This window comes from Aplidium turbinatum, chromosome 8, assembly GCF_918807975.1.
Source record: "Aplidium turbinatum chromosome 8, kaAplTurb1.1, whole genome shotgun sequence".
Classification (NCBI taxonomy): domain Eukaryota; kingdom Metazoa; phylum Chordata; class Ascidiacea; order Aplousobranchia; family Polyclinidae; genus Aplidium; species Aplidium turbinatum.
In genome coordinates, this window is record NC_137479.1 from 14,959,196 (window position 1) to 15,030,936 (window position 71,741).

Genomic DNA, 71,741 nt, shown 5'->3' on the forward strand with positions numbered 1-71,741 from the left:
CATTTAATGCTTTCATAAGGATATAATGTAGATTTAACTCAACGAAATCTACTAAAGTAATAAGTAGCCAACCACTAGAGGACAATGCAAGCGGTTGTACTTCTTTAGCTTAATTTAATTTGTTTGCTGCATAACGCATAAGGGTCACTTGCTTCCACAGTGCTTTTTGTTGCAAAAGTTTAATTACTGTAAGTTACAAAATCTGCAAAAGTTTTTTAGTATCTAAAATATGAGTGAGAATGACATTGTTTTAATAAAGAGAGAATGCAATGAGGATGAGAGTAGGGAGTGGGCCAAAAGGAAGTTTGACTTTATTGACAGTAGAAAGAACATCAAACTGTTTTAAATGTAAAGATCATTTAGAACTAAATTTTAGCTTTGTATTCTACAAAGTAATCAATGTTCTTTAGAACAGTTCTACTCTGGGGTGTACCCGAGAGTCGAACTACCCTGTGCCCAACGATTGCCCTGTGCCCAATGTGCCCTGATTTTTGCGCCCATGGCACGAAAAAAATTTTTGCACGGGCCAGCCGGATCTAAAAGTGCCCCAGGCCCCTCATCAGCTAAACCCGCCCTGTATGGGCTATCTACGAAGGGTCGAAAACGACCCATGTAGATAATATCTAACTACAGTAATTGCATTGTTCCTGTCAAATTTTAGTTTTCGATTTTCGTAAGCTACGTAGAACATGCTGCTTAAGAAGTCCACTTCAAAGCTAAGAATAGTCTTTGTGAATGCTGGAAACTACTTCTTTACCATATTTATAATGTGCTTCTGAAATCAATCTAAGCGCTTATGCTAAGAATTCCATAGATTAGCTATTCACGCGTTTGCAGTCTATTTTACTTTGGTTTCAAGAATCAGAATCATTTTTTGTGACAAGCTACTGTAGCTTACTTAGACTAGAGACATACGTCATTTATACTCGAATTAACCTTCTCTATCTCAGCCAGTAGCCTAGCCTACAGTGGCTTTTACATCGCTTTGACTTTGCCAGATGTTGAAATGATGGAATAATAGCAATCTTTGCTAGCCAGATAATGACCTACTTGTGGTGCACTGATGCATTTTATGAATCGTTGGTATTATCAATTAACATGATCACTGTGGAAAAACTAATTTATCACTTTCACGTTTTCCAATGTATTTTCGTGTGGCTTATGTCGACTGCAACAGATGAAACTTCACACCAACAAAGAACGTTTTATTTGTGGCAACAAATGATCAAGGTTTTAAAAAGGGTGAACAAAAATAGACAAGACACAACAATACAACAGGGTTGAGCATTATAACAATATATTTTACATATTTACAAATAGTTTAACAGTCAAACGTTTTCGGCTTAACTTAAGCCCTCATCAGGAATCTAAAAGTTAAGCCGATGATGCTCAACCCTGTTGTATTGTTGTGTCTTGCCTGTCTTTGGTACAAGAAAGCAAACTTTCTCCCGAAGCTATAAAGACAAAAATGTCAACAACAATAACATACAAACTGAATGCATCCATCAATTAAAAGATCGGGAATCGTTAATATCTATTTTTATTTCTTCTTGGGTTAAACTTATCTTTGTATCTTGCTTTTTCACGATCCAACAAGAGATGTATCGTTGACAAAAAATAACAATAATATAAGTTTCGCCTTGAAAATATGTTATTATTGATATTTTATTAACCTAGGGGAATGCAAAAGGTTACTGTTCTCCATTTGCATTTCTGCCATCTTGATTTAATGTGACGAAAGAAACTGTGGTATTTATTGCTTTTGGTTGAACTTGAGCTTTGTTGGTTTGCCTCCTGCGTCTGTACCAAGGAAATAGCGTCTTTTTCCATCCTAAGTCACCCAGTTGCGTACAAATAAAACTAACCAAAGCGCACAAATAAAACACTTCAATTTGCAATTCGCGGTAATCATTCAAGACCGCTGAGATAGCAATCAAAACATGGCACATAAAACTTACAAATGTAATTCCTAAATATCTTTTGATAGTGTTAATGCGATCTATTTGATTTTTCACAATAGTTTTCGATGCTCCTTTAAAATCACGTGCAATGGAGCGAAATTTGTAAATTGGATAAGCAAGCAAATAAACACAGAAAAAATGATAAATAAATGTTGTCGCACCTACAAAAAATGCCAAAACGGTTAATATTTTCTTCCCGCTTACTTTAACACAGTTTTTGTTTTTGTATACATAATCTATGCTAATCAATGTAAGTGGCATGTAGACAATAGTTGGTACAACAACAAGTATGACCAAGAACCATGCGCTTAAAAATCTTGTTATGGGAGAAGTCAGGTGCCTTGACAGATTGTTTATGTAAAATATTCTTTGCCGAACCCACAACACAAAGTACAAACAAAGAAAAAAGGCTGTTTTTAAACAAGTTTCAGTCATTATTACTGGATTACATATGTCATTAACGGTTAAGGTATCAAAAATGAGCGTTACAGAAAAATCAAACAACACCAAAACAAAGAATGTGATAGTTGATCCGAAACTGAGCAGTGCTGAAAGTTGATTATACTGAACTGCTTTGGATTTCTGTTGCTGGCGTAAATGGACAGTTGAGCAAGAGCAATATGTTCTTCTATTGGACAAGCTCGTTACAATAAGGATGTACAGGCTAGCAAATATCTTCAACACACTCAAGCAAATGAACACAGGCACGCTGTGTTGAGATAAGTCAGAAAACCTTATAAATTCATCCAAAACGATTGTGTCTTCTGTTCTGTTGCTAATTGAAACCACAGTAACGTTATATGACATTGTGCTTTATCAGTAGGCTACTCTCTCACCACAAGAGCAAATTTCAGATAAATGCAAACAATTTTATGCCTCAACTAGGTTATCTTTAATTTGTAAACCTTTTCCTTTGAACACCAAAGATGATTTGCTCATCAGCTTCCCATGTACGTATAATACATATCAGCTTTCGGCTAAGCTTTTTTTTTGTTCAGATTGTTAATTATTCAATTCAATTATATCGTTCAATGAGCATAATAAAATATGCATGAATGGCGTAACATTAGTTCATTATCATCAGCTTAATTTAACAATTAGAAGCGTATATATTTCACGCTTGCGGCATTTGCGTTGTTTTCTTAATTTTCTTCATAGCACACGATTTCTATGACGTGGGCCCTTAATAATGTCATCACTTTGTTTTTTAGGCGCTTCTGATTCTAAGTGTTTATGGCAATTTTATATCCGTGAAGTATTAGCCTGAGACGCAAAAAAAATGTGGTTAAATATACGCTTTTAAACCAGTAAAAAGATTTAAATACTGAATAGTTAAATGGTAGTAGCCTATTGCCTATTGCCAATTTAGAACAAAATTTCAAAACCGGGCTTTGGGTATTTAAAAACGAAAACCCAGGTAAACTCGGGTTTTGAAAAAACGTGAATTGATGTGATACTCAATTTACTGTGACTTTAAAAATTGTTTAATCGTTAGCTGCAATAATTTTTTGGTATTATGAAGTGAAATGCAGGAAGACGACAGAACGACGGAGACAGACTTTCAGGTCATTGGCTGTGAAAGCAATAAGCAGGCTGCTTGTTAAGTATAACAGCAAAAATAACAAAATGTATTAAACAATCTGAAGTTTACAAAATAACAAGAACGTAGACTACATCAAAGCAGACTCGAACAATAAAAGAATAAAACTCGTGTTTTAGATTCGAGTAAACCTGGTTTGGAAACACTACTAAATAGATAGTTGTCCCAAAACTTGTTAAAAGAACACGTAATGAACACTTGAAAGCAGACCTCACCTCAAATACATGGAACGTTGCTACTGTGCAAAATATTTCATCACAACACTACTTCTACTCTATTTATGTTGGCTTTGTGTTGATTACTTTCAGTGTTCAAACTTCAAAGTCCACTGCTGTATATCAAATAGCAAAAGAATGCAGGAAGGCCTATGAATCAACTCAAAACTCGTTTTCTAATTTCAAATTTACAAGTTTGTCTCAAACAACATTGCAGAAAGTTTGTCTTCCTTGAGTTACACTTTAATGCACAGGTGGTAGAAGAATTTCCGGGCTGGGTTGAGGGCGAGACAAGACTATCGTGTAAGGGGGAGGTGGTTCCTGCAAAAAAAAACGTGCAATTGCGTCGTTTTAAAAAAAAAACTAATTGAGTTGTCACTTTTTCGTAATCATCAGTCTTAGCTAAAACCTAAGAAATACCTTACAGGCTAATTGACCCCTTTGCGATTTTATTTTTAAATTTTAAAAAAGTCGGATTTTGCTAACCTGAAAGTTGTTGAGTTTTATCTTATCTCATCATGATACATAACATCAACTCGACAAAAAATTTAATTTGGGAGGAAATCTTTAAGATTTGAAGAACGGTGAATTACAACCCGGGCGAATTGACCCCGAAGCCGAGTGTACTGAGTTTTAAGCATGATTTAAAGATCTCAGTTTTATGTTTCAAATGTAGCATTGTAGCACAATGTTTCCTTTGATACGTTTTCTACTCATTCGTAGAAATGCTTTATGTAATTTTAATAAGTTTATATGGCTCCTGTAGGCTATTCCATGAATCGTTGTATTTATGTTACTTCCACACATGGAAACAGATTTTACAATAGTTAAAAAGAACTGTAAGCAAACAAAGTGCATTAGTTAGTAAAGGCAGAACATTATAACTCCTATAAAATAATAATGAAAACCAACAGCTCATTTCAAGCTTGTTTATCATTCCATGCTTTCCAAAAGCACAATATATGCATAAAAATAATCATGTGAAATAAGCGAGTCAGTTTGTTTAAAAACACCTTGATAAAGTTTTAGTTAGCTTCAAACACTGCAGTTGGATTATCATGTAGGCTACTATTTTAAGCAAGGCAGATTGTTAGTAACTATCCTATTAAAGCTACATTTTGCATGCTCTCAAAAAGTATTGAACGGACATCCTTTCAAACGTTGAGATGACTAAAATAAAGCAACTTTTCATTGTTAACAAAAGATTAATTTTTAAACGGCTGTTTAAGACAATTTTTTTAAGCAAGGACACTTTCCAGTGTACTCCACTGGAAAAATCTGATAAAATTCTTCATTATCTTCGTTGTTCGATTGAGATCTAGTTATTCAATGACGTGAAGAACACCCAAACTTATTGACACAAAGAAATTATAATATTTTTGTTTATTCAGCAGTTAAGACGGAAATTAATCTAACTCTACTCACGATATACGGGATGCTGTGTTGTGTAGTTAAAATGACGTCGTCATTGTCTTCTGTATTTTCGTTTGATAAAGGAAAATATGGCGGAAGAGAAATACTGCGAGTCGCCTGTGGCAAGTTTTAAAAAAAAGGCTAATCAATAAACTCAGTTTTTTTCAATTTTTTTGTACATTATCAAACGTAGACTACAGATAGGCCTACCAATTTATTACGCAGAAAAGTCAACATTTAGTACTTACTGTATTTATTAATGTCTATTTTGTCTGGCACACTAACCGAAATCTGCAGATTAGAATGACCGATTACTGATCTACAAATGAACTTCATTCTAGCTGATTTTAGTTTAACAATTCAGACGGTTAACTTAATCGGCCGTTTAAACTTTAAAAGATCTGCTTCTGAAGCTTGTTTCAATCAGCCTACCAACTATAAATTTCCAAAAGTCAAATCGTTGATAGATAGGATAATTTTTCGTTTCACATCCAATATGTAGGCTGATATTGTTACTGTATATCATAACTATGCAGTATTCCTTTAGTTTAACAATAAATATTTCAACCAATGACCTGATTTCTACGATTGTTTGTGAGAACACTTGACGAAAGTGGAGGTCTTCTTAAATCTTGTCTATTGTTAGGAAATGAACGGGTGGCTAAGACAATGCAGTCACTCCCACCTCCTCTTGGGTTACGTTGAAACAGGGTACGATTATATCGAAAGAAGCAGAGGCAAGAAAGAATTGCACCAATCACAATAAGTGCCATAACCCAAAACCCTAGACAAAACATAAAAGCATAGAATATTAAACGTATGAGAGTAGCCTACAAAGAGACAGACATTGTGCACAGAACTATAAAAAGTGCAGATGAAGGTATACGTATGTCAATACAGAATGATAACATAAATGGCTCGAGCAGTTCATCCTGTTGTAAGCTGGAAGAAACCTCATTCGTTTACAAAACTTTCCAAAATCATTTTAGACTTCTATCGTGATTATGCTTCTTTGCCGGAGCCTATGGAGCCAAAAGTATCTTTTGTTTCCATCCAGTTGACCGACTAGCTACTTTGAGAGCTACTTGAAACCAGCGAACAGCCCCCGGCAATAAATTTCACATTTTAGCTATCATCAACGACTGGGCCATCTTTTATCACCGAATATAGGCTACGCAAACGTTCTGCTCCATTTGGAACTGAGAATATGGTGCAGTTGTCTATGGTGCAATGTGAAGTTAATTCCTTAGCACTACACGGGGAAGAAGAAGATGGTGTCATTACACATGGGTGTGTAGTTATTGTTATTTTTTTTATATCAAATGATAATTTAAACTTATTTATCTCTTTTCTGATTATAGCATATGAGATATATTAGGCCATACCGTAAGATAAAACAAGGCAGCAGATAATCCAACAGATAAGTTTAAACATTAAATAGAATGTAGCTTATTTTTATTTAGCCTAGTTTATTTCGTGAAATGGTGTCGCTTTATTGAGAAATTCCTCTCATAAGTAGCCTATATAATTATTAGTTTCTGTTAATGCCGGCCGATCCATAGCTACGTAAAGCTGTTCGCCATAACACATTTCAAAATAAAATTTTGTTTCCTCATCTAAGCAGGTGTTGTTAGTTTTACGTGACACCCAAACCCAACACTACACTCTGAGACCACGGCAAGCGCATGGAACGTTGAAGTGTCTGACGTTCTGTTTTGTTCTAAGCTGGCTAGTGCCTAGCCCTAGATGGCTACATTAGGTTTAACAGCAGGTTGCTAACCTAAACAAAAAGTGTTTCGAAATTCTTCAAAACCAAGATATTTTTCTGGTGACAAATCTGTTTCGTTTTATTTCGAACAGTTTTGTTTACTATAGCCACTAAAGTTTAAAATTTATTCTGCAGCACTCTTTGCCGACAATTTTCGTAAAACTATCGTACAAGTACAACCAATCATTGTAACACTTACACCAAAAATCCCATACTTCGTGTGCGCAGCACAGGTGCAGATGTTCACCGCAGCAATAGGCTGTCTCACCTAAAGAAATAAAATTAATGAAACGCGCTTCCTGTTTCACAGTAAAAGAGTTCTAAAGTTCAATATAGACCTGAATCATGCAATTTATGAAATCAAGCTAGCCTAGTGGTTTCCAAAGTCGCCTTTCTGCAAGCGTTTACGACCAAGACAAAAGCTTTAGCTCATTGGGCAATTGGGTGGCTCTGCGAGTAAAAGCGGAATTTACAAAAGTAGGACGTCAAAGCAACTTTTTGTCATGTTTCTCATCCGAAAAGCAGACTTGTGATCAATGTAAAAAATACTAATTTTGCTAGCTTTGCAAGTGCTATAGGTCATACTAAAGTCAATAGAAACTTTTCGTTTTCGCTTCTGCCTAGGAAACTGAAGCTAATTCCAAGCAGAAATGAATTTAAGCCACAAAAAATAAAACACTTACGAAAAATGTGCACTCCATACAAAAGTTTATTTGCTTACAAAGCAAAGATAACTTAAATTAAACTTTTTATCAGTTTTTTGAAAGTTTGCTGCAGCGCAAGGCTTTGATCGTTTGTCCTTTCTTTGTTTTCCATCCTTGAGTAATCATTTTTATAATGCTATGAACGGATGTGTTGAGAGAAAATCCTTTGGCTACAAAATGACAAAAGACTGCGCCGTTATGGCATATCAAGAAATATCATCACATCAATAACATTCGCATTTTTCTCTAAATTTTTTCGGGTGTTGACATAAGAACTGCAAGTCAAAAATATTTTACTCACCAAAGCAAACCGCGATTGGATTACCAGGACCGTTGTTGCACATGATGTCGCACTAAAACCGATTACAAAACTACTTAAAAAGGACTATTAGGTTAAAAGCAAGGCAATGCAAACTGTAAGCTACTTTAGGACGTTAAGTTTTTCCACGGTTTAACTTAGCGACTTTATTTAACTATGACAAGACCATCATGCGCATTTTTTTTGTAATACAAAATCTCTTACGCATATTTAGATAAAAGATAAAAGTAAAAATATTTTTGGCTAACGCTTGTTATGCCGCACGCTTATATAATATAATCAAAAAGGGTCCCCAGAAACAAACAGTTCCATGCGAAAAAATGTGCAACATTATTGCACATTTGACAAGAGTAGCTCTTAAACTTGCAAGGGGAGTGAAATTTCCTTTTTGTCAAGTTTTAATATGCTTAAAAAAGAATAGACATTAATTTAATCTACATTGCTGCAAGCTTATGATGATGGAGTGGCAAAATTCCTCACAAAAACACACAAAAATTTAAACAAACAATTATTTGCTGGCGGCGCGTCCATTCTACTAAACATTTACTAAGTTAGATGGATCACGTTCCCTGTGGTGCTAATTCGTTTGTAGTCATGTGTGCCTTTTTCTAATGTAATTTTGTTTTCCGTCCGTCTGTTTGTTTTCCACACTATTGTTTTTAACCGCTGCGTATTTCTTGATGCTTACAATTAGTTAGCTAGTTACCTTCAAGAAGTTGAAATTTATATTGCATTTTATCAATATTTTCAGATTCCTGATGAGGGCTTAGGTTAAGCCGAAAACGTTTGAATGTTAAATTATTTTGTAAATATGTAAAAAATATATACTGTTGTAATGCTCAACCCTGTGGTATTGTTGTGTCTTGCCTGTCTTTAGTATAAAAAAACATTAAAAACAGCCTAAGTATAAACATATGCCAGTAGCTTCCTTTCGCCTGGAAATACAGTATATTCGTTACCGGCTGTAGATAAGCGTAGTGTCAGCTATTCAACGACGTTTTAACATTCTGTCTTGTCAAATAAATGATTGATTTTGAGACTTTGGTTGATTAGTGAAATTTTTTGTGTACATTTGTTCATGAATATTCTTTATACGACATTGGAATGGTGATGGCGGATAAAGCGTTGGCTTGCCAATAATGCAAATTGGGTTCAATCGTTACAACCGAGACATTGTTACTATCTCGGTGGTAAGGTAAGTATTACACACAGCTCACCTCTACTCAGGATGTAATAAGTTAGGTGGGCATAATTACTGAAGAAAAGGCAACCGAGAGAGAGGAACTGGCCATCCTACTCTCGTTAGTTCAGGACAGTTAATTCATACATTATACAGGACCGATATATACAGTAGCCTACATATAGCTTACAAACACTCTTTTGTCCTCATGTAAAAGCTAAACTATCACAAAGAATTGAATATTTTTGCATTTTCAGTTGATATAATAATACTTTTAAAAGCAGTTTTGACATATGCTGTATATCATTAATCAACTAATTGTTATTGTTGGGTACACCACTCAAAATTTCTCTAAGATCAGTTCCAGAGCAAATGCTAACGCAACTCACCCGAACAAACTGTAACCAACTAAGTATCCATAACGCCCACACCAGCCCAAAGTATCTATGGTGTCGGTATAAAGCCATTTCATCCATGCTAAAATATTATTGCAAATCTAACTAAAAGTACAAAGCTCCGCATTTCGAATCAACCTGCTGCATGTGCTGCCTTTGGGGAAGTAGGCTACTGAACAGATGTGTGCCCAAAAATTTCTGCGAAAACAATGCCGATTTTAATATGATCTTCCAAAACTGCGCAGGTAAGCTAGCTAGGCCTATTATATATCAAATTGCATTGTATCATATTTTACAATATACAATAGTTGCAAAATTTGTTTCTGGATAAGTCGTTAAGAGTAGCCTAAATTAAAGACGGAATTGTTGCAGCTTTAAGTAATACAGTTTTCAGTTCGCCTTGTGTTTCTGCAGCAAGTGACACTATAGTATAGGCTTTCATGCCCAGAGCCGTTGAGAAAATAATTTGGGCTCGGTTTGCGTGTTTTCTTCGATATTAAGCTCCTAAACTCCCACCTATTAACGCTACTGTATACATGCCTAACCAGGGCCGGATTTAGCTGATGGGGGGCCAGGGGCACTTTTAGATGGGGGAGGCCCCGCACAAAAAAACCCACCTCTATGTCTACAGTAGCATTAATCCAGCACTGCACTGCACAACATTTTGCAGAAACTTCAAAGGCTGAAAGAAAAAAAAATAACATAAAATCACATTTTTTCTACGTAGGGGGCCTTTTAAAAGTCGGGGGCTCGGGCAACTGCACCCTCTGCCCCCCCCCCCCCCCCCTAAATCCGGGCCTGTGCCTAACATAGACAGAAATAAGAAAAAAGTAAAAGTGACAAATGTGAACGTTAAGTAGGCTCATTTCTGTCTGTCAAATTCGTCTAGCTCTGTTAAAGTGCAAGATCACCAGCAAGTAGTTCTTATAGTTTAATGGGCTAACGACTAAGGCCTAGTAGTAGATTATTTATCTATAAGTTTAATTTGGCTCAAATTTTGCAAAATATATTAAATCTCATCAATTTTCTACTTCATCGCCTAGCTTGCATGCCTTGAGACTGATATAACAGGATGTCGTGATTACTTTAACGCGAGCATGTGCGCTCGTGTGCAAACCGGGGGTGTGAGGAGATTCAAAACCTTAAGCTAGCTTTTAGTTACTTTGTATATCAATACTTTTGTCGCACGATAGTGGATCAAAGAGTAGTTTGACAAGGATGTGAATGAATGTGATGTGTCTACAAATACCTAAAATTACTTTTCTCAGAAATGGGAAAATATTAGATATGTAGGCTACGGTTAGCCTATGACAAGACAGTAACCAACCTACTTTTTGGTATAAGTGTAAGACTGTAAGTAGAACCAATTTTTGAATATTATTTTACCTACTGTAGCCTATGTGACTGTTGACTGTTGACAACGTTTATTACACCGTTCGGACGATTCTGCTTTAATCGTTTGCCATTCGGGATATCAAGTGCCCCAGAGTATTTCCAACGACGAATGTCCCAAATCGTTGGAGGTATTGAGGGAGTGGTTTGTGAAATGGACGATATTTTAGTTTTTGGAACTACCAAGAACGAACATGACGACAGGCTGCGCAAAACAATGAGTAGAATACAAAAGTGTGGATTAACATTAAACGAAAAATGCGAGTTTTGTAAAACGTCGATAAAGTTTCTAGGTCACGTCATCGACAGCGAAGGAATCCGTGCCGATCCAGACAAGATGAAAGCCATACGCGATATGGGTGCTCCAAAGACCGTAAGCGAAGTTCGAAGATTCCTCGGTATGGTCAATCAATTAGGGAAGTTTTCCTCAGAAATTTCAGAAGCAGCTAAGCCGCTGAGAAAATTACTCACCAAGAATTCTGTGTGGGCTTGGAAAAAGGAGCAAGAGAAGTCCTTTGTTACAGTGAAGCAGTTATGTTGTTCCACAAAAGTATTGTGTTTTTACGATCCAACAAGAGAAACAATTGTTTCAGCAGATGCTAGTTCATTTGGATTAGGGGCAGTTTTGCTTCAGAAACAACAGAATGGTGATTGGCGCCCTGTATGCTTTGCTTCGCGTTCTTTGAGTACCACAGAACAGAACTATGCTCAAATCGAAAAGGAGGCCCTAGGTGTCACTTGGGCATGTGAGAGGTTTTCTGATTACGTCATAGGACTGAAGTTTGTTATCCAAACCGATCACAAGCCATTAGTTGCAATCTTAGGAGTAAAGTCGTTAGCAGAATTGACGCCACGACTGCAACGGTTTCGGATTCGCCTAATGCGTTTTTTTTATTCTGTTTTGCACATTCCAGGAAAAGACCTAATCCTTGCAGATGCACTCTCTAGAGCTCCGGTAGAGCCACCTTCCAAAACAGACGAAGATGACTGTCAGCAGGTCCACGCTTTCGTCTGTTCTCTTGTTGAATCGCTGCCAGCCACGGAGAGTCGTCTACAACAAATCAAAGAACGTCTGGCTGATGACTCAGTGTGCTGTGAAATTATGCATTATTGCACAAATGAATGGCCGACCTTAAGTAAGTTAGGCCCAAAACTAAAAGTATTTTATCCCTTTAGAAGCGAATTGTCCGTACACGATGGATTGCTACTTCGAGGAACAAGACTAGTGATTCCCGTTTCATTACGATTGGATATCCTGGAGAAAATCCACGAAGGCCACATGGGAATCGTCAAGTGTCGCCAACGAGCTCGCGATGCAATTTGGTGGCCAGGAATGAGTAAACAAGTCGAGGAAATGGTGAGGAGTTGTGTTTGTTGCGCGGAACATTCCCGCAATCGGTGTGAACCAATGCTGCCCGTGGAAAGACCGTGCAGACCATGGCAAAAAATAGCGAGTGATCTATTTGAGTTCAAAGGTAAGAAGTATCTTTTACTGATAGACTATTTTTCGAGATGGATCGAATTATCCTTGTTAACGAGTACAACATCTCCTTTCATCATTAATCACATGAAGTCTATGTTTTTTCGTTATGGCATTCCCGAGATACTAGTTTCTGACAACGGCCCGCAGTATAAAAGCCAAGACTTTTCAAACTTTGTAGAAGATTTTAGCATAACTCATGTTACGTCTAGTCCTAGATATCCACAATCTAATGGCGAAGCCGAAAGAGCCGTCAGAACCATGAAGACCTTTCTCGATAAATGCAGTACAGAGACCAGAGACCAGCGACGTCCAATCTACAAGAACGAGATCCGGCAGGATCTCAAAACCACCTGAACGCTTGTCATATTAACTACTTACGTCTTGTGTTTTTTTGGGAGGGAGATAATGTAGGACTATAGTTGTGTCTTACTAGTGCATATTGTTTTAATTTACCATATTTCCTTGAAAGTGTCTTACGATAGGAAAGTTGACAACGTTCCGCGAAGTTTCATGATTGTTTGACTTGTATACATGAGACTGGCTCACAGAAGCTTAACTGATCTTCTTTAATACCGTACCCTATTATCTTCCCATGAACCGTGTGAAAACTTATTCTGTTTATTGTACTGTTTTGCAATGTGTGGTTATACACCTGTTTCTGTATGATGTCTTTACAGTACCTCGATGCTTGGGCGGAGATGTAGTGTAAAGACATAATACATGTTATGCCCTGAGACGCCACGCAATGGTAATTACGCAGCACTGTGCGCGTACCTGCCGTTGGGCGACGCAAGGACTGCTACGTGAGCGATGACTGAGGTTTTCGTGGTCATTCGAGACTAACACAACAAAAATGATGGTTAAAACCACCCTAAACGACTAAATTTAAGCATAAAAGTTGTTATCCTTTAGTCCTGGGGGGCTCGTAATGTAGCAAAAGGGCCCGGAAAAGTAATTGAGTGCAGTGTTTTTTTTAAGGTGTTTTGGGGGACCGAAACGGTACCCCAAATTTCTCCAGCGGTTTCCCAAAATTTGAACTTGCAACTACAGTAGAAAAGTAATGGTTGTTTCTCGCTATGTCTTGTCGATAATACGAATATAGCCTACGATCAATAGTTAACGTCCGGAAAAAAGAATAAGTGGAGGTACAGCTAACAGCTGAATCAAAGAGTTATTCACAAAAGAAGTGCACCTTCGATACTCGTCAATGTTTATTTCTAATTTATGGCGCATAATGATCAGTTTTTACGTGTGGAAACATAACAAGCAGAAGCCAACAAGCACACTTTGTTTGATTGTGCAGCAAACTTGTTTGGCGGCTGTGTTGGGCAGGCTGTTTGGTCGCTGTCACAATCATTTAAGCTGTGCCTTGCCGAATAATTCATTTTATGTTGCGTTGATTGTATGTAGTTATGGCTATTTTTTGGTATTTAAATGAAACACTTGCGGTCTCTTAAAACTACTTAGCGGTCACCCAAACCAAACCTTAAAAAAAACCCTGATTGAGTGCATTGCGCGCAAATTAGGGGCCCAAAGTGGTGATTTATTGCTTTACGTGCAAAAATGTTCCGTTTTAAAGCACCCAAAATTAAATCGTAAAAGTTGGTTTTTCTCCTGTTCGGGGGAGGAGGACATAGGGAAGCAAAAGCAGGGTTGAGAAACACCCGGGCTTTTTTTAAAAACCTCGGGTGTTTTTGGGCTTTTTTTTTTTTTTTTTAAATTACTTGAAAAAAGTAGTTTCACGCTTATTTCACTTCAAAATGAATTTCGGAGTTAGAGCAGGAGTAAATACTTTCGGAGCAGGAGCGGAGCCGGAGTAAAAAAAGTGACTTCGTTCACCTCTGCTAGGCATGTGGTGAATGCAAAAGTTAATGAAGAAAGGTTATTGGTCAGATGATTTAATTTGATGATGTTTTGACAAGATGTTAGGCCTATGTTTGAGCCTTGGTAGAGAGCTTGACTTGTAGTACCAGATACATATAACACCCCAGTGGCGTAGCCAAGGGGGGGTTTTGGGGGTTACAACCCCCCCCCCCCTTTGGCACGCGTGTGACGTCACGATATTGAGAATGATGCTTTCAGGCTAAAAAAAAATTGCCTAATTTTAAACAAAATTGCATTAAAAGAGCGAGTTTTGCCAATACCAAACATTCAAACATCTCAGCCAGGAATTACCAACAAGAAAACACAGAGACTTAGCTTTATTTCAGAAAAATGCCGAAGAAAACATAATCTTATCCTTTTGCTATGCTACCGGACAGCACCATTTTACAGGAATATTCATTCCCACATTTTTGTTGAAAATCCTCTCAGAATGCACCAAATTCAAAGTAATTTTTCAAAATTTTCTGGGGGAGGCCCCCCAGACCCCCCGCCGCTGGGTGGTCAAAACCCCCCCTTTCAAAATTCCTGGCTACGCTACTGTAACACCCAGTAACGTTAGTGGATTTAACATTTTTTATTAAACACACAAAAAACAAGAAAAAAACTACTAAATCCAACGTTTTCGACACCAAATCATAGTGTCCTCATCAGGACTGATTATAAGCTACATCTAAGAGAAATAAATAAAAAAATTTGAAAATTTTGCATTAAAGCTGTAAGCTACAAGCGACACCTCTCAACAGCACCGGTATCAACAACTGACACACGAATTCAATGCAGGATAGCCTACGCAAATTGGCGAGGGACAGATCACATGATAGGCTATGCACAACACAAAACACTAAATAATAGTTTTATTGCAGCCTGATGCTATTATTGCGCACAGATGATCAATTCTGCAGTAAAATGTTGTATGGTGTGCAATACGCCTAAGCAAAATCACGGGCTTTGCCAAAAACAAAGGGGGCCCGGAGTGAGAGGGGGCCCGGAATGACTCTTCGTACCCCTACTGAAAATTTTTCTTTTGAGAATGGTCTGAATTTGGTCAAGTTTAGGTGGCCACCAGATGGAGCTAGTAGTATTTTAGGACTTGGTATTAACTTAGTTGGTTAGACCTATGCTTGTGCTTTTCAACGATAGCAAATCTGTTGAAATTGAGCAAGAAATGCATAAATGGGAGACAATTAATTATCGTGATCACGCAGGGCGTGAACTGGAAGACGATCGATTCGCCATTGAAATGCATTGGGCAAAAGCTTCGTTGGGGGGCTGTCTTCGAACAACGATTGCGCGCATATTGAATAAGATATAAAAATGAAAGTTAGCACTTCAATAAACAGTAACATGTTCTTTTAATTGGTTGTCGTTTAATGTTTTTATCATTGCAAATCAACTTTTGATAATGGTTTGAATTTGGTTAAGTTTAGGTGGCCACCAGATGGAGCTAATAATATTTTGGGACTTGGTATTAAATTAGTTGGTTAGATCTATGCTTGTGCTTTTCAACGATAGCAAATCTGTTGAAATTGAGCAAGAAATGAATAAATGGGAGACAATTAATTATCGTGATCACGCAGGGCGTGAACTGGAAGACGATCGATTCGCCATTGATCACGCAGGGCGTGAACTGGAAGACGATCGATTCGCCATTGAAATGCATTGGGCAAAAGCTTCGTTGGGGGGCTGTCTTCGAACAACGATTGCGCGCATATTGAATAAGATATAAAAATGAAAGTTAGCACTTCAATAAACAGTAACATGTTCTTTTAATTGGTTGTTGTTTAATGTTTTTATCATTGCAAATAAGCTTTTGATAATGGTTTGAATTTGGTCAAGTTTAGGTGGCCACCAGATGGAGCTAGTAGTATTTTGGGACTTGGTATTAAATTAATTGGTTAGATCTATGCTTGTGCTTTTCAACGATAGCAAATCTGTTGAAATTAAGCAAGAAATGAATAAATGGGAGACAATTAATTATCGTGATCACGCAGGGCGTGAACTGGAAGACGATCGATTCGCCATTGAAATGCATTGGGCAAAAGCTTCGTTGGGGGGCTGTCTTCGAACAACGATTGCGCGCATATTGAATAAGATATAAAAATGAAAGTTAGCACTTCAATAAACAGTAACATGTTCTTTTAATTGGTTGTCGTTTAATGTTTTTATCATTGCAAATCAACTTTTGATAATGGTTTGAATTTGGTCAAGTTTAGGTGGCCACCAGATGGAGCTAATAATATTTTGGGACTTGGTATTAAATTAGTTGGTTAGATCTATGCTTGTGCTTTTCAACGATAGCAAATCTGTTGAAATTGAGCAAGAAATGAATAAATGGGAGACAATTAATTATTGTGATCACGCAGGGCGTGAACTGGAAGACGATCGATTCGCCATTGATCACGCAGGGCGTGAACTGGAAGACGATCGATTCGCCATTGAAATGCATTGGGCAAAAGCTTCGTTGTGGGCTGTCTTCGCACAACGATTGCTCATATATTAAATAAGGTATAAAAATGAAAGTTAGCACTTCAATAAACAGTAACATGTTCTTTTAATTGGCTGTCGTTTAATGTTTTTATCATTGCAAATCAACTTTTGATAATGGTTTGAATTTGGTCAAGTTTAGGTGGCCACCAGATGGAGCTAGTAGTATTTGGGACTTGGTATTAATTTGGTTGGTTAGATTTATGCTTGTGCTTTTTAATGATAGCAAATCTGTTGAAATTGAGCAAGAAATGAATAAATGGGAGACAATTGATTATCGTGATCACGCAGGGCGTGAACTGGAAGACGATCGATTCGCCATTGAAATGCATTGGGCAAAAGCTTCGTTGTGGGCTGTCTTCGAACAACGATTGCTCATATATTAAATAAGATATAAAAATGAAAGTTAGCCCTTCAATAAACAGTAACATGTTCTTTTAATTGGTTGTCGTTTAATGTTTTTATCATTGCAAATAAACTTTTGATAATGGTTTGAATTTGGTCAAGTTTAGGTGGCTACCAGATGAAGCTAGTAGTATTTTGGGACTTGGTATTAACTTAGTTGGTTAGATCTATGCTTGTGCTTTTCAACGATCGCAAATTTGTTTAAATTGAAAAACAAATCAGTAAATGGGAGACAATTTCCTTCTGGTGTGTTTCATTGCATTTCCACCCCGCATTTCCTCCTTCCTAATAGTCCATTCCAATGTGTGTGACGTACTATGACGTCATCATTTTGCCCGGTTGATCAACAGAGCGTCTTGTGGATGAGCACCGTCTATCTCATAAGTTACCTTATGGTCCCATGTTCAAATTGTGGCTTAGTCTATAAGAGCATATAATTTGACGGTAAAGATGCACTTTAGCTGCACAAATTATTTCAAACTGTTTCATAATAAATAGTAATGTGTGGTGTAGCCTACGGTGCCTTTAACACTGTGCATCTTTAACATGGTATTTAACATTGTGTGCTTATTCTTTCCGCAAAGATGTAAATGTAATTGTTATAGTTGTATACAGTATAATATGTAGGACGTTGAATGTATTGTAGACGTGAATATAGGACGTTGTTTCCATCATACATTCATGAATTCATGTTTCGCAACAAATTTAGGAACAACGACATGTTCTACCATTTCTTTGCTACTGTTAGTGTTGCTGACAATTACCTGCTGTGGATTTCTGATTACTAAATTGGGCAGTTAATATGCAAGAATAAATTACAAATAATTTGGGCAGCTGAAGTGCAGCTTCACCAGTTTGACTAGAATCACTATCTTGCTTAATGGAGCTATTGACCAAAGTTGGTCTGCTTGTTGGTAGTCGCTGGTTTGTTTCTTGATACTTTATATGTTTGTTGACCATTTGTGTGAAGTTCACCCAATAAAATGGATTTTACTTAGAATAATACCTAAATTGCCCAGTACCTTCCTGGCATGTGTCTATATAAATATTGTCGACCCTTGTTATACACCTAGATGGGACACAAAGCAAACTATTAACTAATCATAACATTTCTCTATTTCAACAAGATTAGACTTTTATGTTTACCTGTATGACTGGAACTATGTTGTATCTGGAAGATTATGTTGAATTGATTGAGCATTTGCCACTAGATCTTCGTGAAAGATTTACTGAAATGAGAGAAATGGATTTACAGGTACCAGTATTTCATAGCTTGCAGCATCTAATACCTATTGATGAAAACTGCAACTTGCATACAATGCATAGTTTGTTGTTTTCTGTTTGTGAAATCTTGTTCTTTTGACTTTTTTTAGGTGGAAAACAATGTCCATTCTCTAAGTGACAAAGTAAAAAGTTTATTTCAAAAATGTGCAATTAAGAAAGGAAAGATAACTGGAGCCGATCAAACATTCGAAGCAATCCGAACTGGTTATTATAAAGTATTGGAAGATGCTGATGAAAAGGTATCAATCACAAATGATGTCATTTAGTTTTTTTACAATGTCTTCAATGTGAATTTTTTGATTTTGATTAACCGTAGCCTATGTGTTTCTACTTTCATGCTCTTCTATGTTTTCAACTTTTTGTTGTGATACAATATTTGTTTATGTCTGAACACTAAGCAATGGTGAACTAATAGTAAATCCTTACATTTTTTTTGAAAAAAGTATAATTTTCTAGTTCTACTTTTTTGAACCTTAAGGACTACACAGTAACTTGATGATTATATACAATAAAAGATATTGAAAAATCTTACAATAGACAATTTGACACTTTATTTCCTGCATCTACCGTATTTTACGGACCATAAGGCGCACCCGACTATAAGGCGCACTGTCAATAAATTGCTTTGATCTGTTTTTTGTTCATACATAAGGCGCACCGGACCATATATAATAGTAGTATCGGTACTGGTTTTGAGTGTAGGCAATACAGCACTACCGCACTTAATCCATACACTAGGCGCACCGGACCATAAGCGCACGATCAATTTATGAGAAAAAAAAAGGATTTAAAGTGCGCTTTTTAGTCCGTAAAATACGGTAATAGTTTTCTTTTGGAGCATTTTCTTTAAAAGTTGGTTTTAGTAGAAGCATTTGATATCTTACTAATTCTAAATTTTTGATTGTTTTGATTCGACTACATGATTTCTATTATCCCAAGACAATCTGGTAAACTTTGTTGTATCAACAGTACATGACTGAGACAACAACAATGAGTAGCCTACATTTGTCAGACAGTTGGACAATTGTATTATGGATGATGTATATACTTGCGACAGTGCGACATTTAATGCCTGAAAGTGAAAATTAGCTTCTTGTCTACTTTATAACTTTGACTTAACAACAATAGTAGCAGACACGTAAATATAGCGACAAACTTATACGCTAAATTATGATAATGTTCAAATTTGAAATATGTTGATTGTTGATGATATAGTTTTGGTGAGTAAACAATTGCGAATTTATAAGACAGTTGTAACAATGCAATGCTGTAATAGGCTACCGTATAAGTTTGTCGCTATATATACGGGTCTGCTACTATTCGGTGAGTCCGATTCGGTGAGTTCCTAACCTCTAACCCTAAAACGGCATTGATAATTAGGCTACGGTACCCAATAATTAAAAAAAAAAATTTGAAAAAATCACCGAATAGGGATCGGACTCACCGAATTGGGCTCACCGAATCGGACTCACCGAAACGGGCCATTCCGTATATATACGGCAGCAAAGGATTGTTGTTGTTAAGTCAATGTTTAAAAGTAGACAAGAAGCCAATTTTCACGTTCAAGCATTAAATGTCGCTGTCGCAGGTATATACATCATTCATAAAACAATTGTCCAACTGTCTGATAAATGTAGGCTACTCATTCTTGTTGTCTCAGTCATATACTGTTGATATAATGAAGTTTACTAGAGAGTAAACAATTACAACAAGTGTATATTGCGTATGATGTAGTCTTTCATTTGTATATTGCATATATATGATATATGTTAGGGATATACATTATACATCTGCATTTTGATATTTACATCCTACCTCAGTGGGCATTGTTTGATTTGGCCCATAAACAGATGTTTATCTGCTTGGTGTTATAAGAATTAGTCACTTAATATCACACTTTTGCACATTTTGTCGTTCTCAATATTTATGTTACGTTTCAGGTACAAATGGCAAATCAAATTTATGATTTGGTAGATCGCCATCTGCGTAAATTGGATCAAGAATTGTCTAAGTTTAAAATGGAATTAGAAGCTGATAATGCTGGAATTACTGAGATTTTGGAACAGAGGTCATTGGAGCTGGACAATCCCATTTCTCAGCAACGTGGAACAGCGGTAAAAAGTTGTATTCCTACTCGCTATCATTTTCAACTTATATGCACTATGCACTGCAGGTTCATGTGCTGTTTTCTTTTTTACATTTGCTTTTGGTTTAAGACAGGTACCGTAGTGTAAAGCCAGAGGTTATGTTGTTTTGCCTTCTTATGCCAGGCATCCTGATTGGTGTTTTATTGATTGGACACTGAAATCAGTCCATGGCATGATAGATCACATGGGCTGAATGACGCAATCTAGTATACCATCATACATGAATCAGACAATACCAAAATGCCATGAGATCTGAATGATGCCTGACTTGGTTGTTTTTTGTGTGTTGTTGAGTTTGAATTGTTCAGAGGTCTCGCTTACAGTGCTAGTAGATTAAAATTGGAATGTATATATTATATGATTTGTTAGAATGTAGTATCACTCTACTGAATAATCTCTTTCATTCTCTAAATATACTGATGCCACCATGGATTTTAGGGAACTTCTATCTCGATACAGTCTATTGTATTTTAATCACATCTTCGAATCTGCGGCACCAAATCGGGGCATTCACTCAAATTTGTTATCGGTATTTTTTCCATACAACTCTAATAATTTTTTGTTTAACACAGAGGGATCGAAAAAGAAACACGACAGCTGTCTCCCAATCATCAAGTAGCAGTTCATTGGTTTCCATGGCAACCAATAATGGAGATGGTCCGTCAGCAGAAAAGAAAATAAAGACCGAATTTAACCTTGAATCAGATCTGCTGAGTCACTTACAAACTCCTGCAGACTCAGCTATGAACTACTTAAATTACTCTGAAAATTCTATTCAAGGTTTGATGATGGATGCAGATTTAAACATTCCTTCGTCATCCATACTATGTGACCAATTAGATTTTTCTCAAGGTATGGGTTTTACAAAGGTTTCTTTATTGAATTTGCCATCACATGTAATATATATATATTTATGGTTTTTTTAAATTTTTGTTTTTTCGTCATTCACATAGCTTTTGCAGAAATTTACTGTGTAATGCAACCATAGCTATACATTATACAACCATAGCTACTGCATCATATGCAGCTTAACACACTAACACAACCAGATTTAACAAATATATACATATGAAATTGTTTTTGTTTTCTTGTTTGTGATGGCGAAATATGCTGTTTTATTTTCTTAACGGCATCGCTTGCAGTTTTAGATGGTGAGAAGTTTGATGGTTAACTGGCATGTTTTCTTCAGATTTAGTCAAAGTATTTTTTCTTGACAGGGGCACTGTGCTGCGCCGAAAACGTTCGATTTATTGTTCACACTAAGTTTTAAAGTTTTGGAATTCTAAACATAATTATTAATTCATGTGAGGTAAATCTTGTACAAACTTTATGTCAGGTGGTGGAAAGAAATGGTGGAGTCATTCTTGTGCAGCTGGCTATGGCTGATTTATATCTGCAAACCTGATGACTCAATGATATGTCTTTAGTACTAGACTATTGCCTTGGTTTTTAATTTGAAACTAATTTGTTAAAAGTTAAATGGTTACTTTATCAGAATGTAATCATTCAAATGCAGCGCTAGCATTAACTCCATTTTATTATATTATCGAAACAAAAAAATAAGGAGGAGTTTGTATGAATGCTAAATTGTTTTAAAATAGCTCCCATACTTTAAGGACGACATAATGGCTAAGTATGTACTCATTGTACTGTTCTAAACTCATTATTTAACAGAAAACCCGACTGCTGTGGAAACAATACAGTTACCAAGCCAACCTGTAGTTGAAGAAGAAGCCTCTGTCACGTCAAACCAAGATCTGCCATCTAATGTTCGCCGTTCTACAACCACAAAAGTAAACTTTGAGCCGTTGAGGCCAAGTGAAATCGCTGCGAGGTTGTCTGAGTTTGACGGCATAAGTGTTGATTCTCTGGACACCAGCGGTGAGCATGTGAGTGACTCCAGCATGAGCTCTATGCCTGGTTCGATGGTGCATCGACCTTCTCGCACTAAAAAGCAGACATCAAAGGCAGCAGCTTGGGTCCAAGAGCGAATGCAGGCCGAGGCGCGACATGAACAAAGAAAGAAGGAAAATCTTCCTTCCACGAGTAGTGTGAATGACAATTCAGACGAACAAAGCGGTGTTGAAGTTGTCGGAGAGCAGACGGCTGCTGTGGAGTGGAATTACGATCCCAACGAACCAAGATATTGTCTGTGCAATCAGGTTTCTTACGGAGAAATGGTCGGTTGTGACAATGATAAATGTACCATTGAATGGTTCCATTACGGCTGCGTGGGTCTTACAGAAGCACCGAAGGGAAAATGGTTCTGCCCACAATGCACACAAACCATGCGACGAAGAAACAAGCGGTAAAGTTTATTTCTATACTATTCTCACAATATTGATATCTTTGCTTACTTCACAGATCATGCTGCAAACCATGCAACGATCATGCTGCTATAAGCGAAACTCATTCAATTGATATCTTTATCTGGTTTAAATTTTTAAAAAATGGTAATCGTTAGTGCCAATGTCGAACTTTTTGGTCTAGTTTGTGCCATGGTGTGTAATGTCTATCTTTTACGGCGTATTTTTCTTTTTCACGTATAAGCAGCCTCAACATCCCAAAGCATGTTGTTGGCTTACATCACGCTAATTTTAATACACCTAGAACAGCTCTATACCAAATCAACCATGGCAATGATAAGAAGCTTCTCAAATTTTCTCCACAATCACTAAGCATTGTGGGTTGACATCAGTATTGAAGTCGGCCCCAGTTTTACGCAGATGTGATGGTGACAGCGGAGATGTTCGCGTAATTCTAACCTTCAATTTTTTCTCCTAACAATTATTCCAGCTTGTTTTCACTGATGCTGAAGCTGCGCTCAATTGGCGGTTGAAAGAAATCAAGTGTTCACTTCACAATTATCATATCATGTTATTATTATCAACATTACCCATTTAGTTTCAAGCGAGTTAGTTCAATGTTAAACTGCAAAAATCGATTTTGATCTGCTTGATATGATGATCATTTTCAATTAATCTTTAGAATAAGCATCATCATTGTCCATTTTGTTTCAAAGAAGTCTGGTCTTCATCCTGAAACATCAGTGTCGCCCAGTTGTTCATCACTAGAATAAGCGTGTCACTAAATAATTACAATCGCTATAATTTCTAAGCTTGGTGCCAAATTTGAATTACTGAATTGTTTAGTAAATTTTTTGTTTATTGCAAAGAAATCAGAAAAAAAAGTGTTTATCCACAAACTTTTTAAATTTTTCTTACAAATTTGCAGAAGAAGCAACTTTCTATTGGCTATCAATTTTCGTAACTTGATACCCCTGTTAAATTTATATTTCACCCATGGCCTACTAGAAAACACGGCCAGATATTGTGCCACAAAAAGAAAAAAATTAGAGGGGTAACTTTTCTGCACAAAGTAGCATAATATAGTAACAGCTTTACAATGGATTTTAAATAAAATATTTTTCATCACTGAACAAGTAAACAATTTATGTGCATAATAATTCGTTTAAAAGCATTCAACATAAATTTGTAATCATACGCTGAAATGCTTGGTTCAATTGCCAATCTGGTCAGCCAAAAACTTGAAAACTCGAAATGGTAAAGCATCACAGCTACCCGGCGTTTGAATAATATTGGAGAAAGACTATAAGTTCGTTTGTTGTGCTGTTGTTAACGGGACTCCTCTATCTTAAAGTGGCAGGTAGGACGGTAGGTAGTAGGGAGCCTGGCTATCTACCCGTCATCGTAACCCAGTCTGACGAGAGACTGGAAACAGAATTTGAATAAAGGTAAGACATAAAAAACGTTAAGACATAAAACAATAAGACACTCAATTACAACAATAAAACTTATATCAATTTTCTGCACACAATAATCAAAAGCAAAAATATGAAATAGGATACTCTATTCATGCCATTTCCGTTTTCTTTGACGTTGTTTAAACTGCAAAACAGCATTTTTGCAAACATCACTTGCTGCTAATTTTTGAGCATTATTAAAAAGATGTTGCTTAAAATTCTTTTTTAAAATTTCAAATTGTGAAAGTGCAATGGGCATAGTTGCAAAATATACATTGCTATGTGTTGAAGCACATGTTATGCGGAAAGTCGTTCAGATAGTCTGCATTTAGAAAACAAACCAAGGGTCTGCACAGTTTCAAGCATAGCAAAACCTTTTGTAGCATTGTAAAAGAGTCCAATTTAAGGTAACAAAAGCCCACCTCGAAAGAGCTTTGTTAGGTACTGGTATTCCTTCAAATGTGTATGTGCTTCTGGTAAAACCAGAAGATTTTTGCGGTCAGATAGCCGTTCAGATAGTCTGCATTTAGAAAACAAACCAAGGGTCTGCACAGTTTCAAGCATAGCAAAACCTTTTGTAGCATTGTAAAAGAGTCCAATTTAAGGTAACAAAAGCCCACCTCGAAAGAGCTTTGTTAGGTACTGGTATTCCTTCAAATGTGTATGTGCTTCTGGTAAAACCAGAAGATTTTTGCGGTCATCACAGGACTATCTTTTAAAGATTTTCTTGGCAATATAGCCGCTTATGACAGCGACAACTCCAGATGAGTCATCATCTAACTTGCAAGCATCAAGATCTTCTGTTATGCGGTCAAGTTCCAGCAAGAAGTTGTCAACTGTGGACTCAGCAACTTTGCTGCACTAAGCGTCCTCTTGCCGTATGTTGTCCGAGGCTTTCAAGAAAGTTTTGATCGCTAAAATTCGCTCTTATATAGCGACCTCACAAAGTCCAACAAGAAATCGTCCTCCACTCATCTGACGATATTTGGAAAAACGAAGTTCGAGTGGGTCAGTTTGTAGTCGTGATGTTAAGACATAATCATACCCATCTTGCAGAAAATTGTCCAGCAACGATGAAGTACACTGTAAAGTTGCAACCAGCGCTGAACTAGTTTGTTTACTTAAGGAAAACTTTTCCACATTTGAAATTTGGATATCTTTCCAGGACTTATCTAACCAATCAGCCAGATTACGCAAAAAGGTTGGCTTCTTGTCATGCAAAAGCACGGCATTTCTTATGTGGAAGTTAGAGTGGTATGTCAATTTGCTATTGCTGATTGCCCACCAACAGTTTATCAGTTTCAAAAAGTTTGCTGCATCTGATCGATCAGGAAAGTAACTGTCTATTGCTGCCGATGATGTTGCATCAAAAATGGCCAAAGCAAGCGACATGCTTTGTTTGTTGTCACCAGGATGTAACACTTTAAATGTTAATTTGTGAGCTTTACATTGGTTTGCCAGCAAAAGTTGATCTCTGTCATACGCATCGTAGCCCACAACAGTTTCCATGAAATTTCACCACCGGGTACGTTGACTGGATCTGGAAAGTGATCAAATCGAAATGGAGGAAAGATGAACCTGCTAGCATTTAACAAAGTATTAGGAATGTTTTTCTGAAGATGAACCGAATCGTAAAACAAATAAGTTTTGCTGTCAGCCTTTGAGGGGTGACTAATTACGTTTGGGTGAGGGTCCATATTTTTTGCACATATCATTGTATGCATAGACATTGGTAGCATGATTATCCATTACTACTGCACGCATATAGTAAAACCAGTTTGGTGAAGAGACTTAATGCTTTCATCAATATGTGCAGAAAGCCATTAACCTTCAACTTTAGTTTCTGGAACTGCTTTCAATACAAATGGGATATTTTTTTTCAACCCGACTATCATGAAAGTCATTATCCCTTTGTATAAATTGCCGTCGTCGTCGGTACCAATTACCTTAGGCTATCATCTTAGTACTAAAGAATTTTTTTAAGATACATTTCATCCGCTAATAAAATGACATTTTTGTCAATTTTTTTATCATCAAGTATCAATTTAATTGTTTTTAGTGCCAGCTCAAGACGTCCTTGACATAGTCTTTTTAATAGACTTACTGATGACAAGGGCAAATGCTTCAATAACAGCTTGTAAGCCTAAACTGAGGTATATCGCAGTAGCAGTGAAAACTGCAGAAGTGAAGATGTAAACATAGGCTTGCCATCGAAGCCTTATAACGGATGTCACACAGTTCATTGATCAACTGATTACACTGGTCAACAAAAAACAATTTTTTTTTTTAATACAGATTATGAAAACAGGTGTTCTTAGCTGAATTTGGGGCGCTGATTTCAAATATGAAGTCAGATTTTCTCTATCACGTCACGTTTCTGAGATACCAATATTAACCGAATTTTGCTATTTTCAGCATATAGCAAAAATTCACAAAAAAAAGAAATTGTGGTGCCTGAATCTAACAAATTCCACTGTTGTAATCTAGACCCCAAAAGTTCCGCTTTCTCTTTGGACAAAGACAGATCATGCACAAGGTTGTCCAAGCGATCCTGATTGATTAAGAGTGGTCTCCTTTCATCCAACAAAGATGCCTCCATTTCCGCATCTGTATTATCCTCAGTCACTACTCACCGATTCATCGCTAAATAAGAACTCCTTATCTCTAACTGGAGGAAGCAGAATAGCAATATCAGTACCATGGATAACGGGTAGAAGAGCTGAAGGGCAAACTGGATATTCAATCTCAGACTTGTTTTTGCGTGAAAATCCTTATGTTGGTCATAATGCAAAAGTAACAGTCTGAGTGGTGGTTACTTTGCTCACGCCATATCATTGGCACAGCAAAAGGCATAGCCTTTCTTTTACCATCAAGCCATAACAGAAGGCCTGTTCTGCATCGATTGCAGCAAATGTGTGGGGCCCAGCTCTTGTCTTGGTCACCGCCTTGACATCCAAAGTAGTGCTTGTACGCAAACTTGACTCTGGTGGAGAGCTTCATAGTGTGGGAAAGTGGAGTGTATTCTCCGCACATGTAACAAAACTTGTCTGGATGGTTCAAGCAAGCTCGCCTTGAGCTGCTTGGTCAAGAACTCATACTTCTTGCACTCTCTATTGCTGACTACGTTAGTAAAAAGTATACAATAACCTGAAAAGATACATTGTGAATGTTATGCCTCCAAACACAATACTAAGCTTAACCAAATGCATTAGCTGGGCATAGCCTAACTGCAACACAAACGCAGCAACAACCTCAAAACCAATGATACCTAGAACTGAATGTAACCAGCTGTCCATTATGACAGATTATGATGTCACAAAAGCGAAAAGTCAAAGGTTATTATTACGTCATTATGTACCTTTGTTGGAGACAATTAACTGTAGAAAAATAATTTTTTGGCTAAGAAACGAACAAAAGTGTAATTATCTTGAAATCCTGACGAGATAGGAAAATTCTGACTTCAGATTCGAGCTCAGCACACCTGAATTACCTAGAAAAGGTTGTTAGTCTAGCTTGTAAAATTTTCCTGTTGACCAGTGTTATCAGTAGGGCAAGTTTTTGTTGCACTAAAAAAATGAGAAAGTTGCATTTATTTTTAACGAAAGTTGCAGTAAAAAGTTGCATTTTTACACAAGCATTTCAAACATCAGTGGGTTACTCAAGCGATCTATTTACATATAACGCTAAATATTTCCAAACATTTTCTGGGGAGAAATGGCGATCTTTTGCCAACAGTTTGTGCAGCATGCTAAAACTTCGTTCCACAGTGCATGAAGTTGCTTGGCAATTTAACAATTTGGCATACAATTCTGGACTGATGTTTGGCCGGGTCATTTCTACAATTGCTTTTAGATCAGAATTCAGTTCGAATCTGTGAGCTAAATACAATTTTATTCCAGCTGGATCGCTGCCAAAATCAAATGTGTATCCTCTTTCATACGCTTGAGCGACGGTATATTTTGGGCTCTCTGCTCTTTGTATTTCATCAATGAGTTTAATATAACATTGATAAATTTCTCTTAGGCTTCTAGGAAGGCTTTCAGCTGCAACTGCTTTCTTTGCTTTCACCACTAACTGCCCTGTACCTTCGAAAGCATTAACTATCTCAAGAACTTGCGGAAAGTTTTTGGCATAGTATTCTGCTGCCTTCAGCTAACTTCCCCATCTGGTGACTACAGGTTGCGGGGGACTGTTGATTGCTGAAAACTTTCCTCTTCGATCTTTATTTTTCACCACTGAAGCTTTTACTGCGGCAATTAGCTTGTCAACATCCTCGTAGATAGCACGGATTCGTTCAGCTGCGTTATGCAAAGCATGAGCCACGCAGGTTATGTGAAAGAGCCTGGGATACATTTGTTTAAGAACACCACCTGCTGCTGTCATGTACCTTGCGGCATCTGTGAGCAATAAAACAAAATTGTTTCTGTCTGTTTGGAGGGTGCGAATTGCATCATCTACGGCATGAATAACAGTTTGCTGATTTGGTGAAGCATCAATAATTTTACAATGCAACAGATAAGTTGTTTCTGGCTCTTCTATATCTCCCACTAGGGTGTTTACATATTTGCATCCTGAAAAATCGGCTTCATCCACGACTATGAAGATGACCTTATCTGAGAGAATTTTGCAAATTCGATCAACTTCCCATTTCCCCATATCATCGATTCGCTTTCGGCATGCTGACTCGGATGGGACTTTTTGACCAAGATATTTGAACAGGGCCTGCAGATCAGGATTGTTAAGTTTGTAGAGGGGAATATCTGCTGAAAGGAAAGCACCTGTCACTTTGCCAACATAATCATTCCAGTCAAAACTAGTTGTTGGTATGTTTAGTGGCTGCTGTCGTTGCTGCGATGTTGATGACAGACTTGTGTGGTGCTTTGTACTCTGACGATGTTTGTCTACCGAAGATTTCCTGTCATGCGACACAGTTGTAGAGCATAGTGTACAGAATAGTTCTCCACGAGCAGTAACCATGAATTCCGCAGGGTAGCGTGCTACATAGGCTCGCACTTAGGAAAGTGACGATTGTGCTTCTTTTGGCATTCTTATATAAATTTTACCAATTCTATTATCCACGAATTCTTTTAAACAATGTATCTAAAGATCAAAAGTTATTCTTTGTCAATTACTAACAGCTCGCAGAGCAACTTAAGGTAGCGGTAATCTAAAGTCGATTTTACTGACTGCTCTATTCCAAACACTGTCATCTTAATAGATATTATGGTTATTGTTTCTTACTTGCAAGATAACTAATGCTCTTTCATAAGCACACAGTTTAACTAACTAAGCTATACAACAACACTTGACCTGGAAAGACTAGACATGATCTATTTACTTTTGTGTGGGCTTGGCCAAAAGCCAAGTCATACTTTCACTTCTAATCGAGATTGGCACTGTTCTTGGCTAAGGTTGTGCAACTTCTGCATTGCAAGCCACCTGTTGCGTCATAGATAACATTGAGACGCAGTTAATCCGTCACATAGCTCTTTGTTATGCAAATAAAGAAATTAGAACTATGCTTAAAATAGTTTTGTAGCATGTTTTTTAAGTCACACTTTACATGTTGCAAAATATTCATAAAAGTTGCAGTAAAAAGTTGCATGTAAAAAACAAAAAAGTTGCAAAAAGTTGCAATATAAAATTCCTGAAAACAGCTTAAAACATCGTATTATAAAAATTCTGAGTATTTCGGAAGCTGTTGGAAGCTGTAAAAAAAAGTTGCAAAAGTTGCAAAAACTTGCCTTAGTTATCAGCTTTCATAATTGCAAATGTACGGTGGAAAATTTTCTTATGTAGATTTACTTTTTAGTATACATATATGTGATTTTCTGAACCACTCTGGTAAAGGAATAGGGGAACCGTTTAAGAATAGCTTGACATGCAGTGTTTGATCCACGACAAACAATGCACTGAGTTACAATCGGGATGTTAAACTTTGTGGAATTTTCTAACTTGTATTGTATCTGGGAGGGTGGCTTGATCTGGAGGGTGGCTTCCTGTTTGTTGACGGAGTTGGTAAGAGGGATGGAGGGATATCAACAGAATCAGAATAAATGGAAGGCACTATATCATTATCCCATTTCAACGTTGCTCTTTTCCCAGTATTTATAAATACTGGTTCAAAGTGTTTTAAACAAATACCACTGTTGCTGGTTGGTTCCCAATTCTTCCTATTTACAAACTTAATCCATTTTTGGAATAAATCAGAATTCGATTTGGGAAAACTAAAAACTGGGTGTTTCTCAGCAATAATATCCGTTTTATTTACTCTTTTTTTGTATCCAGTTTTGCAAAAAACGACAGAGCAGGTTTTAACCATTTTCTAAAGACTAAATCTATTGCAAATCAGTAAATTCTGTCATACAAGTACGTATTACAGTAAGGTATTCCAAATATTGCTTAAGCTACAAACATATTTTATAATTAAAATGTACAATTACAGTATAAGCACATAAACTACCTAAACCAAGGCTGTAGCTATATTGACAAAAATGAGGCACTTGACTTCCACAGAAAATTTTTAATGTGCATGATTGTTAGGGTGTGGCTGGTGCCTACCAAAAACTAAATGCTTTACCAAATTAGCTCTTTTTTTGGCATACTCTGTGGATAGATGGTACAAAGTCACCTGCAAAGTTTTAGCTGATTTCCACAACATTTAGGTGTAGCACCGGAGATTTAAAGATTGCACAATCACGCGGCACCGAAACTAGTAAAAAATCGCTTATATTTTTAACATTTTTCAATAATACAAGCATATTTTCAATTATAAAATGTATTTTTGGCTTATGTCAAAGTAAATATGATTTGCATTATAATATTTGGGTATTGTGATAATTTATTTGCTTTTTCTCCCAATTTCTGCAAATTTTTGTTTTTTTGTCGTCGAAGCAATAAAAAAATTTGATTTTTGAAAATTTGTCATTTCACACAGACACAGTACTACACAAACACAGTTAAAACCAATATTAAATATAATACACATTAGCATAGCAACAATGTTAATGATATACAGAAACCAGGTTTTTAAACTATCCCCAGAGGAACGTTTACTCTGGTTAGGAAGAACCTTTCAATCGTTCTCAACAACTTGGAGAATGTTCTGATACTTTTCTTCAGCTTTGGAGTGATGTAAGAAATCAGAAGCAAGCTTCACCCGTCTTTCTGCAGTATCATTTGAAATGTTCACTGTTGTTAATAGCTTTATACTTTGTTGATAAGAAGCATCAGACTTTCAACGGGTAGTTTAAGGAATGCTGTATCAATTTTAAACAAATCAAAAAACTTCCATGAGTCAGCGCCGACAAATTGATCTAAAGAAGATGACGATGATATTTCTTTGAGAAAAAAATAGGCCGAAAATTACTGTACAATAAACACTTGCAACAAGGGCGATTTAAACTTTATAGAACTGCACACACACACAAAAAATAATGACAAGTTTCCAAAACTTTTCACTTTGAAAGTTTAAAGAAATTATGATGTCACAAAATAGAGACTCAGCAAAGTTAAAAGTTCAGGAAACCGGCTTAGTGTGACCAAATGAATTCACAGAAAAAAAATTAAGTCCAGCGTGAGACACAACTAAGTACAATCAAATACATATGCACCATTTATTTTTAGATAAGGTCTGATTAATAAATTTTAGTTGAAAGTTATCAAGATTTCACAAAATTTAAAAACGAAATAAAAAATTTGGTGATTTAAATGCATTTATAATTTCACAGTAAGGTAGACTTAGTGAAAATAGTTTAAAAAAATATATTTAAAAGCAAAGTAAGGAGAAAGATTATACTGTAATTGCAACAATTTGGATAATAAATTAAGCCACATAAATGAAGCAGTTTTGTAATAATACAAATTTAATACAAATATCTAATAAGATCTGGCAGCACTGCTTTTTGTAATACAGGATAGGCTACCAGTCAACATTTAATTGTACTGGCAATTTAACAACAAAATAACTATTTAATACAACTTAAAGTTGCATTTCAATAATAAATAATTGTATCTCATTCCAGACCAGTCTACTTTTTTATATATATGATGCAATTTCCGCTCTTGCATGCCTACTTCTTGTCTTCACTTTCTTCTGAAATTCCACTTGCTGATAGTTTGGAGAATTTCTGGCGAAGATCTAATAAGATTGTGTTTTCTTTTCGAGTTTTTCACTGACTCCCTTCATCTTGGTATCAAAATGACCACAAACAAATTTTCTAATGAATTTTCCTCAAAATGGGATGTCTCCAGGCTTAATTTTTTTTGTTGAGTTCAATTTTTACATTTGGACCTCGAAAACAAACAACTCACTGCTGATTCTAAAAAGCGCGGGGAAAAAAAAGAGACTCGATTGCAATAGTGGAAATTTCTTCATCAACATCTTTATATCTGGAAAATTTATGTATTAGCCTAGTTCCAGGTCATTGTAAGGTGCATCAACTGCAATTTGACAAGTAAACCACCATGGCACATACACAAACACTATGAAATTTACAAATCGTTTTAACTTTAAAAACTGTAGCCTAATGATGACAAAATTACATTTTTTTTTCAATTCAGTTTTAATCTTGTTTTTAAAAAGAACAATTTTAATTGCATACAAACTCGTGCCATCCACCGTGCCTGATGGAGTGCACCAGGCTTTAGCATCGTGTAATTATTACGTTCCACTAAGTTTGAGCCAGCGTATATCAATGAGAGATGCAACATCTCTCTAGTCATCCCTGCACCAAAATCTCGTATTCACAGCCATTATAGAGGTATCTGTTTCAATTAGTTGTGCTTTGCAGTCGTATAAAAACTCTGCATTATTAACATCTTTCCAATTGAAAACATTTAATTCCGCGAAATCCATTTTGAAATCTTTGGTTTTATAGGAGCTGTTCTGCAACAGCAACACTTTGAATTTAGACTACACTACAGTTTAGCTCAAGAATGAAATAAAGTGGTGAAAATTAAACCGACAGTGTTGCCAGACTCAAAGCGTTACTTCTCTAATTTTTTCTCTTCACGGCACAATATCTGGCCATATTTTCTAGTAGGCCATGCTTCACCAATTTTTAGTTCTGCATGCCAAATGCTGCTTAGCAGAATGTCATTATTTTTGTGTCAATTATCAAGCCAAACGTTTATATGTTCCTAATGTTGTGTCTGTTACATAATTGTCTTTTCAACGTAATTTTCTAACACCGATGTTTGTGTTGTCCAGTAACTGTTTATTGTATATCTATGCATTCCATTTATTCTCTCCGAAAATATTTTATTGTGGCATACCGATTGTAAACAAAATTAATAGCAAATCAAAACAATTTACAAAATTATGGCAGCATTTAAAACAGTGGGATACTGAACAACTGTAGTTGAAATGTGTTTTCAATGTATTCAAATGATTTATCTTAAGTGAATGTACTGTGTACTGTGTTTTTTTTTCCGGGATCTACTTCATTGCTACTATACTACTTTCACATGAAGAAGTTGTACCTTTTATACTAGTAGCACTTTTCAAATTGCAATTTTTCACGCAATAACAAATTAAATCTTATAGGTTTAAATTGTCTGGAAAGAATAACTTGTTCAAAGAAACACAAACTTAAACACCTTTGTGAACTATTGCAAAGTATATTTTCATATTATTATTGATTGAACGTTCGTCTTCAACGATTTATCCGTTTGATTGTCTTATTCCAGCAATGCAAAACTAACCCAGACGATGGATGACTTGAGTCACCGTTCGTAATGCGTTGATAAGAAATGTCACATTCTAGCTTCCAAGTGTGCTCACCTACAACGTGTTCGGTTACTTTATATGTTTATTGTCTGCCGTTGTATTAAAAATTTATTAAACTTTGTAACGAAAGCAATTTCAATTTTGAAAAATAATGTGTCAGTCATTGGAGTCACAATTTTTGAACCAATCTGCTGCAAAAAGTTGCCTTTACACATCTTTTCAACGTGGCCTAATGTTGAAACAATGTAAAATTGGAACCTTTACTGGTTGGGCCGTTACAGTAGATAATTCTTGTCACCCTGACATAATTTTATGCTGTATTTTCATGCCAAATACTAATGCAAAATCAACTTAACTGATGATAAATAATTATGCTATTGTTTTACATAAAATATCTTGTATTGCTTGATAGTGAATGGTGTCGTCTAACTTTTACCTTTGAAGTTAATGTTGATTTACACTTAAAGGTTAGGACTTTGTTTAGCCATGTAGCTACAGGCATGGTTTAAATATAAGATGGGTTGGCTTGTAGGGATGCTTGTACGGTTCACAGGGTTGCTGGTTGTGTTGGTATGCTTTGCCGTTGGTGCTTACTTTTTCACAAGCGGATTTCTCCTGACAAGACACGAACTCAACTTAAAAAGCTCCTGCCAATCAACCAACCATCATGCCTCGGACAAGGATGATACAGGAGACACTTGCTGGACTGTGCCGTCCGTCAGTGGCGCGTACCAGAAGGTGGTCGTAATAGTGATTGACGCTTTGAGATACGATTTTGCCGCTTATCACCCACACGTGGTCGGAAATGCAGCCTATGTGAATAAGTTGAAGGTTTTCAGAGATTTGATGTCCGAGTATGGTTGTGAAAGTTCCAGACTTTTCAGGTATGACAACTTCTTTTAATTTTTGTGTTTTTTTTTTCTTCAATTTAAATGTTTCAAGCATATACCATACACACTACAGTATACTGTAGTCAGTGGAAAATGCTAAGCTTGAAAAAGTTACAAAATTTGTTTTCGTATTTTGAATGAAGTTTTTTAATAATTTACCGCTATACCGACACGTGATTATTCTTGCATTTATCACTTGAGAATAAATAAATTCAGAACGACCTGGTTAGTGTATTGCGTGGCAATGCACCAATCCAGCCATTCTATGACGTTCCATACTTGAATCGCAACACAAGAAAGCATCATTTCAAACCAGCTGTAGGAGACATTTTTGCATTGTTTGACGATGTTTGAAGGATGTGAAAAGAACTACTTTTACCAGATGAGGCATCATTTGGCCTGATACTTTTATTGTTTTAATGCAAAAGGTTTCGTGCTGATGCTCCAACTACCACAATGCAGCGAATTAAAGGTTTCACCACAGGGAGTTTCCCGACATTCATCGATGTCAGCAATAATTTCGACAGCGCGGAAATTGCCGAAGATAATTTCATCGATCAACTGCTTGCTAGAGGTGGTCAAAACATCACCTTCCTTGGTGACGACACCTGGATGAAGCTGTTTCCCGGAAGGTTTGTGTATAATTGTTATTTCCACTAGAGTTGCACTGTAGACTAAAAGAGGTTCAATGACAGGTTCATTCAATAACACCGTTGTGGCAGTAAAAACTTGATTAAAGCAACCTGTGTGCATGAAACTTAAATGATTCAAATGAATGGGTAGCAATATCAGTGATGGATCTAAATTTGGGGGAGGGGGCGAGACAAAATGTTATGGGAATAGGCACGTTGACAGTCTCTTGTTAAATATCGCTCTTAACTTTTTCAAATTAAGTTATAGGTTTAGTTTTGTTCAGCTTTTTATGTGGAAAGCAGTTAGTAAGCTTACCGACAAATAATAACAAATTTAAAACACTGTCTGTTGATATTTTTTTTTGAGAGACTACAATCGACACTTGGGCAGTATCAAAATGAAAATTCTGTTGGTTAAAAGCTATTTTTTTAGAAAGGCGCATGGTTTGCATGGCAGTACTGTAAGGCTATTTTGGGACCGGCTTGTCAGTGTACATTCTTAAAAACTTTACTTGATCACTCCGCTTATGCATTTTCTTGGGAAGTAGGTTTGAGAATGTCGGCTCATCGGTTGTTACCACTTCGAAAGAAAGAATGCAAACTGATCGATAACCTGAATGCGTATAAAATTTTAAGCGCATCAACTTCAGTTCAGTTGTTTTTTTATTTCTGACCATCATATCAAGAACAATACACGTCAACATAGCAAAGGTCGAGAAAAAGGTAGAAGCGACAAAACTTACTAAGAGACACCTCCAAGAGGACTGCTCGATACAAATTCCTCATTCGCCTTTACTTAAATCCACCACTGAGTAATATGGACTTCGGTTACTGAGCCACAAATTAGCCAACGGCAGCACATTTTGTTCCGGTTTTGGAACGAAACTTATTTTCGTGAATAAGTTTTAATCTCGGTAACCAGATTTGGTCAAGTTTAGTAATCTATTTCACTACAATTTGTTTTAAAATGTAGAATCCATATGCGCGTTTTCATCGTGTTTTTCAGATTTAAAACTGCTTTTGATTTCCCTTCGTTTGATGTCAAAGACTTGCATCTTGTGGACGATGGAATCATGAAACATCTCATCCCAGAATTGAAGAAACCTGATTGGAAGATGTTGATTGCTCACTTTCTTGGGGTGGATCATTGTGGGCACAGGTTTGCGATTTCTATTGAACATAGTTTGTAAAACCACATTTTTACGTGTATAGTCGGTGCTTGGAGTGTTGATTTCTACACTACATGCTTGCTAAATGTGCAGCAACCATTAAAGCGCAAGTTGGCTGTTTCATATTTTGCTTGAAACATATTGCAACTTAGATAGGCTTCCGCATGAAAATTGTAACTTCTGACATTGTCTGTCGTTGTCAATTTCTAAGCTACGCTTGGCTGCGAAACGCTATGCATTGTTTTAATTGCGTAGGTTTCACTTCTCAGACAATGAGGTTAGTAGGCTTCTCTGCCATGCCCGCAGTGTTCTGGAAGCAACTACGGTTTCACGTGCTGGAGAGATAAATGATATTGAAATTGAGATCGTTCCATCTACATTTGTGAAATTGAAACATAAGTTTTTGGCATTTTATTGGTCATGTCTTCAAGATTAATTATATTGCTACTCATTGATGTTGTGTGCGAACAAATGAATCGGTGTTTCCTGACAGGCAAAATTTGAGGCTGAGGCTTCAATCATTTACAACTAAGAAAACTACTGCCAGATCCTGTCATACGTTACATTTTAATTACCGGTATTTGCGCATTTAGATATGGTCCATTGCATTCTGAGATGTCTGCCAAGCTTCTCCAGATGGATTCTATGCTAAGATCTGTTGTTGACAACTTGGATAATGACACATTGCTGCTTGTTATGGGGGATCATGGTATGCTGGAGTGGTTTGTTGCATCTTGTTCCGATGTATCGCAGCAGTTTTTGCTTGCCAGAAAACGTTGTAGTAACTTTAATGCACACTATGTAGAAAAATAGTGTTTGTACTGTTCAGTTTACACCACTGTTTTGATACCGGTATGTACACTGACGACCCGGTTAACAACTCGTTCGATTTTCGAAGCTTTTTACTTAATTTGTTAACCGGTTTATGTCATTTATTACTGATTTGATTGTTGAGCAGTTATTCGTTTTTGTTTTTATTTTCTATGTGGCTATATTACAACGAATACAGCGTGACTCTTTTCTTTTGTAGGTATGACGCAAACTGGAGATCACGGAGGGGAAACCCTAGAGGAAGTGGATGCAGCGCTTTTTGCGTTTAGTCGAATCGGAAAGTTTTCTCATCCTCCAGGAAGCGACAGTTGTGAAGCTGGTTTAGTTCACCAAGTAAGAGGCTTGTCATCATCACCCGAGTGTTTCACAGCACGTGGTGTCGACAGAGGGTACTATTGGACACTGGCACAGAATGATTTTAAGGAGCCGTATCGTTTCCAAGTGGCCCAAAAACTTAAAGAAACCATCTCGTATTTGTGAAGAAGGGAGCGTTCTTCCTGCTACAATGCTGAGTACTCACTAGTACAACGAGCAATTGCGTTTCGCTAGCCATAACGGTGTAGCTTCCACGCTAGCCATTTAGACCATTCAATCGACCATATGTTTCTCGACAGCCGACTGTAGCAAGAATTGACAGCGATAGACACCGCGTTTCGCCCATGAGGCTGGGCTCGTCAGTATCACACCACTTATTCTGCCATACTGACGAGCCCAGCCTCATGGGTGAAACGCGGTGTGCATCGCTGTCAATTCTTGCTTCAATTGGCTGCCGAGAAACGTCTCGTATTTATTGGATATAGTGCATTTTTCTTAGACCTGTCTTAATTTAGGGCCCGTGAATATCATTGGTACCTGGCCCAAGTGATCCTGTCACAGCACGTGGTGTTTTTACTTGAATTGATTTCAGATGTAGGCTGTATCCTCAAACTTTAAGTTTACGAAATTTCCAGCTTAATGTTCTGTACAATAAATTTAACATATATAATTATATATGGTTATTGGTTATCTTTAGTGATTTTTAGCACACACTCTTAAAACGTGAAGAGTATTTTTAACCAAAGATTTCCATGATAAATGTTTGGTACCCACCCTGTATATTTAAACTAACTTTTAGTTGTGGTGTTCGTTTATTCAATCGGTAGTTCATATTTCTCTCAAACAGTGTATACTACACATTGTATAGTATAACGGCAAAATTAAATGAATCTTTATTGAGCTATGGGCGGTGGGCTGTTCCCTTGATGTGTTACTTCATTCTCTCTGATTAATTGTTTGCTGTATGGTCGTATGCTTTAATCACGTTTACAATAGCGTGCGTTTTGTTAATTGAACATATTTTTTTACCACAACGCAGATAGATCTGGTACCTACTTTGTCACTTTTGCTTGGAAGCCCAATCCCGTTTTCCAACCTAGGTTCAGTAATCATCGACCTGATTCCTCCAGGAGAAGGTAAAGGGATTCCTCCAAGAGAAGATAAAGGTAAGTTTTTCTCATTGCACGGATTGCACGCTATTACATGTCTACCATGTCGATGCATGTGTAACGGCATTTATTCATTCACTAACATTAATTTTCGCTGTTAGGGCATCATAATTTTCCGAAAAAAAAGTTTTATTTTAAATAAACATGTGTTTAACGTATAGTGACGCTTTGACTGGGGCGGATAAATATGTGAATTGTTTCTTAATATTCTTGATCACCAATTTTTTATTCTGCCGCTTTTCTTCGCGTATAATTGTGACACAATTTTGTCAGTGGAACTGAGTTTTAGATGATTTTTTAAATCGCAGATGAATCCAACTTGGAGAAGTGTTTGCGAGTCAATGCAAAGCAGATTGAAACCTATCTCCGTGAATACAACAACAGATACGACAACCTTAAGTCGGAAAACATTCTTCGTCTGATTAGTTCTCTTTCAAGGATTGATAAAGATCGCTTGAACGCTTTTCAAATGTCAAAGCTTCTTCACGAAGCTCGGGATCTATGCAAAGCTGTCTGGGCACAATTTGACGAGAAGCTCATCATTTTAGGGCTTTCTATCTTTTCGATCATGAGTGTGTGGGCATTGTATCATAAAGTGTCGTATAAAATCTTTGCGTTTGTGTGCGGTTCCTTCGTGTTGACTTCGATTGTTTCAATTTTTTTAAATCCGATCTTGCAAGTTGTTTTTTTAATATTTATTCTCTTTGTTTTATCGTTGAATATACTGAATCTGTTGTGGAAAGGTGAAATGAGTGTGGTCGGAATTATTGCGGTGTTATATCCCTTGCTGTATGGTTCGAACAGTTTTATTTTAAGTGAAGATACCATTTCCTTGTATTTATTTATAACTTCCCTAGTGTGGTTTACTGTACATATATGTGTTCAAACGCACACTCTGTCAACACGCAATACATCAACAAACCCTAGAAAAAAGCAAAAGTCTTCATGGAAAATTAAAACAATTCTGTTTTCCTCACTTTATCTTCTCCCTGTGATGGTTTTGGTCTTATTTTCCGCTTTGCTCCGTTTTCTTCTCCACTTCCGCAAATGTCGTCCGGAGCAATATTGGTGCTTCCACAATCCTGATCCTCATCTCGGCAGCAATTCCGATCCGAACTTAGTCACCGGATTATATTACATCGACGAAGTAATCGACTTCACAAACCCATGGACTAGGTGATGTAGAAACGCAGTAATGTTGTAAATAAGATACCGACCATTAAAAAATTCCATTTGTAAACCGATCACAAAACACTGTACTAACGTTTTAGTGGGGTATTTTATATGTCACAAAAAAGACGGTTTGATTGATTGTTAGTTGAATTTTCTTAGTGGTTACTTGACCTTTAAGCGTAGATTTTCATTTGTAAAATCAGCATAAAAATTTACAGTAATATATTTTCATCTCCATTTACTGCTTAGGTTCTTTGTGTCTGGTGGTTCATTGGTGACCATATTGTTCTTAATGGCCTTCTATTTGAAACACGAAGGCAACCTTCGCAGGCCGTATTCTGCTGCTCGTGCCTGTGGAACGAAGCTCCTGCCTCTCGCTGGGATCTGCATTATATTGAACTGGCAACTGCACACTTACTCTGCCAAGGTTTGAATTTGTGTTTTGAAACTCAACGTTGAATCAACATAAGGATATTATTACTCGTTGTTCGTGATCGGATAACAAAACCCCAACTTTTTACATTGATTCAACGTCTACATACGTTGAATCAATGTAAAAAGAACACAGATTTGTAACCTGGCAACGAAACGAGCAATTGCATGGAAACAGCCACGAATCAAAGAATTAATTCATAACTTTTAAACTTTATTGAAATTCGCAAATTTTATGGTGAACTCTCAGACTTACGGATAATTGGCTTCTTCTACTGACTTTGACCGAGTAAACGTCCAGCTGGCTTGCAAATTATTGACCTTGTCGGCTTAATTATTTCAGGAATTGAGTTCACTGCCCGACAGTTTCATAGTTTTCCTGCCGTGTTGCGCCTTTCTCCTCATCGTGATCTCATTTCTGTTCTGGTTTATATCACCTCTCACCGTTCATGTAATGTACTTGGATAGGTACGTATTGAAGTTGGGCTTTGACATATTGTCTACGATTGGGTTTTGTGGCCGTGCTAACTACAGACATGGGCAACTACATGATCTACTATTCAGGCACGTTTTAAACCTACACGATTTTGCCATCTTTTACCGTTCATTGACGTGCTGGTGAGCCTATATTGACTACTGTTGTTGGTAGTATCTTTTCGTCCCGGACGCGTTAATGACGAAAAATAAATAAATTGCATTGAAAGCTTCGTGACATACCACGAAGATTATTGTGAAATGTGCTTGTACTGCCATTAAAGAAACAACATAATATCAAAAACTCTACATCTGTGTGCTTTTTTATGTGTGAATGTTTGATGCATTTTTAATAACTTCTCTGTGGAAAACGCATGGATGATCCCAAAATCTGTATGTAAACGCACTTTTTTAACTATCGCTACTTCTCATCTTAGGCACGGACGATATAGAGATGATTTGATCTTATCCAAACAACAAGTGGTATCGTATTATTACCAGCAACTGAAGAACCAGATAGATTCCAAGAATTCTACCAATCATAACCCAGAACTCCAAAATCTTGATCCAGGTACCCATAAGCATAGAGCAATATCAGACTGTGTAACATTCTAAAAACAAAACTTGCACAAATTTAACGTCAATGTACGTAATTGTTTTGTTTAGACATCCCACCACCAGCTGTTTTTGGTCTCTACACGTTGCTGTCGTCTGCGGTGGTTGGAGTTGGTGAGGTATTTGTTGCGGTTCTGGCGATGTTGCTTGAAGAGAAGTACGCCGTGGTACTGCTGGCGTTCGTGATATGCACAGGCTGTCTCGTTGATATCGTCTCTGCTCTTAATCGTCGGTAAGCTCTTGGCCGTGATATTTTAACTCTCTTTGCTGGTTCAACTTTGTGCTTGCTAAAACTTTAACTGGAACTGTCGCTATCGCAATCTCAAAACAAGCAACTGTAGCCTAATATCGGTTAAAAAGTTTCCTTTTTTAATCGTTTCAAAAAGAGCAAGTTATTCCAGTTAAGCTATATGTAATAACGTTGACATCTTAATGTAACAAAACCCCGGGTGATGGCACCATGATCCGAAACACTTTTTGCAACTTTTTTTTATATACAATGATGGATTAATAGAATCTCAGCAACGCGGTGCAAGCAGTTATTTCAGCGTCGCTAATAGTGTGACTATCACATCAGTGTTCCACTCTATAACAGGACGTGATTCAGAATGTTTTGCATTACAACAAGCTGATCTGTCTGTTGAAATGGACCTTAACATATTTATCTGAAGTGCAAGTTACTGCACAGAAAGATTTACAATAAATTGAACCTTTGTGATGAGAACTGATAGTTAGTCTTCTCTTAGATCGAACTCATCAGGCAAAGTGTCATGGGATGCTGTTGCTCTCTGGATGATGTCTTCATCTTTTTGGTGGTTCGCTACTGGTCATCAGGCGTCGCTGTCATCAATTCCATGGAATGCAGCTTTCGTTGGGTTTCGTGGAAGTCATCCATCTGTTGTGTTGCCTGCCATCATGGTGGGGGCCAATATATTTTCTTCACAAATTTTGCACACTGGTGAGTTGTGATTGGTATATTGTGTCTACTTTGTTCAATACTTGGAAGGGAAGTTCGCATAACTATTGTCAGACACGAAATACGAGCATACATGTACAGACTTTACATTTATGCTTGAACTAACAACTTAAAATTTTTCCCCTATTGATTGCAGTGTTTCTTCCTCTTCTTCTCTGCTCCGTTACGAGGGGAAAGTGGTTGACTAAAGCTTTCAATGTCAAGAACAGTTCTTCAAGTACACAGAAAGCGAATAAATTAACTGATGCTAACGAAAACAGTGAACTCTATTTTCTTCAATCCGACAAGTTTTGGGAACTATTTTTCGACGTATATTTCAAGCATATCTTCCTTCATGGTTTGAAGGTAAGTTTATGTTACTGAACAATGATGCACTTAATTCGACGTTTATTGTTTGCCACTGCTATCCGATCACCTCAATTGGGGCTTATCTCATGCAGATATTTTTTGCTTACTAACCCTATCGCAATGTTTTGATTTGCTTGGCCACCATAAGACACAATGCAGCCAAATCACTGCTACTTTTAATTTATTTAAGATTTTGTGACAATTCTACTTTCAGCTTTCGATGAGGCTTCTTGTTGCAAAGCAAAAGTGACAATGTTAGCAAGTGTCTGTTTTGGTGATCAAGGAGATAAAAGTTGAGCTCGCCCAGATGCTTATGATGACGTTAAAGACTTACGTATTTTTCAGGCTTTGAGCTGCATGTGTTTCGCTTACATGCACAGACGACACTTGATGGTGTGGCAGATATTTGCTCCTCGTGTTATTTATGAAGTCATCAGCTTCTTCGTAGTGTGCGGGACCAGCGTGTTCATGTGTCTGTTTGTGATGCGATTTCGTTCAGCTTTGGACAATTGGATGAAACAAAATAATTTTAATTTAACGCCAAAGCGAGCTTAAGTCGAACTCAGCAATATCACAGTCACAGTACACTTCCAATTGCGAATCACTGTTTTTATGATTTTACATGTGGCTTGATATGAATTCAGACAGCAAACCAACCGTTTGGTACATTGATCAACGTCTGCAGACGTTGAATCAATGTAAAAATCGGTTGGTTTGCTGTCTGTGAAGTGGTTAAGTTGCTAAATGCCGGGTTGGCAAGTCTTTTTTACATCGAACCAAAGAAGTATAGATATTTGTACAAGCACTGTAACAGGGATACATAAAAGTCACAAGGTTGCTACGCATAATAAATCAATGACGAACATGCTTGCGCGTGATATGAATGACGATCAGGAAAATATTGCAACAATAAATGTGCAAAGGTAATAAAAAGCAATCTCAGTACGGTAACACTACTTTTTTGTTTATATTTTACGCATAAACGCAAACATATTTATAATTACATTTGGTAAGTTTCAAGCACGACGTGAGGTTTGTATGACATACGGGACAGCAGGTTCTACAATCTACGTGGTTTGTGGGATGCACAAGTATTGCAAAAAGTAATAGGCGGAAGAAGTTTTGATTTTTATGGTGATCTAAAGGCGATCGTACAAATGTCCCAGACAAACGTTACATACAAACTATCACGTTGCCAAGCAACTTGTTGTAATGTTGTAGCAATGCATGCTTGGTGAACGATCGCCAATTTTTATCCAAAAATGTTTCAATGTTTATGCATATGTACTATGTAGGGTAAATTTTTGTAGCAGTCAAAAAATATTGCACTTAATCTTATCCGAAGTTTCAGTGAAAAGTTGCATTTAAACAACAGTATTTCAAATCACGTTGCTTGAGTCATGTACTTGACATACAATCATTGAAACATTTCCTTTTGTAAGTAAATTATGAAGCAATTTAAAATGTAGGCGCAATGTAGCCTAATGAACTTGAAGAGAAATTATGTAATTGATCCAACTCTGCTACAAACATTAACGATGTGCAAAAATGTAAACACTGCTTAGCAAGATTAATAAGAAAAAGAAGGGGAGCTGTTAATATCGAATTCAACTTGAGCCCTAATTTTCGGACGCAGTAGCATGTTGTAACTTAGTCTAAGACTTCACTGAAAATCCATGGTTTAAACAAAAAAATTACTGAAATGTTTGTGCTGTAGGAGGTAGCGTAAATTATTATGAAGGGTTTTAACCTACACTCTTAAATGACCCATGTCATATTCAAAAAAGCAGTTTACGGGGCAGGCGGTGTTTTTGAGTAGAAATTTAATTATTCACAAGAGATCTCAGTGCAACTTGTTGCATTCGAAAACCAGGGTTGAAGTTTTATTTGAACATATTTTACGAAATAACATCCTCTCCATTGAGATAGGAACACTAACACTGCAAGAGTAAACGACAACTGATATAATGGAAGCATTGATCTTACGGAACTTATGAACAATAGTGTAACCTACGGATATGAAATTTACCAAAACGACGTAAAACGGAGTTGGAAACAGAATCACAACAACGGACTCGTGCATTGAAAGCGTTGATACAAATGAAACATTAAGGTTCTTGTTGACGCAGTCTTTGCTGATGAACTGCCTGTTGCTTACTAAGAAGTTCAATCACTCCCAAAAGCGTCTTCAATGACGCCTGAAACAAATAACGCTTCGTAACATTTCAGAAGCCGGTTTCTATGCAACGAACAGCTCAGATGTTATTCCAAACAATATGGTTTAACAGCGGTCCCAAAAGTCTAAGCCGTGAAGGGTGTCAATCCGGCCAACGAGCTGCTTTACTCAGAAAGCTTAGTATTTTAAAGGGGTATTAAAGGAAAAACCTGACTTGGCGATTTTCCACGTTCTTTGTGTTTAACATGCTACCATAAAACAATTTTCAATAAAATTTTGCCCCATTGCGGTCTGACCACCATTGTGCGCGTGCTTTTGTCAGAGCTTTCAAAACGAGATTGGCCTGAGCAACGAAGCGTGCGACTGTAAAGAACGTCATAAAGTCTACGTCATAAAGTCTAGCAATCAACCGATCACGCAATAATTGTTACTGCGGGCGATTTGACTGTAGGCTATGTATGTATTTACATCAAAACAGCACATTTTAACATCAAAACAGCAGACAGTTTGCTCAAAACATCAGATTGGTAACGTGGCTTTTGTTATTGCTGGACTTTATGACGTATTCTTGAGCTGTGTTTGCACGTTTTGGTCATTTTGAAAAAAATGAAAATAAATGAAACACTGGACTTTGGGCCTTGCCAGCGCCATTGAAAACAAATTTTTTTGGGTAATTGTTTTTGAAATGTATTCTTGAATGTTCAGTTTACTCATTTTAATGCTTAATTCCGGTTTGAAATTTTCCTTTAGTATGCCTTTAACAACTTTATTACAAGTGGGTTTTGGTTGGTGACCGTAAACTGTTTAGTTTACTTTGAACGTTGGTTGGTTTGGTTTTGAGGTTTTATCCTCGGACTGACAAAACCTTGATTGGTTATTCCTGGTAGTTTCGCATACTTGTAGAGGCTCTTGACACAGGGCCGGTTACCGAGATTGACAGAGTGAAGTTTCCGATTGTTGAAGTGTTGTTGCCGGGGAATTATTCCATTCATTAGGTGCCGCTGAATGGAGAGCAGTCCTGAAATGCGTTGCTCAAGCGCAAACCCCGAAAGTCGAACCACGTTGTCAACAAACAACTGACACTTGGCCTGCTCTGAAGTAGGCTATTCGTTAGTTCCACAAGTGGCTTGGTCTACTTACTTCATGTCCAGCAAAGCTCAAGTTAATCTAACTTCTACACTCGCACTATTAATTATGCAGCTAGAGAAATACCGAGTTTTATAAGTCATATTAAAACACGTTACTGAGAAAAGAAACTGGAAATACAGGGTTGGTTTTGAATGTTTAGTTGTTTACCCTCGGACTGACTAAACCTTGATAGGTTATTCCTGGTAGTTTCGCATACTTGTGGAGGCTTTTGACGCAGGGCCGGTTACCGAGATTCACAGAGTGAAGTTTTTCGATTGTTGAACCGTTGTTGCCCGGGAATTATTCCATCCATTAGGTTCCGCCAAATGGAGAGCAGTCCTTAGAATATGTTGTTCAAGCGCAAACACCGAGAGTCGAACCACCGCCGCTTGATCTTGAAGCTTCTTTGTTTACGAAGTCACGCGCTAACCAACTGAGCTACCGGGGCGGACAACGTGACTGGCCTACTGTTGTGCGTGTGAAGGAGAATCGTCGGCCCATAGACGCTGATAAGATTATGAACTCGACCTAGTAACCTACCGAAAAAACGTTCGGGGGACAATTGGTTTATCATAATTCGTATTTAAGTCATTAATCCAGTGTAACTCTGAATTTAACTAGAGCTCGATTATCTAACACAGTAGCCTGCCCCACCTCTTTGTTGGATAGGGTTTGTAACTCCGGCAAATGTTCTTGGCATATTCGGAACAAGGAAGCGAGGTCTCTTGTCACGTCGATTTTATAACGGTCGTTGATGTGCCTCGAACTGGCCAACTAGAAATATTCAAAACAATCAAAGTTGAAGTTTAATTTATTTTATTTGCGAAATAACACCTCTCCTTAGAAAAGAAAATAGTTCCGGTGAGTACGAAAGTGTTACCATGCAGTTACCGAAATATTTTTATTTCCCAATTCTCCGATAAAGTTCACGATCCTTGCTTTATTTTCCACGATAAAAGAATTGACGCATTCCATGTAAAATTCTTTCGTCCCGAATTCGACGAGATTTGCAAGATTCTGTGCCACAAACAGATCTATTTATGCCAGATATAAACAGGTAAACAAAGTGAATAATTTAAAACGACATAGCGGAAAACAGGTGACTTCTGTGAGTCTGTTCTAGTGACTTCTGTTCTAGTGACTTCTGTTCTAGTGACTCCAGTGAGTCTGGATTTAAAGCCTCAGCAGGGATGCGAAAGGACTGGGATTACACATTCAGAGTTAGAGAATAAAAATTCCCACAATTAGTCAAGACATATTAGACACAAAGAAATCCAACAATCATCTTCGTCTGAACCCAACACATGACACTGACAATAACTTACTAAAATTGAACTTCAAAAGGACGAATCAGGCTCACAAATGAAACAATGGTTACCATATTAAATAACTCACTTTTGCAGCAAGACCGTGTTTAGTTTTTGTCCGAAACTTAAACAACAGACACGTCATAGCTTATCGCTAAGCCATTTGCTGCAGAAATACGAACTCGACAAATATCTTATAAACGTTTATTTAGATTTCAAATTCTTCATCTAAAGTTTTTCGGTTTCATGCCCCAGCAAGCGCATGATGATGTGAAGTAGATCAGCGTAGGTTGGGAGAGAATATTATTTTCAACATGCCACACCTGTATTGACTTAGCAACAAGAAGCAAGTTCCTGGAGGCAACAGGGGAAGGTGTTTCCGTGATCATGTTGAACATTCTCGGATTGATGATAGCCGGGCATATCAAGCGTAAAAACATGAAACCACTGCAAGTAATACCACATGTATTTATTTTCGTTTTCTAACATTCCTTTTTTCAAATGTATACCCCTTAGCTAAGCAAGTGTGGTAACCTTTTCAGAAGTCACCGATTATGAATAGAAAAGCACTGGAATCGTCATCTGGCCGTGATCTATAGGTCTGTTATCTAGTTACGCAGTTATAGAATGTCTGCGCTCACAATGCCTACCTGACCACACGGATTCTGACAGTAGGGTGATCAGGCCACCTTTGTGACACGCAGTGTTGCAGATGGCCGAAAACGTAGCGCACGCCCTTCGGAAAGATCGACTCGCTGACTAAAATCGACGCCAGGATTGCACGCACATATCCCAGCAGGGTTTCGCGATTGACATCGATCTTTTCCTCACCATCGCCTTGTAATTTAGCTGGATTGAGCTGAATAAAAAACGTACGACTTTAATTTTTATATAAAATGATACATTTCCATTCTTGATTTTATTTCAATTGCAGGAATTTGCACAAGCATCTGACCTCGCAACCAGAACCGATTGCGGAGTGACATATTTAGCAGCACACAACTACACCATCTTGAAATAAAATACATGAAATACGTTCATTACATGCTTAACAAATGAAACTATAATAATTGTTGAGAGGAGCTTGTTTCGAAAGACTAGTAAAAATATGTCAATATAACTCGTGGTGACCAAACAGTCCAATGGCACAATACAGTACGAAAGCACACAAGTCGGTTGGTTAAGCTTTAAACTTGATTTTTTTTCATTAAACTTTATCATTTGAATAAATGGATCAAAATAATGCGCCTCATTGTTGTTATTTTGATGTATTTTTACGTAATTTCAATGTGACTCATTACAATGCCCACCTCGCATGATTGCTTGCTTTCTGCTATCTGCTTAACAACGTCTTTGAGAGCCAGAGACACAAAGCTGGAACATGTTGTTCTCATGTACTGCTCCATTAAGGTCGAAGCCAATGTTGTCGCTCGAAACAATGTCTCCGGTTCTGATTCATTGGAATTTATTTCACGCTCATTCAACATTCGTATCAGTTCAGTTTCCTAGTAAAGTTGCAGATAGGTACATGTTGCAGAGTAAAAAAAAATTCTTGGAAGCGGTACCGTGCATCAAAATCAGCTACAGCTATGGCCGTTGAGAGGATAATTTGGCTTCGGTACCAATGAGATCCTCGGGCTCCAAATCAAGACACTTCTAAGAAAAACTCACTATATCCAAAGAGTACGCTGCGGTTTCTTCAAGTATGTGGGCCCCTTGGAAAGGTTACGGGACCCTAAAATCATTCCGGGCCCAGGTCTAAAAGTACCCCCTCCCAGACCTCCTTATCAACGCCCTTGTCTAATTGCATAAGCCAACATACTGGTTAGCTTAGTAACCAAGATATAAATAAAACTGCACAAGGAACTGAGTCAAAAATCGTGCAAATACCGTAGTTTTGAACATAAGAAATCCATTAAAAATATACGTAGCTCTTGGCTGGGTAGCTTTAAGTTGGTCTTTTGTCTTAACAAAATTATTTTGAAACTTTAAATTGATTTTTATGACAAAACAAAACTTACATTTTTTTGTTCCTGAAATATTTTCAGGAGAACGGAAGCCAGGATCGTTCTGTCTTGGCCACAAATTTCAGCCAACGCGCAAATCACCTTCATATCAGTAGTCACGAGCTGTTGAACGAAACAGAAATCTATTTGCTCTTTGTTTATCATAAAAAAAAGGAGTACGTTGAGTTGTCGACCGTCAAGAAACATAAACTGAAAACACATGGTCCGGATGAAAGGCAATTTCTCAGCCAGCAAATCAGTATTTTTTGCATTGATTGAACGTCTGCAAGCGTTGAGTCGATGCAAAAAGATTATTTGCTGGGTGGGTTAAACACACTCTATACTTTTCCACCAGCAAAATTTGTAAAACATCCCGCAAAAGATACAAAGTCCCTTGCAATGGATTTATCAACAAAGATGTTTCAAGATCTATTCAAGCACCATGCGTGATATTGCATCAGGCATCATACGAGAAAGAAAACCAAGGAAATGGATACTTGAATGTCATAACGATACTTGAATGGTCCTATATGCTGGTTGTCAAAAATATTAATTTACTGATTTGTGAACAATCACGGCACTGTTTTTCAGAAATGTTTGAGATTTTATAACAAAGTTTTTCTTCAACGCTACTGTGAGATATATTTGCTCGACGACAATCAGGCAAACAAGCTCACTTCTTTAAGTAAGTCGTATTCCCCGGCTGGCATGATGAGTTCATTGCAATATCGTGCACGTACACGCACCGAGCCACAGGTAGAACCGGCCGAAGATATATGGCCACTTCCAGGACCAAACCCACCGGATGGTACAACGTTGTACCTGGAACGGAAAAGAGTCAACAAATCAATCATTTTGACATTACTTCAACTTGTACACAAATGTACAGTAATGTATAATCTGGTGACATATTACCCTCTTCCAATCTGCTTTGAGCCAGCATGGAAGCAGTACGGCTCATAAAATCACATGGAACCCTGTCAAGTAACCCATGTTGATGCGCAATCTGCTGCAAGCGGAGATAGCGAATGATTATTAACTTGTACAGACGTTGACTGAATTTTTGGTTTGTAGGGATTTTTAAAAACCAATCAAATGTTCCCATTGGGTAAAATCCATCATTTTTGCATTGATCTAACGTCTGAATGTAATGACGGCTTTTGCTGTCTGGGTATGAAGTAAAGCGGGATACCACGATTAAACATCAATATATGTTGCTATAATGTTGTGGACCTACCATTCATCAATAGATTTTCCAGAGCTAAGTTTACTGAAGTGAATACCGACGTCACCAATGACTGCGTGCTTTCCTCGTTTCGCTGCATTGTGAACCACAATGGTAATGGAGTCGACGTCTGGAGGGATGTCGCTGGAACACACGGCGAGGAAAGCGTTTTATAGACTATCGGTTGCAAAGCGATCAGAAGGTTCGAAACTTTCCTTTGATTAGTTAATCGAACTATTTTGAAAGAAGACTAGATTGTACGACCGGAAATTACGTCAGTCTAAAATCACTTATGGGGATGTTAACTTTTAGATCTCGTGATTCAATCACGGATGACAGATAAATAACTAATCAATCAAATCAATTGTAACTCAAGTGACAGACAACCGACAAAAATGACTTTCTCAGAGACATCAACAAAAATTTAGCGCTAGAACACAGACTGACTCACTCAAATAAAAACTCTTCGTTCCAAACCGGCTCTAGGCCTTCTTTCACTTTGGTCCTTCCAACGTGCACAGTATTAAGAGACAAGGTACAGTACGTTCGGTGGCCTGCCCTGCCCGACAGCTTGTGAGCTTCTTCTATGGTCACGTGAACGCTTCTCACCTGTCCGAAGTAAAGTCAATAGTCTCAGACAAAAACTGCAAGGTTTCAAGATTGTATGATCACCTACAGTGATTACAAGTAATTAATTAATGACAATCAGTGGGGTATGCTGGTTGATTTGCGAAGACATGTAATTCAACAACGCCAGTGCCAAACTGCCGCAAATATTAACAGTAGTCTGTTGGTGTCGCTACTGTAACCTACTATGTGGCATATCAGGACAACATCGAAAAAGTACAGTTGTCTAAATAAAACAAAACTAGCAATTGGAAAAAAAGCTCACAAAATCACCTTTAGCCGTTTTTATTACTTCAAATCAAATGCCTTGTAGGCCTAGTTACATTTTAGCCAGTCTACAGTCTGATTTAAGCTCAAAATACAATCACATTATTATGAACTAGACTTTGTTACATAATATCTGCTTACAATATTGTTTTGGTGGCCCATGTGGTTAACTGGATGCAATTGTAAAACTGCTTACGTGGCTACCAATAACAATACCATGTTAATAGGGACACCAAAAATAAATTTCAAGCCAAATTTCGTAAAAACATGAAAGGTTTTAATTAAAACATCTCAGGCACAGCCACATGGAAGTCGAATTTATATTGGTTTGCCCACTTCTTAAATAGCGCATTTCCATCAAAATTTTGCAGGAAAGGCATGTAGATTGAATTTTGCATGCAGTGTTGCCAAGTTATTTTAATTTGACTTAATTCTTCAACGGGGTTTTCAAATCTGTACAAAAAAAAAATTCACCATAAATTTATTTTATAATACTGCATGAAACTTAATTTCACATAAAATGCTTATTTAATTTTCTTTTTTGTTTCCACTATTCGGTAAGGATAAAGTTCTTTATAATATTTAATGAAAAAAGTTTATTTCTTTTTATCGAATTTGAATGAGGCATGCCGTGCATGCATTGCATTCACGAAAACGCTACTGTGACAAAACCATAACAGGTATTCGCAATCATGTCACTGACAAACATACATTCAACAAAACAGCTGTGGACACGACAGTGGGAAAGGGTATTAATTAATGTTAGCATACAAGACAGTTTTTCAAAAGCAAATCGAAAAAAATACATGCGTCACAATGACTTGTATCAAGTTCTAATATGCAAACCAGCAACTGTTAAATTAAAGTATGGAACTATTATTCTCAAGCGCCACTTAAAGCAGTCAAGTACTATATTACTAAAGAACTGACAATACACCTGATTAACCTAACTTTATCACCTAAAAACTCGTGGCATTATCTCGTTACATCAATGTCAAATTTTGGCATTTTTTAAATATCTAAAAATTTCAGAGCCAGTTGTGATTAAAAAAACAATGCAGCAAAGTTCAGATAAGGACAAATAGGAGCCATAAATAATTCAAAAGAATGGAAGGGGATTAAACAAAGTCGATTCGAACCTGGCGAGCACTGTTTGGCTTTGGAAGTGGTTGGCAATGAGGACTGGCGCAATTGGCTCGAAGCAATTTCATCCACTCCTGTTTAACGAAACAAAGTTGCGGTCTGATTACGTTGCGACAAAATTAATCGTCGACTATAGTTGGGTTACTTTATCCCAGACAGTAAATCAACCGTTTTTACATTGATACGTTGAATCAATGTAAAAATGATTGATTTACTGTCTGGGATGAGATTTCGTGGGTGGTCGAGTCCCTGGATCAAATCAGGCGTCTGTTCGCAACGTAGTCAAAGTGAGTCCCTTTTGCATCGATTTATTAGACGTTGCAGACGTTGAATTGATGTAAAAAGAACTCATTTTGTTAGCGAGGTTGATTAAAAATATTTTTGAACATGTTAGTCATGTATGTAATGCTTAACACAACAGGAAACATGTTCTGATCTTCATCATGTCAGCTGAACAGAAATTTTGTTTTAATCTCATAAAATATTCATGTGCAGTAGTGTGCTTTTAGAGAAAACAAGATTATCAGAATCACAGCAAGGGCAGTATGGATTTTTCGGTCGCAATATACTTTTTACATCAAAAACACTTTGATAGGGAGGATGGATAGTAGCAATCAGCGGTGTGGTGCCGAGCTAAAAATACTGCAATTAGATTCTGCACCTTGTTAAGGTTCGGAAGCACCAAAATCCTTCCGACTTCAGTAAGCCTGCAAATGGCCATGAAGTTGGACCAGAAAGACTGCACTTTGCTTCACACTATGAATTTTTTAAAGCACATAGTCCAATTGAGGACATCCCTTAACACAATTGACAATTCCACAACCATGGAAGCAACTAGCAACAATGTGCACACCAGTATTATGGAACAAGCTGTGGGTTGAGCGCAGACATTACATCTAGCTAGCTAGTTTTTGTGTGTGTTGTGTATCGATGTATCATAACTGAGTAAACACTAGCTCAAACGTTATTAAATTTTACATCATTTATATATCGCAGTTGTCACAAATAGAATAAAATTCATCACTTTCAAGAAAACACCACAACGCCCAAACATTCCGAAAACTCAATTGTGTGAGCTGGCAACAAATGTGTGAATCCTACATTATTATTTTCCGGAATGCATGGATACACACTGCACAATTATTAGGAATCTTTTGATATGCAAAACTCTATTTACACGCGCACTATAGAAGGGTTAATTTTCCACACAGTTAATTTTTACATTCATTGCAAGCTAAAGAGCTTTTATTGTTTCAGTGTCAGAAAAAAAAACAAAGTAAACAACTAAACATTCTATTTTACAAAAAGTGATAAAAAAAACTTTCCTTCCAGCAGCAGCTTTGTACTTTTAAGTCAACTGAAAGTGCAAACACACCTGAGCCAGGTCAGAGGATTCAGCGTAGAAGTAAGATGAAGACACTTCATTGAGAGCTCGAATGACTACTTGGAAGCAATGAGGCCTGAAACACATAAAACCAGTTGAGAGTGACAAGAAATTTGTCAAATACAAAAACACTGATGAAATTAGTCAAATAAGAAAACACTGATCCATATACACTTTTACGTGCATGTTCTTTACAAATGGCAGAGTTATACCGAAAATCCCGTTCTTTCTACAATGATTCAATGTCTGAAAACGTTACAGTGTTGAAACATTAATATAAAAATAGAGAATTTTGCTTGCTGAGTGAAAAGTAATCTCCAATCCTCAAAACACTTGAGCCAATTGCTGCCAGGATCCTGACCAGAAGCAGCTTGCTGTGGGAACGTTTTAATTCGAAACCATGATTGAAAAGATACAAATCAGTTCAGATACCTTTAATAAGAATAATAATTATAATCAATCATTTATTCCTTTCTCATTTAACCAGACACATAAGCCCCAGCAGACACTTTTAAGAAGAATTTACCTTCCAAAATAAGTCTCGTGAACAGGATACACGGCGCCATAGCTGAGGTCAAACAATCCTTTTGGCTTCGTTTTCTTTTCGTGCTCAAAATAGTACAGGTGCTGTTTCTCTCCGTGCAAAACAAAAAACATGGATTTCCACTTCTTCGAATCGTGGCCCCTCTTGCCTGTCCCTGACAATTGTTAATGCATTTTCACAATTATTTAATTCCTCGATAAAAGACCTTCGCCTAACATTGAAAATATCTATTGTGTACTGCTGTATACAGACATAAGTCACGTTAATGCAGCATCTTGTAGATAAAAAAAAATTTCAAGCTGTGAAATATTGATGAAACAAAAAAAACTTTCAATAAATGAGGTAAAAAAAAACGAACAAAAAAACGTTGGTGATACTATGCTTGTCAAATACTTGCCCTTTATCAAAAGTTGGCCTTTCTTCAAGACATTGGTTTCGCTGATGATGGCTCTCGAACCGTGCTGGTCAGAAGCGGTGACCTTTGTCAAAGTATTGTAAATGTCGATGTCGCATTCTTGGCTGATGTTCATTGTCGTTGGGATTGCTTTGACTAAAGTTTGCCCTTTCACGATTTGTTCTTGTTTGTAGTGGTTGATGATGTCATCAATACTGAAAGGTAATATGCGTTGTTGAGATTTCAACTTCACGACCGCTCTCATCAAGCAAAAAGAATAAATCCATTACAACTAAACACACATATTTCGATCAGGGAGTGCATTGTGTAATCGTTACGATGGAGAGTCAAACTGCAATGTAGAGTATTGGCATGAATAGCATAAAGTGTAAAGGCACCACAGTCAGTGAACAGTCATCGCCACTACTCATGGGTGGTAAAAGCTGAGCCTGTCGATCCTTGAACTGGCGAAAAAAGATTGACACAAAGAAAAAGAACGTTAAAAGTTGTACGATAAAGTAACTTTAAATTGCGTCGAGAATTTATAACCTGTCTTGGCTTTTCCTGCATGATCACGAAAGAAAGCGACCATACCATAATAACACACACCGGTAAAGTCACGACGTGTCAGCGTATTCCTGTCTCGCTGGCTTCACGTTTAATGAGGGAAAGGCTAACTCTGTCATATTACATCCTGTACCAGCCGTTGGAAGTTTAAAACCAAGCAAAGTACCTTTCATAAGATCTTCCTCCCATCTCGAATCGATCGAAACTTTGTCTCAGAATTTTGAACCTCACAATGTTATGATTGTGGTAGAAATATAAAACGTATCCTCCTGGAGTCGTGTCGCTCTTCCGTATCAGAAAACTGCCATCCTCACTTACTAAAATATAGAGTAGAATGTGTGTTTTTACGTAGCCGCTGTAGTCACTGCAGATATCCGTTGCTCTCATGATTTTACGATGTTGACAGTGTCATGAAGTTAAAAACATTTGACTGCAGTTCAAATAAAACTGAACTAGGCTGTAACAGCATTTTTGGTAACCTTACGGAAACTCTTTGCGTGCAAAACCTTACAGACAAAAATCTTTCTTCATGAAGTAATTCTGGTTTCTAGCATTTTTCAAGTCATCACCAGACGTACAAAATCGTGCAAGCGCAAATAAATCTTTAACAAGTCGAAAACAAAACGTTACTAACCTGTTGAAAGCAAATCATAAGCTTGTTCCTTGCTAATACTGCCGTGAAACCATTCCTTGCCTTCGTGAGGGTCTACAACTTCCTGCAGCTCTTTTACTAATCCTGTGGTGTCAAAAATAGAAATGCAACAGAAAATCTTGCGCTTGGTCTGCACGCTCGGTCGCGCCAATCGTTTAGACAGCGTGAATCTGACGTCATGGGAAACTGTAAAACTTACACATACAGCATAAGACGCAAAACGTAAACTTTTACTAAGGAAATGCAACAATGCAACATGATGTCCAATTTCTCGATGTTGAAATCCAAGAAGGTTTACCAAAAATAGGCTATGCAAAAATGTAACATAATGTCCAAATCGCTTATTAGCAATAACAGCTGTCATAAATCGGATAATTGCCCTAGTTTGTTAGAATAACACGATATCTTGTAAATGTACTCGACCAACCTTTGAACACGCAGCCACTTTCATTTGTTCGCTGTGACGTCACCCACATCCAGTCTCCTTCCATGTCATTGAGAACGATGAATATGTCGTCTTTCTCGAAGCTGGCAAACGCTTAAGATCGTTACTAAGAAACTGATAGCTCTTTACATTAAAACCCTGTCAACTGAAAGGTTTTTAAAGAATGAATTCGTTACGATAAGCTTAATAAACCAACCTTAAAAAAATAAAACTGCTTTCAAAATACACGATTTTCAAACTAAAGAGCAAAAAACGTGCACCAGGTCTTCGTACTGTTTATGTGTTGCTGTAACGCAGTATGAAAAGCAACCGAAACAGTTAATGAACATTGTGGATAGCGTGGCCCATAGTGTGGTCTGGTGCCTGGTGCCACGTTCAAGAGCATGACAGTTTATGCCGAATGTACAATTGGCGAACTCCACACTTGAGAGTTTCCTAAGTGCAGTTTTCGGCCCCACGCAGACAAACATGTCGATTGACATTGTCAAAATGGAATAAGTCAACAGCACGAAATTGTTTTTTTTTACAATAAAATATACCAAGTTGCTACTAAATAAAGGATTAAAATAGCTGTTTTCATCCTATGATCGGTTTCAGACATTTGTGGTGTTTGAGAATATCAACAACTCAAGAATATCGAACTGATAGCTTATAAGGAGTATACAACTCACGATAATTCATCATTGTCAGCATCTGGAACTTTCTGGTAAGGAAGAACAGCTTGCACCCTCCTTCTGTCATCCACCGGTTCCGGTGGAGAAACAGGGTGTTCTAAATATTCACCCTAAAATAAACAAGAAATATTTCAAGCCAAAGTCAATTTTGGCTGAAACGTGACAACTGTATTCATTCAAAAAAGAAATTTATAAGTGAGCGTTTTTCTACATAATGTATGTAATGTAGATAAAAGTATTTTAAAAACAGTGTATGCTAGCCTTATTCTTTAACAAGCCACTAATATTACTGTTCGCAATTACTTTTTGCAGTGTTTACTTTTCTTAAAAAGTAAATTTCTGAAGTAAAGTGAGAAAACATATTTAAATGGGCTAGATATGCCACAAAACTCTCAAACAGAAGCAACCAAACAATGTCAAAGTGGATCTCGCAAAAGCACAAACTAATATTTGTCTAGATATGAAAATATTTTGTTAAAAAAAGTGAAAAGAATGTGAGAATGATTGGTCAATAATAAAGAGAAATTAAAGATCTACTTGGATTCAGCATTGCAAGATCGGCACCGTTCAGAAAAGTTGATCAAGAAAAGCTACATCTAACACTACTATCCCTAATAATCACGAAAAGTACATTTATTTCAACACAATCTGTTAGAAAAAATTGAAAAATACATCACATATGTAGAAAGTACTGTTGTTACCTCAAGTAAACAAGATCTGTGTGTGTAGTATGACACCAACTGCTCTAATGAGTCAAATTGTCGACCACCGATGTAAAAATCTCCACAAACAGAAATGATTCTAATCATAACAAAATATTGCTGAAGTCGAGGAAACTAAAACCATTTTTGTTACAATGAAGTTAGTATAATGTGAAAATAAGTGTGCCTGAAATAATAAATAGTATTTCTAGTTGTAGTTTCACTGTTGAATGGACTGGATAATGCCAATTATGATCATTGAAACCACTCACCGAAAATGAGCAATTCCACTGACTTCACTTAAGAACGATAAAACATAGCAGTCAGATTGTCTGTCACTTTCTCGAACTAAATAACAGCCAGGAACATTGACTTCCATTAAACGTTGTGTTGCAATGCGACGATCAACCTTACCATGGTACCAACTGTATAAAACACATTGTTTCAACAAACATACATATGAGAACATTGATGCGAATCAAGAATGAAGCACAATCAAAGCATGAAGTTTGATTCAAAATAAAACAAGTCTTTGAACAAAATGTCTTAAGATAATCTGCACCCAAACATCTAGTGATGATTTGGTCCAGAAATTTTTTTTAATAAACAATCTCAACTGTTGCATGAAGCAAAATGTCAGAAAAAAAAATAATGGTGTAAATAAAACAGCGTAATATCATAAAATAGCAAATGTTTACTTTTCGCTATCAGGGTTAAGTAATCTTTCCTACAAATCACTCAAGACCAACCATAGGTAAACGCATGTTTCGATAGGTTGAGTTTACAAAACCTATGGTAACTTTTCTTCTTGCCACTAGTCAGATCACATCAAAAATATCAGTTCAATTCTAGTTACCCCTGCTGAGGAAGTGGATTGAGTTGATTTGCATCAACGGGTAATTCCCTTTTATTCATCATCAAATCCAAATCATCGTCATGAACTTCATCATGGGCGCAGGAATTATCATCAAAATGATCAGATAAGTTGTCATGCCAAGATGGCTATTGAGTTAAAGTTTAAATTAGTATTCAAGAAGTATAGCCTAGTACAATCGACATTTTTTTATAGTCAACCTCGCTTAATAAGCCCAAGTTAATCAGACCAGTTTTGGATGGTCCTGAATCCAAACTTATTTACAATTTTCTGCTCACTTTAAATTTGTTCTCACTGCTTAATCAGACCAATTTGGCTTGGTCCCAATGAATTCAGATTAGATTCAAATTGTCAAACAAGTTCAACTTTTTGGTAAAAGTATTACTGTATATTCGCTATAAACTTGACGAATCAACTACAGTATTGGATTCTAATGCCCTTCATACCTGTATGTACCGTTGTGTTCCACTTTGATTGTATTGTGAATCCATTTTATTTGCTATTTCAAAGTGAAATGTCAGTAACAAGTGGAATATTAACCACCCTTAAGTTGAAACTGGAACTAAAATTTTATGCTATTTTGATCAAACACTTCGGCTGCCATACTTATCTTAAAAATGCACAGTAAATATAAGTTATTTTAAGCATGTAAACATAAATCTCATAAGTTGATTATTTTGAAACCAAATTTCAAATTCAGTTTATCTAGAATGGGATTACTCTAGCTTGTGAGCAACAACTTTAAGATAAGAATGCTTGCAAACGATAAGATGTTCAAAAAGTGAAGATAGAGCATAACAACCTACTTTCAATTCCATTCCTTCAATAAGTTTTAAAAATACTTTAATAATAATTAGCATTGTGACTTTTCTAAATATGCTAATTGAGTGTAAATATTGACTGGCAACAGCAAAGCATTTAATTGAGAGAATATTGATCATAATTTCTATGTCCATTGCACTTGTAGCTTATGATTCACACAGCAGGCCAAATAAAAATATTCTTTATCTCTAAAAACAAAAAACCTTTTCAGGAGCTTATTCCTGGCAGATTCACACATTTTTCAAAGGCTTTGAATTGAACTACAAACACAGGTCTAGTCACCGATGTTGAAATCATAAAGCTTGCACTTGCTGTTTAAGCGATTGCGACCTGGCGATTTAGCACTCAACAAAAGACTGGCAATAATTGGATAGAGCATTGAATAAAGACATGGCAATCTTATCAGGATATGTTCATCAATGAATCAAGTTAAGCTCAGAAAAAGAATCACAACAACAGGGAGGCAAAAAAGGAGTCCCATTAACAGCAAGATTTTGTTATCTAGCCCTGGCCCAACATCCCTCGACGTAGCCTTTCATATCTCACTTACATAACATTACCATGTATCATGGGCTCCGTTAGAGGGGGGCCGCAGAGGTGATTACCCCCCCACCAATCAGAGTGGGGGGGTAACTAATGCAAAATTACCCCCCCCCCCCACTAAAGTAGAGACAAAAATTTCGATTTCAATATATTTTTTACTTTTGTGTTTTATTTTTATGTTTTTATTTTGTTGCACAACTTTTGAGGTTTTTGGTTGGAAACTCCGACTCACAAGACAACGCCAAGTCATCTATGGTAACGCCTAGAACATCACACGCCCAGGGCAAAAGAGAAAATTGAATTGAGTCATGACTTTATCATGAGTTACCAAGGGGGGTGGGGTGTGACAGGTTATACCTGGGACTGGTATATAAGCAGAGGTGGGCACCCGCTACTTTTAAAGTAGCGCGCTACCCGCTACTTGGGCCAAAGTAGCGCGCGCTACCGCTACCAATTTACAAAAGTAGCGCACTACCCGCTACCGCTACTCGGGCCAAAGTAGCGCGCGCTACCGCTACTTCTTCCGCTACTTTTGTCTAAAATGACACTAGGAAACACTCAAGTCCCTAGTGACACAAAAATGACCTTGAAAACGAATGTTATCATTCGTTTACGCTGTCATTTTAACATCGTTATAGAAAACGCATTCTAGGGGAAATTTATTGTTACGCATCTTTCAAAAACACAAGCATTTCAAAATGAGAGTCACTAAGTCCTGCCCGCTTTCGCTTAAGCACATCTTTTCCAACAGAGAAAAGTCTCTCCACCGCAGCACTGGAAGAAATGGGGGTGTTGTATTGAACAGATATGTTTTAACTCGGTATTTGAAAAGCTCAAGGACTTGCTCTTGTCCGAAAAAAAGGCGTCCACAATTGCTGCTTCCTTGTGCACCGACGTTTCACGGGATGGCGCAAACACTCCAAAAAATACATCCTCGGGGTCATGACTGGTGTTGGTGTCACTCTTCTCGGTATCAACCTGGCTTGATGTCTCCCGCAACAGTCGAAATATATCTGTCTTGACTTTTTCTCGCAGTGCGTCAGCATCATCCGTGGAAACGTAGTGCAGAAATTGTAGCCACGACGTCTTGAAGGAGAGATGAAGACATGATGCCATAACGCATTTCATGTTGTTGAAGCATTTGTTGAATCGTTTCTTCGCGCCTTCAAGGACTTTCACTTTCAACTCCTCACAGGTCACAAGATCAGCTGATCTCGGTCAACTTCTTCTCGCAAATTGTGATGGTTGGAAGCAAGACTCCGTAATGTGCCTTGGACTTGCCCTGAAGAATGTCTAAAGCCTGGCAGATAGGCTTCATCACACGGAGATATTCGCCGAAGAAGTTGACGTCAGCTAGAAAAGACCGAAACTTTGCAACCAAGCCAATTATATAGCTGTTTGACCACGCCAGTATTGCAAAAAAACAAGAATTTTTTTCAATTTAAATTAAAAAGTAGCGGGTAGCGGGAGTGCGACTGAAAAAAAGTAGCGCCTCTCCCGCTACCGCTACTTTGGAAAAAAAATAGCGCCGCTACTCCAGCTAAAAAGTAGCACCGCTACCGCTACTTTTACCAAAAAAGTAGCGCCGCTACAAAAGTAGCGCGCTACTGCCCACCTCTGTATATAAGTCCCCCCACCCCCCTTGGTAACTCATGACAAAGACAGGACTCAATTCAATTTTCTCTTTCGCTCTGGGCGATTGATGTTCTAGTCTATGGCCAATGTATCCTGTCAAAAACATACGCATCACAATGCGTTATGTGTGACATCATAGTTTCTCACTGCTGCAAACTGTTTAATTTCGCTTTTATCCCTCACGAACGAAACCCACTACAGTTGCACTGTTTCAATGTCTTTATATTTTCGGTTGTTGTAAAAGTTGATGCATTTTAGCTTTTATTTTATTTTTTCTGGATTGAATGTAGGCCTAGACCAGGGCTACTCAACTGGCGGACCACGGTCCGAATCCGAACCTTCTGGGTGTTGAAGGTGGACCTCGGGCTTCCGGAAGAATAAGCTCATTGCCACATTTTAGGGCCTCTTAAAACAGATTTCCATTAGGGAAAAGCAATTTTTTGTGATTATCCAAGGAGCCAGACCCCCAAACGCTTTGCCATCTTCTCTGATGTGCGATCCACACAGCTACACAACAAAGAAACACAATAGCCTACATTTTTTTATTTTTTTGTTTGTGTCTGATAAAAATCCAAGTTGTGTTACGTACTACCTGAAAAGTGTTTTGGTGCTCATACTGGTTGTTTAATTTTCTTGGTTGCATGTGAAATATTCACCGGACCGTAAAAATGTTCAACTGGTTAAAATGGACCTTTGCTAAAATTAGTTCAGTAGCCCTGGCCTAGACGCTAGATGCTGAAACTTTTTCTTTCACTGCGGATGTTATGGCCCAAGTTATCGTGTTGTATTCATGCAATTGTAAATTAAGTTATAGAAAACTTTGGCCTTAACACTTTTGATCTTTTAAATCTAACCATTTAGCGTCTGAAGTGCAAAATTTGGAGGATTGAGCCTAGGAAAAATACAGAGAGGAAATTTTTGCGTACGTCCCCTTTTCCAGTCAAAATTGTCTCAAAACCTCAAAAAATGTGGCAAATGTTAAAAAGCTTTTGCTCGCGATTTTAGATTTGTTGAAATAATTTTTCGATTTTAAATTGTGCTAAAAGGCAAAAATTTTGCGCCTAAGTCTCTGTATAAGAAACTGAAGCTTTCAGTAATGCGAAAGAGGGTCTGGGTGGCAACCTCCCAGAAGTATATGTGATGCGATAATCCAATAAGCCCCCTGTCGATGTCAAAACATCGTTGTTACGGAAAATTTTCACCAAATCAAACGTCATAAAAAAACCGTTATGGTCTACTTAACCTAGCTGGCATCTTACGTCATGGAAATTGCTAGAAAATGTCCAAATATTGCACCATCGTTCGTAAGACCTGATGAAACATTGCATCACCACCTTTGAACACCTGTTTGAATTGCGTGACAATGTCTTTCATTATTGCGTCACAGTTACTGTTTACGTGAGTTTGAGATATCGCAAATTATTCTAGTCATTCGTAAAATGGTTGCTTGAAAGTTGGTAGCATATTTAATTGTTTGCTTAGTGCTTGCCAGCTGGATAAAATTTCCGTCTTTTATCTAAGTAGTTTGGATTGTAGTGACAAGATTTTAGTGGTGTATCGAGTTGCACCCCATTTTCGATAGCCGCGGGCTAATTTTACAGAAATACACTTTTTGAATAGACGTTTCAAAGGAGTGTTTCTTTTTCGGTCATTACATACAGACGAACGGATCCGGGAATCTTATGTTACAATTTTCCCACGAAGAGATTATGGTTTACCGCTGTGACCAATCGTTCCCGCCCCTGCTTAAATTACCCTCCACTCTCAGGAAGTGTCCGGAGCCCCTGCCATGTATAGAGAAAAATAGAAGGCACAGTTGATGGTGCAGTATGCAATAGTTCTTCCTTCACGCATTTAAGGATTATGGATGGTGCCATTTCCAATATGTTACACAGAAACAAACTATCTTGCACTACTGGTTTAAGCTTTGGTTTCATAAATCGTTTTTGGCACAAGCTCCCCACTGGTACCCCAATTTTCTAGTTCAACTTCTACACAAAATGCACTTAAAGATTTCCTTTCCCACCAAATAAAAATAATACTTTACTTCAATTAAGCTGCAGCTGACGACTCTTGTTGTGACCATCAAACACTCTGTATCAACATGCATATAAAGCCATCTTACAAGAAAATTTCATGACCAAATAGAAATTATTTATTATTGCTTTACAACCGCGTATTTTTTTCGTTATAACAGGCCTTTTTTTGCTTTTTTGTCTTTTACCCTACAGGCTATATAAATAAACAGCACACTACTGCTCACCTTCACTGTTTTAAGTAAAAAGAACACACCAGATTTAAAACCTTGTATCATTTCTTTGATTATAATTTGCATAATTCGGTGAGGAACAGAAGTCAGCTTTATCAAGTAGAAACGAAGACACCAAGCACATAGCATCTCTGCCACTGAACAGTGTGAACAGGTGCCCTCAAACTCACTTGTTGAAACGAAGCTGCAGCAGACATGACTGGTGGCGCAATACACGTTGTTTACATTTTACACTCGAATGAGCATTGAGCATGTCTCGTCATGCAGACTGCTTATAAGCTATGTTGCCAGATTGTAAATAATACAACAAACAAATTGTAAAACCAAACAGTTTTTCTTTTTTAGAAAAAGAATAAAAAAAATGAAAGAATAGCCTGCATATGTCCCTAGAATATATTTTGCGCCTAAATTCTGCTCTAAATTCGCCTAAATTCTGCTCTAAATGCACAGCAACAGAATGAAACTACAAATTCCAAATTAGCAAAAAAATTATTTAATAAAACAACTCAAAGTCATTCCGTTTTTAATTTTAAATCAATGATTGGTTTTGAGTCTTTATTCTCGACTGACAAAGCTTTGATAAGTTATTCCTGGCAGTTTTGCAAACTTGTAGAGGCTCTGAACCACTGAAGCAGGGCCGGTCACCGAGATTGACAGAGTAAAGTTTCCGACGGTTTGGCTATTGAATTGTTGTTGTCGGGAAATTATTCTATCTACTAGGTGCCGCTGATTGGAGAGCACTCCTGAAATGCGTAACTCAAGCGGGCTTCCACTGAGCTAATGAGGGGGAGGGGTTATTAACATTTTTTGGGGGGGACATCGCTGAGTGAACCGATTTACATCTGGTTTGAAATTAAACTATTTTGTCAAACTGATTTGGGTTTGAACTTCTGCTAATTAGGATATCACTTGGATTGATTGTGGGATTGTGGGAACCTTTATCTTCGGACTGGGAAAGCTTCTTTGAGAACTTAATCCTGGCAGTTTTGCATACTTTCAGTCTAAGTCAGGGGTTCTTAAACTGGGGTCCATGGACTCCCAAGGGGTACGCGGACTAGTTTTAGGGGGTCCATGAAGGCACAATGGAAATCTTAGTGTATAATGAAATGAAATAGGCTACATTTTTCAACAGAAAAAAGATTAAGTTCAAACAACGCTGATGATTTCTAGTTTGGTGTTTCCTGATAATTGTTATCGCATTGTAGCCCATTGTTTTTTTTTTTTGTTGCGTACGTTTATTGCATTATTCATTAAAATTGTCTTTCAATTCGAAAAGTATTGGCGATTTTTGGAGTTCATTGATGCAAGCATATCCTCTTTTGGTAAAGAGAGCCATGGCTGCTATAATCCTTTTTGCGACTACATATTTATGTGAGTCAGGATTTTCATCCTTGGTAACTATCAAAACAAAGAGTCGAAACCGGTTGGATGCAAAGGATGACATGCGTATTGCTGTTGTCCTATCAAAGGCGAAGCCACAATTTCATGTTCTTGTTGAAGACAAACAGCAGCTTCCTTCACATTAATGAAATTAAATCGAAGATATTGAAAAACAATATATCACCACATCCTACAACCAGGGGTGCATTCCTAAAAATTTTTTTGGGGGGGCTCTAACACTTAGCTGTGTTGTTATAGACAAAGTATGTATAAGTAATCGGTGTAGGTTAGCCAACAATGTTTACCTTTTTTAAAAGAAAACACTGTTCAGTATGTTTTTACTTCTGAACATCATGTCGAAAAACAACCCATGCTAAAACATAGCTTGAAGTACAGAAAAAGGTAGAAGCAACAAAACGTGAAAGCGTGGTTGAATCCGATATACAATTATAAGTTTGAAATTTGGCTTGGTTGCTACACTGCAATCTCCTTTGCTTTTTTTTTACTGCGTAGGCCTACACTTGAAACTCGATTTGCATGAGCTAATTCCAATCTCTTAACTCAATTGTAAACTTATTTGTATGAGCCAATCCTAAGCACACTTGCAAAAACATTGACTGCAATAGGAAAGTAAGGAAATGCAATTCTTGAAATGAGCGCTTGTGGTTGCAGATTTGCTATATAAGAACCAATAAGCTGCCAATGTGACAGTTACACTAAAATCTCATTTAGTTATTAACGAACAGTTTAAAAAACTCCAATTACAGCAAAAGCATATTCCAAGTTGGTGCAAACGAGATTACACAAAACAAACAGCCTGTCTGCCAGGTCTTTGGCTTTATGGGCTAAGTTTAAAGCACCACGACAGTCCTTGATTTTAGCCAGCAAACAGTTTTTGCGGAGATCTTATTTCATTCAATGTGGGCAGCTTAGAATGCTTAACTTGAACATCCACAGCCGACCGATGAGTCTGCAACCACTTCTGAGTTGCCGCAGTGCCATTCCATAAATGAGGAGGTGGTCCATTGATGTTGATGAACAACAATGCTGAAACAAGTGATATGGTCAGCCGTGATCGTAGCTGTGTGATGACCAAGTTCATTTGTGAAAATCCACGTTCGGCTTCAGCAGAACTCATAGCAATCATGTTTAGTAGGCTACTACGTTCTTGAGCAACTTTATCGTATCTGGCATATGACAAGGATTGTCAACATACAATCGAAAATCGGAAATAGGAGTGATGACATGAAATCTCTCCTCTATTTTTCGTAATCTCTGCTCCCCTTCTTGCCATGGAACTTCGACTGCAGCAGGCCATAACTCTGGTACAATAATTTCCAAGCTCTTCACAGAATTTTTATTGTTGGTGTCCACCATCCTGCTTCCAATGTTCTCAACCAAAGCTTGAATAAACTGATTACGATCAAAAGAAGGGTAGTAGGCTAGTCTCTACAGCGAGCTTTGAACTGGTCCAATGTTGTGCCTTTAAAAGAGTATTTGTTTGTACTTCCGGGACTCAAGTTAACAACTTCATCAAACGAATACTTTCCTTCTTGAATAGCTTTTTTTATTTGAAGTAGAGAATTAACAGTCCATTTGACATGACGATTAGCTACTACGAAGTTGATATCCCAGTCTGGAGAGTTTCTGACAAAAGTGATAATTGGCGATTGCTATCAACTTATGTTCGTGTTTTTTTGCAGTTCTGTTGTGAGAAAGCTGTTAAAGTGTTACTTGTTCAGTCGAGAAGTTGTTGTTCAGCCAGAAAAGCTGAAAAATGGAAGCTTGAACGAGCCCTCCCTGAGCCCCCCCTACATCAAGCCTTTTCGATTTTCGGGGGGCTGAGCCCCCCCGAGCCCCCCCAGGAATGCAACCCTGCCTACAACCCTACATCTGCATTCGCTATTTCTTAAATTTAATAAAACATAAATTTTGTTACCAATTCAATTTAATTTTATTGCCACAAAGGGGGTCCAAGCCAACTAAATTTTTGTTTTAAGGAGTCCGCGTTAAAAAAAAGTTTAAGAGCCCCTGGTCTAAGTAGAGGCCTTGAGCCACTGACGCAGGCCCGGTGAGCTATTATTGCCTTTTTAGACAGTTAGCTCAATTGGTTAGCGCGTCACTTCTGGAGCGAAGACGCTTCAAGATCAAGCTGCGCTGGTTCGACTCTCGGGGTGTGCGCTTGAGCAACGCACGTTAAGGACGGCTCTCCATTCAGCGGCATCTAATGGATGGAATAGTTTCTCAGCAACAAGACTTCAACAATCGGAAACTTTACTCTGTCAATCTCGGTGACCGGGCCTGCGTCAGTGATTCAAAGCCTCTACAAGTATGCGAAACTGCCAGGATTAAGCTCTGCAAGAAGCTTTCCCAGTCCGAGGATGAAGATTCAATCAATCAATCAGTTTTTATCTTAAAACAGATAGCATCGATGTTGAAAAGAAGTTCTTACGCCGGACCTATATGATAAAGTTTATTGATAGCCTATTTCATTTTTACCTCCCCGAATTTTACTGCCAACCGCCACTGTTCCTTGCCCATAATAAATGTCTTTGTAGGCTTAAGTTATTGATTCTGAACATCACTATTTTAAAAAGGTAGCCTATGTTGCCAACTCTAAGCTTTGGCTATATTTCGTAGCCAAAAATACGTAGATTAGCCTAGGCCTAGCCTATTGTTCAAATAATTTTCAACATGTGTGTTCATGGTGATGATATCATGGCCAGTCGCATAGTTGATTGCCCAGTGGTTCTCAACCCCTTATAGCTTGTGGCGTACTTAAAGTAGCCTAACATGTTTGCATTATTTTCTAGGTCTCCAGGTGGCCATGGAAAATCGCTTCGGCTATGATACAAGCTTTTAAATTGGACCTAATGATATCCTTACCCTTATACTAGCTTCAGACACTATTATTTGGATGACGAAAGGCCTAGATTCAAACACGACATGCGTATATAGCCTACTGTAGTTGTTTCGTATACGAAATTCAAAAAGGGCGCAGCAACAACATTTTTTTATGATTCATTTTTGTAATTTTCTGATTCATTTCAGCGTCTTCTAATAATACTTGAAAATAAAACGGCCAAATTTTTTTAAGTCTAAACATGAAAAATACCCCCTCAATATTTTCATTCATTTCAAAAAGAACCCTACTCCAGCAATTGGGCTTCAATTTTTTCATAGTTTCTCCACAGATTTTTTACTCAATATTTCTATATTAACTCAATATTAAACGAACTAGTCTACTGGCTGGACTGGAGTCAATCATGATGGAAACCTTTACTGAAAACGTCGAAACAAAGAATACTGGTTCTCGTAATTGCAAAGCAGGAGGACAAGCAAATCTAACATAGGCTAAAGCAGTTTGAGCACAGAAATCTAGAAAGTAGAGGTAAAACTTTTGCTCAAAAGAACACACAAAGAGGTCGTAAAAAACTAGGTAAAAGAAGTTGCACTCAAAAAAGTATAGGAAGCTCTGAACTAAGGTGTTGTAAAGGGTAACGCCTAGAACATTACACAATTAAGGCGAAAGAGCCATGTCCATTGAGTCCTGTCTTTGTCATGAGTTACCAAGGGGGGTGGGGAGACTTGTATACCTGGGACTGGTATATAAGTCCCCCCCCCCCCCCCCACTCCCCTTGGTAACTCATGACAAAGACAGGACTCAATTCAATTTTCTCTTTCGCCTAAGCTGTGCGCTGTTCTAGGTTTTTCCGTTGTAAAGAGACTATCTTCGTCATTTGTCGTGGGTAGCGTGGCCGAGCGGTCTAAGGCGCTGGTTTAAGGCACCAGTCATTTCGATGGCGTGGGTTCGAATCCCACCGCTGCCAAGTTTGTATAGTTTTGGTTCTTTGCCAGTGCAAGATTTATCAACTGGTTTAGGCTACTCTATTTTATTGATGAACTCTTTTTACCTGAACCTTCTATAATATCAGTAAACTCATAAGGTTCTCCTGAACAGGATCTTCGGTGCAAGTAGCCTACAAGATCAAGCAGCGCTGGTTCGACTCTCGGTCAACACATTTTCAAGGACTGCTCTCCAATTCCATTCTGCAGTAGGCTACCTGGTAGATGGAATAATTCACAGAAAACAACAATTGGAAACTTCACTCTGTCAAATTTGGTGACGTACCTGCGTCAGTGGTTCAAAGCCTTTGCAAGTATGCGAAACTGCAAGATTAAGCTCTCAAAGAAGTTTTTACAGTCCAAGGATAAAAATTCTGTCAATCACTGCTTGCCTTTTTTTATTATTCCAACTGAGTTTTGTTTGGTGTTTCAACCTTAGTGAAATTCTTTATTAATTTCATTACTTTTCGTTTTCACAAATGAAATAATAATTAGTTTAATGGCTTGAGTTGGTGAAGATTGCAGTTGCTATTCTGAACTCTAACTTCTCCTCACCAAATAAATCTTTTGCCTTTTACTAAAGATTTCCGTGGGAAAGAGCACAACAATGAGTCTTACCAGTTTTTCGACCTCGTCTAGGCGATGAATCTTTACTCTTATCCAGTGACGCATGTTGGTTGATTTGCGAAGGTATGCGGTTCAACAAAGGTAATGCCAAAGCAGCGCAAATACAAACAATAACTCCAGTAATTTAGTAAATCCAAAAGAAACTTAATTTCACGTACAATATTTATCTTATATACTGTACTTTCTACTATTCGGTAAGGATGAAACTGTTGATTTATAATATTAATGATTTTTTTTTTCAATTTTATTGACATTGATTAAATCACGCAAGGCCCTATCTACCGCTTCTCACACCTCCGCTGGGAGCCCACCCATATTTAGTTGGTCCAGCGCTTTTCGACTATTTGAAATAAAAAATGTAAGTTAATAATAGCTTGCCGCTACAAAAGCTCGATATTTAATAGCTTAAATTAATATGTTTTGTATTGTCGGTCAATATTTGGTAGCTCACGACTATTGCAAATCAACGAAACCAATAAATTGATGATACTGTATTTTATTCAAGTTAATCAAAAAAGTAAATAATAGGCCTATTATCTTCTTGTTTTTCTGAAACATGTATTTCAACAGTTGATAGAACAGGATTTCTCCAACACTAAACACTCCTGAAATGACGAAGATGTTGGATTCTGGCAGCCCGTAGCGTTGAAAAAGATAGTCCAAGATATACTTTTAAATCTGGGATGATTTTATTGGCTTAAAATCTTTTTAAGGGGGCCTGAATTTGAAAGGCAACTCTACATCGCCGATTTTTTTTTTAGTTATAGCCTACCTTATTACAGTATGTTGAAGTAACTTATTTTGCATTCACCCAAGCAACTTATTTTTTTAAGGCTGCACTGCGTCATTCTTCTTTTCCCCGTTTTAACTTTTATATTTGAAAAGTGGTGCAATTACAACTTTTTGGAACGGCTGTTTTTATTGCTACCAGGTCCAAATTATCCTCTGAAAACGGCCCTGCTGTTGACAACATTTTGCTGAAGTCAGCGGAAGAAGGAAAATGACTATTTGATGGAAAAGATGAAAGCACTGTGAGGTATAATCGTGTTTATAAAGAGCTAAAATTCATGACTTTTAAAACTTGAAAAATCTTTAAAAATCGAATGTTTTTAATCCGACTTTACAATCCACAGTTAAAGCATAACATAGGTTAAGTGCTATGAATACATTAAAACAAAACTGAAACGTAGTAAGCACTAAAACAAAACGGACTGTAGAAGGCTAGGCAGACTCTAGTCTAATGCAAACTATACTGTATTGCCGCCATATTAATTAAATCGTCTCTAAAATACGTGATGGTTTGTTCCTTGCTAAAATGATCAAAGCGAAGCTTTTATTTTCCCTACATTGAAAG

General features: G+C 37.4%; 4 protein-coding genes and 2 non-coding genes across 6 annotated transcripts; 4 read left to right on the forward strand and 2 right to left on the reverse strand.

Moving 5' to 3' along the window:
* Positions 1-4,019: 4,019 nt before the first annotated feature.
* LOC145776090 (uncharacterized) lies at positions 4,020-6,470 on the reverse strand. Its single transcript, XM_082587496.1, has 4 exons — positions 6,371-6,470; positions 5,765-5,973; positions 5,202-5,306; positions 4,020-4,097 (listed from the first exon to the last, which is right to left on the reverse strand). Exons 1-4 carry the CDS (start codon positions 6,468-6,470, stop codon positions 4,020-4,022), a joined length of 492 nt encoding a protein of 163 aa, XP_082443622.1.
* An 11,895-nt stretch (positions 6,471-18,365) lies between these two features.
* On the forward strand, positions 18,366-22,946 carry LOC145775964 (inhibitor of growth protein 3-like). The gene is made up of 5 exons (XM_082587373.1): positions 18,366-18,458; positions 18,577-18,726; positions 20,428-20,601; positions 21,207-21,486; positions 22,309-22,946. Exons 1-5 carry the CDS (start codon positions 18,366-18,368, stop codon positions 22,944-22,946), a joined length of 1,335 nt encoding a protein of 444 aa, XP_082443499.1.
* An 11,651-nt stretch (positions 22,947-34,597) lies between these two features.
* Positions 34,598-43,859, forward strand: LOC145775168 (GPI ethanolamine phosphate transferase 3, catalytic subunit-like). Its single transcript, XM_082586403.1, has 14 exons — positions 34,598-35,011; positions 35,446-35,649; positions 36,656-36,808; positions 37,412-37,527; positions 37,849-37,982; positions 39,004-39,130; positions 39,442-40,309; positions 40,556-40,733; positions 41,082-41,206; positions 41,650-41,783; positions 41,879-42,059; positions 42,574-42,785; positions 42,940-43,148; positions 43,497-43,859. Exons 1-14 carry the CDS (start codon positions 34,644-34,646, stop codon positions 43,704-43,706), a joined length of 3,219 nt encoding a protein of 1,072 aa, XP_082442529.1. The 5' UTR covers positions 34,598-34,643; the 3' UTR covers positions 43,707-43,859.
* Positions 43,860-43,881: 22 nt separating this feature from the next.
* LOC145775169 (ras GTPase-activating protein 1-like) lies at positions 43,882-58,791 on the reverse strand. Its single transcript, XM_082586404.1, has 20 exons — positions 58,664-58,791; positions 58,392-58,491; positions 57,688-57,800; positions 56,999-57,099; positions 56,554-56,655; positions 56,086-56,236; positions 55,356-55,567; positions 54,941-55,112; positions 54,406-54,490; positions 53,027-53,104; positions 51,445-51,602; positions 51,006-51,137; positions 50,446-50,590; positions 49,784-49,891; positions 49,073-49,267; positions 48,413-48,621; positions 48,086-48,209; positions 47,347-47,472; positions 47,110-47,229; positions 43,882-45,349 (listed from the first exon to the last, which is right to left on the reverse strand). The coding sequence occupies exons 1-20, from the start codon at positions 58,768-58,770 to the stop codon at positions 45,260-45,262; spliced, it is 2,628 nt and encodes an 875-aa protein (XP_082442530.1). The 5' UTR covers positions 58,771-58,791; the 3' UTR covers positions 43,882-45,259.
* A 10,871-nt stretch (positions 58,792-69,662) lies between these two features.
* Trnal-aag (transfer RNA leucine (anticodon AAG)) lies at positions 69,663-69,744 on the forward strand. The gene has a single exon. It is a non-coding gene; the product is annotated as a tRNA-Leu (tRNA).
* A 551-nt stretch (positions 69,745-70,295) lies between these two features.
* Positions 70,296-70,408, forward strand: LOC145776456 (U5 spliceosomal RNA). Its single transcript, XR_014290246.1, has one exon. It is a non-coding gene; the product is annotated as a U5 spliceosomal RNA (small nuclear RNA).
* The last annotated feature ends 1,333 nt before the right edge of the window (positions 70,409-71,741 follow it).

Bases quoted from the DNA above. Each gene is read 5' to 3' on its own strand.
- LOC145775169 (XM_082586404.1), bottom strand. From the start codon at position 58,770: ATGGAAGTCAATGTTCCTGGCTGTTATTTAGTTCGAGAAAGTGACAGA. The intron at 56,237-56,553 runs GTTAGTAACGTT...TCTATATTTTAG, and splicing joins TTATGATTTGCTTTCAACAG to TAAGTGAGGATGGCAGTTTT. The intron at 54,491-54,940 runs GTAAATTCTTCT...TATGTGTTTCAG, and splicing joins CACGAGACTTATTTTGGAAG to GCCTCATTGCTTCCAAGTAG.
- LOC145776090 (XM_082587496.1), bottom strand. From the start codon at position 6,470: ATGACACCATCTTCTTCTTCCCCGTGTAGTGCTAAGGAATTAACTTCA. The intron at 5,307-5,764 runs GTCATTGGTTGA...AACTTGCCACAG, and splicing joins CAAACAATCGTAGAAATCAG to GCGACTCGCAGTATTTCTCT. The intron at 4,098-5,201 runs GTGAGTAGAGTT...TTTTTTTTGCAG, and splicing joins AACACAGCATCCCGTATATC to GAACCACCTCCCCCTTACAC.
- LOC145775964 (XM_082587373.1), top strand. From the start codon at position 18,366: ATGTTGTATCTGGAAGATTATGTTGAATTGATTGAGCATTTGCCACTA. The intron at 18,727-20,427 runs GTATCAATCACA...GTTACGTTTCAG, and splicing joins TGGAAGATGCTGATGAAAAG to GTACAAATGGCAAATCAAAT. The intron at 21,487-22,308 runs GTATGGGTTTTA...ATTATTTAACAG, and splicing joins CCAATTAGATTTTTCTCAAG to AAAACCCGACTGCTGTGGAA.
- LOC145775168 (XM_082586403.1), top strand. From the start codon at position 34,644: ATGGGTTGGCTTGTAGGGATGCTTGTACGGTTCACAGGGTTGCTGGTT. The intron at 36,809-37,411 runs GTTTGCGATTTC...TTGCGCATTTAG, and splicing joins GTGGATCATTGTGGGCACAG to ATATGGTCCATTGCATTCTG. The intron at 42,060-42,573 runs GTAAGCTCTTGG...GTCTTCTCTTAG, and splicing joins GTCTCTGCTCTTAATCGTCG to ATCGAACTCATCAGGCAAAG.